Source organism: Lycium barbarum, chromosome 6 (genome assembly GCF_019175385.1).
Source record: "Lycium barbarum isolate Lr01 chromosome 6, ASM1917538v2, whole genome shotgun sequence".
NCBI classification, from domain to species: domain Eukaryota; kingdom Viridiplantae; phylum Streptophyta; class Magnoliopsida; order Solanales; family Solanaceae; genus Lycium; species Lycium barbarum.
In genome coordinates this window covers 125876843-125948287 of record NC_083342.1, presented here as the reverse complement: position 1 = coordinate 125948287, position 71445 = coordinate 125876843, and the positions used below count along the sequence as shown (strand labels likewise).

General features: G+C 35.5%; 6 protein-coding genes across 16 annotated transcripts in view; 1 reads left to right on the top strand and 5 right to left on the bottom strand.

Annotated features, from left to right (window-relative positions):
- The window catches only part of LOC132598683 (serine hydroxymethyltransferase 7-like), a 6058-nt gene extending 1833 nt beyond the window's left edge, over positions 1–4225 (bottom strand). The window contains exons 1-2 of the mRNA XM_060311698.1: positions 2839–4225; positions 1331–1736 (exon numbers count right to left, since the gene is read on the bottom strand). Coding sequence (XP_060167681.1) covers positions 1331–1736; positions 2839–3897 — 1465 coding nt within the window. The 5' untranslated portion in view covers positions 3898–4225. The remainder of the gene's footprint in view (positions 1–1330; positions 1737–2838) is intronic.
- Positions 4226–25485: 21260 nt separating this feature from the next.
- Positions 25486–33039, top strand: LOC132598682 (uncharacterized). The gene is made up of 11 exons (XM_060311697.1): positions 25486–25943; positions 27204–27328; positions 28244–28688; positions 28794–28909; positions 29023–29806; positions 29975–30424; positions 30541–30729; positions 30831–31052; positions 31597–31915; positions 32048–32237; positions 32387–33039. Exons 1-11 carry the CDS (start codon positions 25743–25745, stop codon positions 32868–32870), a joined length of 3525 nt encoding a protein of 1174 aa, XP_060167680.1. The 5' UTR covers positions 25486–25742; the 3' UTR covers positions 32871–33039.
- Positions 33040–34253: 1214 nt separating this feature from the next.
- Positions 34254–35036, bottom strand: LOC132644593 (NAC transcription factor 29-like). Its single transcript, XM_060361193.1, has one exon. It carries the CDS (start codon positions 35034–35036, stop codon positions 34254–34256), a length of 783 nt encoding a protein of 260 aa, XP_060217176.1.
- A 3807-nt stretch (positions 35037–38843) lies between these two features.
- LOC132598681 (uncharacterized) lies at positions 38844–42632 on the bottom strand. 5 transcript variants are annotated; one of them, XM_060311692.1, is made up of 6 exons: positions 42075–42631; positions 40692–40888; positions 40078–40176; positions 39754–39805; positions 39607–39625; positions 38844–39392 (listed from the first exon to the last, which is right to left on the bottom strand). In XM_060311692.1, exons 1-6 carry the CDS (start codon positions 42475–42477, stop codon positions 39374–39376), a joined length of 789 nt encoding a protein of 262 aa, XP_060167675.1. In that variant the 5' UTR covers positions 42478–42631; the 3' UTR covers positions 38844–39373. The 5 variants fall into 5 exon arrangements, with proteins under 5 accessions (XP_060167675.1, XP_060167679.1, XP_060167674.1 ...); XM_060311695.1 differs by having other exon boundaries at positions 39180–39392; positions 39754–39819; positions 42075–42632; XM_060311691.1 differs by lacking the exon at positions 39607–39625 and having other exon boundaries at positions 38918–39392; positions 42075–42627.
- A 1166-nt stretch (positions 42633–43798) lies between these two features.
- Positions 43799–48311, bottom strand: LOC132598679 (uncharacterized). Of its 3 annotated transcripts, none has more exons than XM_060311689.1 (5): positions 47944–48309; positions 46708–46904; positions 45272–45382; positions 44701–44752; positions 43799–44377 (listed from the first exon to the last, which is right to left on the bottom strand). In XM_060311689.1, the coding sequence occupies exons 1-5, from the start codon at positions 48068–48070 to the stop codon at positions 44238–44240; spliced, it is 627 nt and encodes a 208-aa protein (XP_060167672.1). In that variant the 5' UTR covers positions 48071–48309; the 3' UTR covers positions 43799–44237. The 3 variants fall into 3 exon arrangements, 2 of the variants coding, with proteins under 2 accessions (XP_060167672.1, XP_060167673.1); XR_009566632.1 differs by having other exon boundaries at positions 44281–44377; positions 44701–45044; positions 45157–45382; positions 47944–48311; XM_060311690.1 differs by having other exon boundaries at positions 44292–44377; positions 45157–45382; positions 47944–48311.
- A 4446-nt stretch (positions 48312–52757) lies between these two features.
- Positions 52758–67476, bottom strand: LOC132598678 (ATP-dependent DNA helicase Q-like 4A). 5 transcript variants are annotated; one of them, XM_060311685.1, is made up of 26 exons: positions 67268–67476; positions 66538–66598; positions 66250–66423; positions 65694–65742; positions 64989–65414; positions 64406–64576; positions 64186–64316; positions 63666–64041; positions 63454–63585; positions 61806–61892; positions 61591–61718; positions 59412–59532; positions 59177–59328; positions 58954–59089; positions 58176–58299; positions 58034–58104; positions 57851–57919; positions 57600–57728; positions 57362–57520; positions 57167–57247; positions 56916–57077; positions 55950–56005; positions 54527–54659; positions 54329–54423; positions 53510–53587; positions 52758–53433 (listed from the first exon to the last, which is right to left on the bottom strand). In XM_060311685.1, the coding sequence occupies exons 2-26, from the start codon at positions 66540–66542 to the stop codon at positions 53109–53111; spliced, it is 3570 nt and encodes a 1189-aa protein (XP_060167668.1). In that variant the 5' UTR covers positions 66543–66598; positions 67268–67476; the 3' UTR covers positions 52758–53108. The 5 variants fall into 5 exon arrangements, with proteins under 5 accessions (XP_060167668.1, XP_060167669.1, XP_060167670.1 ...); XM_060311686.1 differs by lacking the exon at positions 66538–66598; XM_060311687.1 differs by lacking the exon at positions 66538–66598 and having other exon boundaries at positions 67201–67269.
- Between the last annotated feature and the right edge of the window lie 3969 nt (positions 67477–71445).

Here is a 71445-nt window from a genome sequence, read left to right as displayed (position 1 = left end):
AGGAGTTAACTGTCCTCGAATACCCATATCGCAGGCCATTGAACAATAGTAAATGCTCTTTATAATTATAAAATGGTATTACCTCTACCAGTCAAACACATGCTAAAGCTACTAATTTTATGCTTCTTTCATACACTGATCTGCGGCTATGCTAGGACTTAAACTTTCTGGAAACCCCACCTCACATGCCATTGTCAAAAGTATATTTGCTAAAATTACAAATATTTTTTTGATACAGCTTTTTGCCCATCTGTAACCTTGCATCTTCTTGATGCTTTACTAATGAAATTTTATTACTTACCAAAAAAAAAAAAATTGATATTCCTACTATTAAGTTACTTTTTGTAAATTGATCTCCATGCTCCTTATCATGTTCACTGCAACCAACTTTACTCTCAAATTTCAAGTATGTGTATGTTCAGTTCAAAACGCCAGCCAAGATAAAGTTCTAGTAAAGAATGCACAAAAACAAATCTGGAGGAATGCACAAAAACAAATCGGGTGCCTCTCACGTGATCTCCATTTTTTCAACAAACCACCACTCCGACAGTTCTTTTAGTAATCAAGTTAACCTAAACAGCACATTCAATTGAGCGAGATGGAATCAATATATGACAAGCAGTCGAGATAACTCAGGAATCACAATAAGACTTGGGCGATTTAGTGCCTCTCGACAATCTTCCAATAGCAGCAAAGCATATCACACTTCTAAAGAAATCTAAAGACCAAACCTAATGAGATAAACTGCCAAAGTTGGACAAATGTTGATCAAGAGATCATAGAAAATACTAATTATATCGAAGAAGAAATGTACAATTCAATTCAATCAATTCAGTAGCAAAACTGATAGAGAGGCCTAAACGATGTCAGAGGAACAGACAGCAAAATGATGAGAATAAAACATGAACGAAGAAGACAATGCAGTTCATTTACCTTACTAGCATGAAAAGAAGAAGAGATGCATAATACCCCAGTGCCAATGACCAAAATTGTGAAATGCCTTACAAGGACTAGACTGGTTATTTATTTTTCTTCTCAGCAGTATCTTAGTCCGCTGTAGTGGAACGGTTACAAAGCAAGCATATAGCTGACCTAACTATTTGAGGCTTGAGGCTTAGTTGATTGAGAATATCCTACTCCATTCCTCCTTACTATTCCAATTCATCAAGATTCAACAACAAATATCCAAATAGATGGGAAGAAAGGAAAATAGTGGTATAAGCCACAAGAAATAAGCAGATTTCATCAATAAATTTCAACAGACAGATAACATAAATAATGAACAAAATAAAACACTGGCAAGAGGTATTACAGAAAAAGATATAGCAACCTGTTAAACCAAGACTTCTCAGATCCCACAATATCATGTGACTGTCAGTCCCTCCAGTAACCAGTCTGCAGTTTCTTCTCAATAAAGCAGCTGCCAGCGCCTGAGCGTTTCTCTTAACTTGTTGCATATAAGCCTTGTATTCAGGAGTTGCCACTTGCTTCAATGCTATAGCGAGGGCAGCAATATGATTGTTGTGTGGCCCTCCTTGCAGTGCAGGAAAAACAGCAAAGTTTATCTTCTCCTCGAAATCATACTTATCACTACCATCACCTTGATTCAAGAGCAGGCCTCTCTTTCTTGGCTTTGCGCCTTTCCTATAAAAGATAATTCCTCCCCTAGGACCTCGAAGACTTTTGTGAGTGGTTGAGGTAACTATATCACAATAATCAAAGGGACTCGCACATTCCTGCAGCAAAAAACCATGCGACGGATTAGCAAGATCGCTGATTACAAATACAATCAAAGGACAAACTACAAATCAACTCTGACAGGATTAGAGAGGAAATAATTCGTACAAGAAGTTAATTTTGGGCAGAAATTGCAGGCAGATTCATATTAAGGCATGTGCTGACACCAAAACATATACTCATGAGGCAAGGTTGACTAGGGATGACATATCTAACATGTTACCGCAGTACTCCACTTAGAGGCTTAGACATCCTATTATTCCATTTAAAAACTATACCGAAGTGTAAACCTTTTAATCAAATATAATATTCTTAATCAAAAAAATTCTAACAAAACGAACTTAGGACCAAACTCGAATGATAATCATTTAACCATTTTACACCAACCCCGTCAGATAAGTGGTAACAAATTTGAAGATGAACGGCCATAACAAGTAAAGATAATTATAGCTCAGTTGTTTCAATTTGTGACACAACACACATACCCCAAAGCGCAGACTCGCACACGCAAGCCGACAGCCCCATACACACACACACACAAAAAAAAAAAAAAAAAAAAAAAAAAAAGCAACCATGAAGTCAATTGCATATAGTAGCGTACTGAAATCACAAAGCAAGGGATTATCATAACTCATAAGAGCTCAAAATCGAGGAGCAAATTATTGATTTGCAGTCACATCGTCTACTAATACATACAGCAAATAACAAAAATGACACTATAACTATAACAAGCAACCAAGAACTAATCGTGAATAAAGGAAGGCGAGATTTCTCAATCAGATAACTTCCACATTACGCAAGTGATGCCCAACAAAGGTACCATAATGGCAATTTGCTTCAGTAAGCTGGCTATTTGTTTCTTTGAAGAAGTATATTTGGCCTAATCAAATTAAAATAGTTAGAAACCAAAGGCTTCTATACATGGAGAGGAACTGGACTGAAGCACCCGTTATTGGGTTGTGATCCTTCTTGCTTTCAAACAAAATATCAGCACTGAGCATTAAAGTCGTTAAGAAGAAAATTAAACTGATGAATGAACGAGCATAGGATCTTGGCATGTGAGCATTAATAAAAATAATCAGAGAGCCTAAAAAAGATCACCTTTGCAGCAATGAGACCGCTAATTTGTGCCATATCACACAACAAAACTGCACCACATTTGTCCGCAATCTGTCTGAACTTTGCGTAATCCCATTCCCGGGGATACGAACTCCCCCCACATATAAGTATCTTGGGACGGAAATCAAGAGCCCTCTCCTCAAGCTTATCAAAATCTACATATCCAGTTTGGGGGTCAACCTTATATGACAGAGACTCAAAGAAAATTGAAGCCCCTGAAACTTTCCTTCCATTAGGAAGGTAATACCCATGACTTGTGTTTCCACCGGATGGCGTATCCAATCCCATTATCCTATCACCAGGCAGTAACAAACCAGTATAAACTGCAAAATTCGCTGAAGTACACGAATATGGTTGCACATTCACACCCCAATTCTCCGGTTCAAGTCCAAACGCAATTAATGCACGCTTACAACATAATGTCTCGATCTCATCTATAAACTGATTTCCACCATAATACCTCGCACCCGGTGCTCCTTCAGAGTACTTGTTCGTTAAATGGCTCCCTAATGCCTCCATCACAGCCTTACATACAAAATTCTCCGAAGCAATCAATTCAATCCCTTTATACTGCCTTTTCTTCTCCTTCTCCATTATCTCAAATAAATCCGGGTCAGCCACCTGCAAACCCTGATTACCCCAAGCCCGAACCGCATTCCTTCGCGTTTCTAACGAATTATTCTCATTGGAACAACTCGTGGTGACCCTAAAACTCTTCGAAGTACAAGAAGACGAACTCATCCCATCAGTATTATTATCTCTCTTCCTCTTTATACACATTGAATGCCCTAGAATTCGAAACTCTTCAACATCCCTCTCTTCATCAACACTCTCTCCACCATTCTTCTCGTTTTCGGTTTGTTTATCCATTAATTGAAGTGGAATTGGGGTAACCAGATGCGATTGTTCCTTAACCCTAGAATCGATCTGAAAGGAAATAGAATCATCAGCGATATGAGACCGATTTGCGGTTACCGGCGGCGACGCATGAGTTATAAACCCTAACGACAGATTACTCGACTGCGATTGACTCAAATCCATCGTACTTGTAACAAACGATCGAAATTTACCACAATTCACAAAATAAATAACGAAAAAATAAACCCTGACCGTCGGAAAGTAGGAGATATTAAGAACAGGAACAACAGTAGCAGTTGGAGTAGCAGTGCATCGTCAAAGGAAATTATTCAAGTTCTTACAGATTTTTTGTTCTTCTTTGTGAATGATATGATATGTAGAGAAGCGCGTGGGTTTTGTTAATGAATGAAGACGGGCAAGATTCGAGGGGATGTATCTGGACAATTTTGCTCCTTTGATTCCGGTGACGGGCCTGTTACTTTAACCAAACCCTTCACACCTTGTGGTTTTGATTTGAGTTTCAACTTAGTCCTGATGGGTAGGAATTAATATATAATATAAAGTAAGGCATAGACAATTGGCACACCTCTTTTAACATTTATCTTTTTTCTTTTTTAAAAAAAAAAAAAAAATTATTTTCTCTCATTTATGTGCTATGTTAAAAAAGCTCAAAAATTACTCTTTTAACTCTCTTAGTTATATTAAACATGCAATATTAAAAGCTCATCTCTGTACCTCTCTTAATTATGGTGAAAAACTTAAAAGTCCCTAACCAACTAGAAAGGCATTGTGCAATAGCGGCATTGAATTCTGTTGCCCACGTTGTAAATGGAAATGAATAATTTTCTTTGTGGTTTCCCCCAAAAAGCTTGTAAAGATTCAAATTTACAAAGTTGATTTTTTCCCCTGAAAATTTAAAGAGTTGAACTTTTGAAAATTTGATCTCCACGATCCATCATTCCCATACAGATTAATACTTAACTGCCCTTAACTCACCCATAAATGGGGTACTTTAAAATTTCAGTTTTTTTTTAACCTTTTGGTCACCTATAATTATTACCTACTTTCAAGACCTCCATTATCAATTATCAATATAATTACGTACTTATGGCAAATATATATAGACCTAATTTCTCTTCAAATTTTTTCTCATCCACCATGTGATAAGTAACATATTAATCCTACTTCCCGATCAACCGTGTTTGTCATTCTTCTGATGCAAGGTGATTAGTTTATTTGAATTCTTTGTTTATCTGTTCATTTGAATTCTTGAAATATTTATATAATATTATATGGTTACTTTTGCTAAATGTTTGTGTTTTTTTGCAAATTAAAAATAGGTGACCAATGAGGTTATATATGGATGTAATTTTACTCTATTTTATTTAGTAAGTTGTTGATATATTATTTTGGGATTAATAGGATTTTCTATTTATGTTACTTTATTCTTCTTCCAATTTTGATCTCTCACATGTATGAACTTTCATGAATCGAAAGCAGTTTTTTCTAGGTCCTACCGTCCTAGAGTTTTTTTTGGTGTCATATGTTTTCTATTTCTTTTTTAAATGATTTATCTTCTTTCTTATTCCTCTATCCTGTATTTCTATAGATAGTATAACCATGTTTTTGTTGCTTAGTCGATACCTGCTAAGGTTTGAAAATATATCAACAATTATAAGTGAAGATATTATTTTAGAATAAGTTTAACCAAGTAATTTTACATATTTCCGATAAAAATGAATTAGTAAATGATAAATTTTTCAATTGTCCAAAGAAGGATTGTCAATGTAATAAAGCTTGAAAATTCAGGTTAGATTTTATGAATTTTCAATATAGCTTCAATAATTTTTAGACCGGAAAAATAGTAGCCTTAGAATGAAGTGACCACTATAAAAAATGTAATGTTCGAGTGAGAGAGAAGAAAAGGTAGATATTCTTTTTTAGAATGAATGAACAAGGAAGCAAGAAAAGAAGAAGAAGAGAAAAACGGAAAACATTAAAGAAAAAGTTAACCAAAGAGATTTCATTTGTGTGTTTTACCCCTTTCATTATTATTTATGTAGTAGATGTTGTTGTTGATGTTTTTTCTAAGAATTTTGAAGGAAAAAAAAAATGAAGCACTAAAATGTAGCTCTTGAAAGGTAGAGAAGAAGAATTAAATAGATACTAATATATAAAATAAACAAAGAAAACTTATGTGTAAATTGTATAGATTATTATTTAAAATTTAGCATTTGTGGATAATTAAAAATCCGTAATTGATAAAAAATCAAACAAAAAGAAAAATAAACGACAATAATAAAATAGCTTAGACTGAAAATCTAATTTATTTGAGTTTGAAGACTAAAGAAGAGTTAAATATTTTTAATATTCCGGCATTAAAAAATTATTTCAAAAATTGAATAAGATTTTTATGGTCGCGCGAAGCGCGAACCAATTCACTAGTTGTCTATCAATCTTGGATTATCGACAACAGGTGTGTCGTCAGTAGAACTGGTACGGTTGGGCCTTATTTTAGATTTTATATGGGCTGAACTGTGAGCTTCAGAAAGCATTTTTTTTGTGCGGAATTTCCTTCAAAGGCACCGGTCTTTAATTTTTATCCCTCAAATTTGAAATCTTTAATTTTTGGCCTTCGTCTAAAATTCATAAGCTCTGAGTTCGAACCCCCGCTCAGCCAAATATTAAAAAAAAAAATCATAAGGCAGAAGTTTGTAGCAAAGTTAGGCCTATTCGGGCAAAAGTTAAGCCTTAAGGCAGAAATTTATAAAATTCTAACTAAATAATAAAAAATAAAAAAAATGCTTGAAGGCAAACCTCTAGGTAGAGTATGAAACTCTGCAAGGTAGAGTTTTGCATGCCTTGCGAATCCGAACTCTATCTTGCCATTTTTTAAAAAAAAATTACTGAGCGGAGGTTCGAACCGAAACCAAAAGATTTTTAGTGAAGCACAAAAATTAAGACCACCAATTGGAGGGACAAAAATTAAAGACCAGTGCCGTTGAAGGACCGTCGTGCAAATGACCCCTTAGAAAGTGAGAGTTTTGGGCTGTGGCAGTTATTTAACAAGTCCAAAATATTACTAGTACCAATTGAATTTCAGCCCAAATTAGTTTGCAGTCTATCCGTATAGGGGTAATGGGTGGTCCATCTGACCAATGTGTCGAAGTGAATCAATATGCATTTTGCTTTTGAACTTTTCGTTTTGTCAGAGCGGTGGTTATACCAACATTGTTGTATGGGATAGGGTGTTGGACAATTAAGAATGCTCATGTTTAGAAGATGAAGGTAGTGGAAAAGAGGATGCTCAGATGGATGTGTCGGCGGCATACCCAGAAGGATATGATTAGGAACGAAGTTATACGGGGAAAGATGTGAATAACAAAAGATAAGGGAAGCGAGACTAAGATGAACTAGGTACAATTTAATTAAGGATAATTTAGTGAAAACAACTCTTACAATTTCTAGAGGTGAATGAATTTCTTTAAGCGTATATCTAAGCTAAAAGCATCATATAATATAGATCGGAGGGAGTATCATTGTTGTGATTTATTGCCAATCAGACAAGAAGCATGATTTTAATATGTTTTCCATCGTTGAGGGGAACTTTGTTGACTTTTGTGACTTGTGTGTAAAACGCTTGGATTCTTGATTAGCGTCTTGTGAGGTTAGCTTATGATGAGCGCCTCTGCTTCTAATACAAAAATTAAAAGTTTCGAATCACAGTAGTGTAATTAAAGAGAAATCATTGTTCATTTCTTAGAGGTGAAAAAGAAAGAAAACTTCTTTCCTTGGTTTCTTTTATCAAGCATTTTAAGCTCGCCTGCAAGTTGCTTTAAGTAATGGAGATATTATCAAGCCACATAATATTAGATACATTTGATCTAAACTTAAAAGCTCGTAATAGGTTGAACACGTGGAGCTAAGTTGAGCTTGGGTAGTTTTCAATTCCCGTGGACACCAAATGACAAATATATATATATATATATATATATATATATATATATATATGCGCGCGCGCCGATGAAAGATTAAAAAAAAAAAACTTTAATTTGTGCCGATGTCACGATTCTTAGAGAGAATCTATCTATATATAATAGGAGAGGCAAAGCGATGTGAGGATGCCAAGTGTAATCACCTTAGGATGCCAAATGTAAAAACTATTTAAAATATCTATCTATAATTATTATTATTTTTAAATGTCGGTTTAGGAAAGTAGGAAAAGATTTCTACCCTCTTTGTGAGGAATTTAAGGCTTGAATTAAGGGATTATAGGTGACATAATAATTAGGACAAAAAATTTACATGAAGGTTTAAAACTTAATAATAATTTTTTTATTCCAGAATGTATCAAAGATATCTCCACGGTAATCTAATGTGCAATTTGATTTGAAAATTCAATACTTTCATTGTATGAGTAAAATTTAAGTATTTTTTTAAAACAAAATTGATATACTCCATTAATTATTAAAATGTTTAGAATTAGTGTTAATTTTTGAATTCTCAACAAATTAATTAAAGAGGTAAATAGTATTTACAATTTCAGTATATTTTCAAAATTTTAAACGTAAATAAAAAATTTATTTTTTGAATTGAGAGTGGTTAACTAATTTTAAAATATAAATATCTAAAATTTAAATTTAATAGTTACAGTTTTGGAGATGGTTACGACTTCTCCCACTTTATCGTGATAGTAGGAGTTTTCAAAGTTTTAGTGTTTAGAAAAATTTATTTCTTCGTTACTCTTACAGAGCAAGAAGAAGTCGAAATAAAGAAATAAAAAAACAGCATTTGGATGCCCGTTTGAACTCTTTGGGGAGTTGGTAAGTAAATAATGTTTACATCACAAAAATGGTGCCCTGCTCTCTGCCATTTTTTCTTAACCATAAATCATGTGGAGGAATTTGTGTGTGCTTAAGGTTAGACTATGGGCTTTCTAGGGGACATGTGTGTCCCAGTTTCAATTGCAATTCATTGAAAAACTATAACTTATAAATTTATAATGCTGCTCCTGTGGTACTTCTGATCTCCTAAAAAACTTGGTGTCTTCAGAAATATTGTTTCTTTGCGTCAGGTAACAAAGTAGGGAGATAGACAAAAGATTTATGCGATGTTGTGATAATTTATACCAGCTTGAATTAATTTAGTTAGATAAATTTTTAATTTTGCTAAAGAGGTGAGTTCTCCGATAAGAAGCAGAGAGGGTGATTATCTACTAATGATTCAAGTCATGCACGTTTTCTGCCAGTTTAAAGTCTCCTTTGTACAGTGTAGACAATGACAAATAAATTCATTGAAGCGGAGTTATGAGTATATAAAAAGATGAATTTATGGTGATATTTCCTTTTGGTACGGTAGACAGTTCTCTTTATATTCAAATTTTTTGTTTTATGAATATTAAAAATTATTATAATTTTTGAATCGTGTTATTTTAGGAATTATGAAGGAGAAGGTTTCGTGAAGGGAAGAGAGACAATATAAAGGTATATTTTTAACGATTTGTTGTATCGTATTATCTATTTTCATCTCAAAATTGGTTGATCGTGTTAATAATTACTTGATTTTATTTTGTGTATGATATTTTTAATTCTGTGTGCTTTATAGATGAGAGAAGAGAAGTCAGAAAAAAAAACTATACATAAGATGAGTGGCATTTGAGAATATCATGTTCGCAGTATTAAGAATTTTATAAAATATAATGTGAAGATTTATACTTTAAATTAGTTTAGAAATAAAATAATTTGCAGTTAAAAATAACTAAAGAGTTTATATATAAATTTTAAAAATAAACTATGAATATATGTTAAGAGTTAAGGAATTTATATTTATGCATATTGTGGGATAAGGAGAACAGTGGACACCGATATTACATCAAGTGTAAGCTAATGAAAAAGTCACATTACAATGTAAATATGTAATAATACTAAAGAGTTGCTAATGTAAAAAACCAAAATAAGGAACAAAAAAGATGTTTTTAAAAAAAAAAAAAAACAGTGTAAAAATAGAAGGATAAGACTTATTTGAATTTAAACTAAGAAAGTAAAACGTCATATTATGGATAAGTCCTATTGGACCTTAAAGTGAACTAACTATTAGTGCCTCCGTCCCAATTTATATGACACTTTTCGGATTTCGGAATTCAAAATAGTTTTTCGTTGACCATAAATTTTTTCATATGTATTATAAATATTTTGAATTTTCAATGATTGTGACTTATAATACTTTTTTATGTACTTTTCAAATATATAAATTGGCTAAAAAAATAATTTAACCTTTGTCCGACGACACGGTCAAAATTAACAAGGTTGACTCTGAAAATTCAAATTGTGCCACATAAATTGAGACAGAGAGAGCATAATGTTAAACCTATATATATATTGAATTAGTCGGGGAGGAACTCCATTGTAGCGGATTATGAGATTGATGCGAGGGCTATATCACTTAGCCTTAAATGGCGTATAGATTATGAATATAAGAAAGTGTGTGTTGAATTTGATTCGATATGTTAAAACAAAAAAGTAAGAACATGTGGCTTCTGAAAATCCTATATCAAACAAATATGGGATCTTATATGTGAATTCTTCTTAATTTAGTGAAGCTTTAGTATTACCGCCGCATGTTAGAGCTACAGGATAACCACGAATAAGGACTCCCGACTGTTAGACTTAAAGCAAAAAACGAATGTTACTTTAAATATGGCTAAATTTTTGTATATTGGACATAAGTCAGTACCTTTTTTTTTTTCTTTTTTTTTTTTGTGAAAGATGCACTATAGAAGATACTCCTGTAAAGGATCATTTGGTATGTTAATTTTTAGGTAAACTTAATGAATAACAATAAAGATTAATTGATCGAACGTCAGTTATATAACTTAGTTAACTAAAGAATAATAATTAGTTGAGTTTCTGCTTTCCTTTTTATAGTAAAGGGTAGAATCTTGTTATGGTTGCAAAGAACTATATAACATGCATGCAAATTTTTAAAACCTCTCTTCTTATATTGAACTTATTACTCTATGTTTTTGAAATGGTGATATGCGGACGCACTTGCGTATACTAAACCTAATTAACTCATTAAGGGGAAGAAGGGAAGAGAACAAAAAGTTCTCATTCAGAGGAAAAAATGTGCATTCTCATGCATAATCAACCGGCACAATAACCATATAATGTCGAAACATGAAGAAGAAACTATCATGCGTATTGTGAGCTATTACACAGAAGAGGGGTTTACCGTGTGCGCACCCGAAGGGTAGCGGCTGCGGGTTCTTTTGTCATAAAAAAAATATATATATCATGCGTAATTTTTGTTAATAGCTTTGTGAAATCGAATCTTTATTATACCTTTTTTATGAATTTAGGAATACTAATTTGAATCCACAATTAGAGAGTTTATAGATAAGTCCTTTGTACATGAGTTTTACCATAAAGGATTGAAAATAGAGGCATATTTCAACAATAGATATCACTTGCCGCTTTCCAAGCCATTCTTCGAGGTGAGTGAAGTTAACATTACTTTGCCAACATCAACCTTTGATTATAATATTATTACTATATCTAACAGCAACTATGATAATAATTCTTTGAAGCACAGTCGTTTAGTTAGTCTTTAATTTTATAAACTTTTTGATTTTGAGTGTATTGCGCAAAGAAAGCAAAATGACATTACATTTTTTTTTCTAAAAATAGTTAAACTAATGTGCTAAAAAAACAAATAAGATAATAATTTATATGATTAATTTTTTTTAACATTGGCCGAGCATCGCGCGGGTTCTAATACTAGTTTAATATTAAAAGAGCAAGCCATGAGTTATTTCAAATATTTGTCATATGAATTAGGAAAAACAATGCTATCCAATTTGGGACTAATCGGAAACCAACACATTTCAATTGTTCAATCTGACAAATCAAGGACTTCCCTTAGCGTTTTACTTGCACAAGTGCAAAAAGGCATAAGAACCAACAACAACATACTCAGTTGAATTGCACAGTGTAAAGTCTGGAGAAGATTAAGTGTACGCAAATCTTATTCCCACCTTGAAAGGTAGAGAGGCTGTTTTCGAAATACCCTCGTCTCAAAATAAAACAAAAGAAAAATAGTTACACCTTCGACAAGCTATGAAGTTGATGGCACACCGCACCACATTGGCCTCCAAATTCCAATTGGTTGTCGGTGATTTATTTCTAAAAACGTACAAGTTAGAAAAGCTAGACTCTCTAGGTATCCTAGGTGTTGGTGATCATAAATAAAGTTTGTTCCAATTGAATGCTTCATTTGATTTATTTCTCTTAAGTTTCATAGTATTTCCTTTAATTTATAGTTTGTGAGTTCGAATTTTTCTATCTATATTCTACATATATTTACCCCCGGAAAGAACAACATGTGCATGTAAATATATTACTTCTACGTTAATCCGCCTCAATGTTACTCCTTCCGTCCAAATTTATGTGACATTTTTCGCTTTTCGGATATCAATTTAACTGATCTTTAAAGCTACTTAAATTAAATTAACTTCATATTTATAATTAAGATTTAAATATTTAAAAACGATATAAAAAGGTACTACAATTAAGTTACAAATTTTTTGATGTCAATACAATGAAAAAATACATTTAAAAATATTAGTCAATAGTTTGAATCTTGAAAAGAAAAATGCCACATGAATTAGAACATAGGGAGCATGTGATGTGGATTTAAGTTAAGTACTCCTAACTACTTTAAAGTTTTTTTTATATACTATCGTTGGATTTTTTTTTTTTACCCGTCATAACAGTTTGTTACCACGCTTACTAGATTAATAATTATTCTTATCAAACAATTTACATATAATTACTTAAAAAATGACATGATAGTGTAAAAGAATTACTCCATATAGGTTCGTAGAACTCAAACTCCATATATTATTATCGAAAGTCATATAATTAGTTCCCGGTTTACAAGATTAACTTATCCATTTCTCTACTTCAATTGGCAGTAAACTTATTTCGGTTTTGTTTTGACAATTGTGGCTTGAACCGACAACTTCAGTAGGTTGCCTCAACTTAATTTACTCAAAAACATGTCTGATTAACTTCTCATATGTGAAAATTGACTTTGTACACATGAGATGAGAGCCCATCGCTTTAATTTCGCCTAAACTTTGGTAATAAAATCATTAGCCATTGACAGTGACACATGCATATGCGCATTAGGCATTACCACACTGTACACCAATCTTACTATACATAGTTCTTGTCAATACGTGAAAAAATAAAATTACCTAAATTGAATATATTAGTTTCTTACCTAAACTATTGTTTTTGTTTGACGAGTTGTAACAATTATACCATTAATTGATGATTACTTGATGATAAAGTGTAATTGGTTGCTTGATTATTAATCAAAAAAATGTTATCTAATTTCATAAAACTTAAATAATAAATGAAGTTTTTTTTTTTTAGAATGAGATTGTGGATAAGTAACAAAACAGAAATGTTACATTTGCGTATATTGTATGGTGGATAGTATTTAACACGCAAAGATGGCCATGTACACAATAGAAAGCGAGCTAAGATACCGACATTTATGTGGGCCCAGATTAGATGTAGTCCCCACTAATAAAGGTCCCTATTTTCCTTAGGCCACCGTTAGCTTTTTCAACAATTTGCTTTAGTGGCCCACCAATTGACAATTGACAGTTGACAATAACAATAGTGCTCTTTATATGGTTGAAATTCCTCTTTAAGTCGTTTTGGGACACGTAGTCAAAGCAGCCTAGCTCTCCGTGGCACTAAGTTAATCAATGTGTTTCTCTGTGATGCGCATCACGGTGGTTAAGGTGAGCCGTCGTAAGAGAAATCGACAGCTGACGTAAAGCCTATTTGGAAGTTATAGTCCTAACTCTCGACTTTTGAATTATTTTTGTTATTTAGCTTAAAAATAAGTGCTTCACTAAGGTGTTCAAACTATGAAGGAGAAAATTCGCCAAAAAGCCAAAGGGAAATTCAACATTTACTATTGGAACATTGGGACGTTAACGGAAAAGTCCATAGAGCTAGTTAAGATCCTTAAGAGGAGGAAGATTAATATAGCTTGTGTCCAAGAGACCAATGGGTAGGACCTAAAGCTAAGGAGGTAGGCCGGTATAAGCTTTGGTTCTCTCGTAGATCGAAGTATAGGAATGGGGTAGGCATTTTAGTAGATAGTGATTTAAGGGATCAGGTGGTGGAGGTTAGGAGAGTCAACGATAGGATGATGTCGATTAAGGTGATCGTTGAAGGGACCACTTTGAACATTATTAGTGCTTATGCGCCGCAAGCGGGCTTACGCGAGGAGGAGAAGAGGCGCTTTTGGGAGGATTTGGACGAGTTAGTGGGAGGCATACCGCCTACTGAGAAACTTTTCGTGGGAGGGGATTTCAATGGGCACATCGGGTCTATTTCGGGAGGTTATGATGATGTGCATGGAGGCTTTGGCTTCGGGGACAGAAATGGAGGAGGAGTTTCACTTTTGGATTTCGCAAGAGCTTTTGGGTTGGTGATAGCCAATTCGAGTTTTCCAAAGAAGGAAAAGCACTTGGTAACCTTCCGTAGTTCGGCGGCTAAGACCCAGATAGATTTTTTACTTTTTAGGAAGGATGATAAAGGTTTGTGCAAAGACTGTAAGGTCATTCCGAGGGACAACCTTACAACCCGACATAAGCTCTTGGTGATGGATTTAGGGATCAAGATGACGAGGAAGAAGAGGGTCGGGGATGATCGACCTAGGATCAGATGGGGGAGTTTGACCACGGCTAGTGCCCTGGAGATGGAAGAGAAATTGAAGGATATGGGGGCCTGGGATAGTAGTGGGGATGCGACCAGTATGTGGGATAGGACGGCTAGTTGTATTAGGGTTGTAGCAAGGGAAGTGTTGGGAGTCTCGACAGGTAGTCGTGGTCGGCATCGAGGGGACTGGTGGTGGAATGGAGAAGTGCAAGGGAAGGTGGAAGCAAAGAAGATGGCGTATGCGAAGCTGATAGAAAGCAAGGATGAGGTGGAGACGTGGACGAATAGGGAACTTTATAAGATAGCGAGGAAGGAGGCGAAGTCGGCGGTTTCGACGGCAAAAACGACAGCTTTTGAACGCCTCTATGCTGAACTAGAAGAGAAAGGTGGGGATAGGAAATTGTTCAGGCTAGCCAGGGTGCGGGAGAGAAGGGCGCGCGATGTGGATCAAGTGAAGTGCATTAAAGATGAGCATGGAAAAGTATTGGTAGAGGAGACTCTCATTAAACAGAGATGGCAGTCATATTTTCACAAACTCTTGAATGAAGAAGGGAAGAGAGACATCGTGTTGGGAGATTTGGAGCATACAGGGAGGCGTCACGATTTTGGGTATTGCAGGAGTATTAAGGTCGAGGAGGTTAAGGGTGCTGTCCGTAGGATGCACAGGGGAAGAGCGACCGGACCTGACGAGATCTCTGGGGAATTTTGGAAGAGCGCGAGCTCGGCAGGTTTGGAGTGGCTGACTAGGTTGTTTAATGTCATCTTTAAGACGGCAACGATGCCCGAAGAATGGAGGTCGAGCGTAATGATCCCTCTATACAAAAACAAGGGAGATATCCAGAGTTGCGAAAACTATAGGGGTATCAAGTGTCACGACCCAACCCCGTAGGCCGTGACTAGTGCCCGATCTGGGCACCCAAACCCATCTATCAAATGCATTCAAATATATAGCAGAAGCCGTCAAGGCTATATTCCAAATTTAGATAATTTCTAGAAAATTTTCGGCAGAGTTTCCTTTGTTTTACAGACTATCCAAAATAGCCTTGTACACAGCAAACACCAACAAAGGCCACACAGGGCTAACAAAGCAACGTATAAACATATGCGGACCGGCCGCCTCGGCGTATGGGATCGCCCAAACAACATATACACATTACCATACAGAAAGACCATAACCCACAGACATGTCCACAGACCTCTAAACTGACCGACAGAACCATATGACGGGACAGGGCCCCGCCGTACCCAAATAGTCAGATATACAGAAATATATACATGACAAAAGATATATATACCAAAAGTGGACTCCGAATCAAAGGGAGTACTCCGAAATAGCAGAAGTGGAGCCTATAGTGGTGGATCACCGGCGTCTGTACCTGCGGGCATGAAACGCAGCCCCCGAAGAAAGGGGGTCAGTACGAAAGATGTAATGAGTATGTAAAGCATGAAGTACAGAAATATAGGCCAAAACTGAAAGCGAACAGGATACAAAAGAGAGAAATGCCGAACAGTATATCAAAATGTGTATCAAAATCATATATACATAATGCAAACGAAATCATGCAAAGCTCAGGAACGTGGTCACCACTCCGACGCTGGTGCCACACACAGCATAACACCAGAAGGTTCAAATCTCCGTACATCCCCGAGCACACACATATCAGCATATCATATCACCGGCCATATCACAACATAACACCAAACGGAACCCGGCCCTATGGCGAGGTCTCGGGAACCGTAACACAGCATACAGCCGAATTTATCATAATGCGCACGAATCATAACCGGCCCGGGAACCGGTGAACGAATCCTAATAAGGGCACGAGCGGAGTCGTGAGCAAACAATGCAATTTGTATATCAAAATAGCTTTTCAAAACTTAATTACTTCATAAGTCAATTCATTAATTAAAGTAGTCGAATAATTAATTAGTACGGAAGTTCATTTCACAGAAGTGTTCTCAAAGTGGTACGTGTGGCTCAAAGTATAGCTTAGTATATTATAGTAATCAAAACATCCTTTCATAGAAGACAATTTCATAATCGAAGACCCCTTATCGAAATTGTTCCAAAGGGAGAGCCTAATAGGACAAATAAGGCATCTCGAGGTTAGCGGGCCCACCTCGGGTCAAGTCGAGGTGGCGAACATGAATTACGGACATTTGGGGTCTATGGGATCATACATAAAGGTTTCGAAGTGATCCGACGACGTTTGCATAAGTTTCAGACATTTGGTTCCTTTCTAGCCAAAATAAGGTCTTTAAGCTTCAATTCAATTGAATGAATAGTAGACATTTTATAATTCGGATTTCGAGGAGCAGGATTGCTCCCGGGGTTCCGATATCAACCTAGCATACCTAAGACATGCCAAAAGAAGGAGTGGGTAGCCTTACATACCTTATATACGACTTACGCTCGCCCAAAACTTAAGTCCCGTTTCGCTCAGAATCTGCAAATGGTCAAAGTTACCAATTAGAGATTTCAAGGCTTAAGAATTCACTTAACTTCATTTTTGTATACCGAAATTTGGGCAGCATTTCCCCTATATATATATAACACCCCCGAGACTTAGCTCGGCTCAATATACATCAACACAACAGCCCACAATATCACAAACATCATAAGTCATAACAAAATCACTCTAACATTAATATTCTTCCTTTCTATATATATCGACAACTTTCATTCAAATTTCACAATACCAAACTAACGTCCACATTATTGTATTCATTTACTCATTCAAGGTTATTCAAACACATCCCCAATAACATTCCGAGCAATATACACAAGTTCGAATGATTCGTCACTTTCCATATTCCATCCGAAACGTCAACAACTACGAAGAACATACTAACTCGCATTGTTCCATTCCAAATTCATTAACAACAACCATAATCCACATTTAAAGTCTTACTTTCACAATTATATAAGAATATACAAAAATCGTATAAATTCCCATAAAAACCCGCAACCATTTTCAATGCCAATTCAACTCGTTAGACATTCATTTACGTCATAAATGTCACAACGACACAACTAACAAACTAAACAAAATCAAATTTACCTCCCCTTCATCACACTATAGCTCACGGCCAAACACACCCTTCACACTCACACACGCCATGCACAAACACACCACACTCCCATAATCTTCATGCAATATCAATCACTATAACATATAAACCCATTTCATAACATAAAAACATAGATTTCTCACCTTTTTCTTGAAATTCCGATTTGCCGCAAACGTCGCTCTTTCGCCAAACTAATTGTATCACGTCGGAGAGCGTCTTGCACTTGCTACAACTACAAGAAAAACAAGATTTTTGGATTGAAAACCAAGCTAGGAAAATTATTTGTTGTTGGGAAAAAGGGGTTCGGCCGAAGGGGGTTTTTGCTCCCAAGGTGTGTTTGATTTTTGTTTCTTGAAAATTCTATGTATACAATGATATTTATCTTGATCAATGGTCACATGTAATGCACACGACCATTTAAAATGGGGCTTGGGCCAAGGCCTATGGCTGGCCACCCCTCCATTTGGGCTTCAAATTTTGTTCCAAATTTTTCTTGGCCCAATTCGTTAAAATCTCATTTTGTAATTCCCGAAACTAATTTCCGAAATTCCAATTTTTGCCCTTGGACCTCCTCCACATTTCCACACCAATATTTTCATAAACAACATAGACATTTTAACTAAAATCAATTATTTTCTTATAACATGCAAGTCTTAATTATTTTCACGATTTCCGATTATGCGAAAACACGGGATATAACATCAAGCTACTAAGCCATACTATGAAAGTGTGGGAAAGAGTGGTGGAGATGAGGGTGAGGAGAGGAGTGTCTATTTCAGAGAACCAGTTCGGATTTATGCCGGGACGCTCAACTACAGAAGCCATTCATCTTGTGAGGAGACTGGTGGAGCAGTATAGGGAGAGGAAGAGGGACTTGCATATGGTATTCATCGACCTAGAAAAGGCTTACGATAAAGTTCCAAGAGAAATCCTATGGAGATGTTTGGAGGCTAAAGGTGTACCTGTAGCATACATTAGGGTGATCAAGGACATGTATGAGGAAGCCAAAACTAGAGTAAGGACTGTAGGAGGGGACTCAGAGCACTTTCCAGTTGTGATGGGGTTGCATCAAGGATCAACTCTTAGTCCGTTTTTATTCGCTTTGGTGATGGATAGATTGACGCGACAAATTCAAGGTGAGGTGCCATGATGTATGCTTTTCGCGGACGACATAGTCCTGATCGATGAGACTCGTAGCGGAGTTAACGCTAAGCTGGAGGATTAGAGACATACCTTGGAGTCTAAAGGATTTAAGCTGAGTAGGACCAAGACTGAGTACTTAGAGTGTAAGTTCAGTGAGACACCTCAGGAGGTTGGCGTGGAAGTTAGGCTTGGTGCTCAGGCCATCCAAAAGAAAAGTAGTTTCAAGTACCTTGGGTCTATCATGCAAGGCAGCGGGGAGATTGACGATGATGTCACACATCGTATTGGGGTAGGGTGGATGAAATGGAGGCTAGCTTACAGAGTGCTATGTGACAAGAAGGTGCCACCACAACTTAAGGGCAAGTTCTACAGAGTGGTGGTTAGACCGGCTATGTTGTATGGGGCGGAGTGTTGGCCAGTTAAGATCTCTCACGTCCAAAAGATGAAAGTTGCCGAGATGAGAATGTTGAGATGGATGTGTGGGCACACTAGGAGCGATAGGATTAGAAATAAGGCTATTCGGGATAAGGTGGGAGTGGCCTCGGTGGAAGACAAGATGTGGAAAATGCGACTGAGATGGTTTGGGCATGTGAAGAGGAGAGACATAGATGCCCCAGTGCGGAGGTGTGAGAGGTTAGCCATGGATGGTTTCAGAAGAGGTAGGGGTAGGCCAAAGAAATATTGGGGAGAGGTGATTAGACAGGACATGACGCAGTTACAGCTTACCGAGGATATGACCTTAGATAGGAGGGTGTGGAGGACCCACATTAGGGTAGAAGGCTAGTAGATAAGTCTCGTTATCTTTCCTTATTAGTAGGCGCATTAGCGCATTATAATTTCTCGTGTTATGATTTATGTTATTATTTGCTACTTTCTGTACTTTGATTACTCTATTTTATCTGTGCCGCTTTCGTTATTTGCATTTCCATATCGCTTTGAATTCCCTGATTATCCTGTTTTACTGTTAAGCTTGCATTATTTCATTGCAATATCGTTTTGAATCTTTTAACCTTATCTGACTCCCTTTTTATGCTTCTATTGAGCCTAGAGTCTCTCGGAAACAGTCATCCTACCTTGGTAGGAGTAAGGTCTGCGTACATTCTACCCTCCCCAGACCCCAAGATATGGGATTTCACTGGGTTGTTGTTGTTGTTGTACTATGTAACATAAAAAATAATTTTAACAATATATAGATAGTGTAATTTTATGCTGAAGGGGTATATCCGAACCCTCTTAGCCCTACCTAGCTCCGCCCCCGTACAAAATGCTTAGGTGCCGTTTAGACATGATTTGAAACCATAAGATGAATCTATGATTTGAAATCACCTGTGGACATGCAATTTGAATTTCTTAAGTTGTACTTTTTTTTTATAAACATAAAAACCCCACAAGTTGTGAAAACTATCAAAAAATTCTCAATTATTATACAATCTTACCGATGAGCAAGTCATAGTTTATAACAAAATTAATACGCTACTAGAAGGCCTTCTAAAAAAGAATACAACATCAATTGATCAAACTTTAGTTTAATAAAAAAGAAAATCTAACATGAATAGTAATGTAACTATGACTTGGTAGAAGTTAGAACATAAATAAAGGTTGGTAGAAGCTAATGAGGTTGATAAATGGTTGGTGGGAGTAATTGTTAAAAATACTACCATCTTATAATTTTTTTTTACAAAATATAAACTTATGGATCAAGGTTTACCTTTAAAATTTTTGAAACCATAGTTTGAAATCCCAAATCATGTCTTTTTGAATGATTTGGAATTTTATTTCATGACATAAAACCATGAAATGAAATCGCATGTCTAAACATTAATTTTATCTCATAACATAAAACCATGATTTGAAATCGCCTGTCCAAACAACTACTTAAAAACGTCTAATATAAAATCAATCCGAACAAGTTGGTAGTAGTTAGGGAAAGCAAGTCTAGCAAGTTTATATACTCGCGAGAGTGGGGATGATAGCTTATGTGCGTGGATGACGTCGGATTTCCGTTAGTCCTTTAGAAGAGAGTTTCGTTTCCCGTTACGGCGAAGCGTCACGTCTCTCAAGTTGCTTCACAGAGGCGTAGAGTAATTCTAAAAACAAGGGTGGATGAATTTACAGTTATGTCCTCACCATGGTATATTAGTAGTAGCGGTAGTACTTCATAATTTTTTAAAATTTGTTCGGATATCCTTTTTGGGTAAGTGAAACTATTTGTAACACAACAAACACTGTTTTATACCAAGAAAAGCTCCAACAGGAGATAACCATAAATTAGTCCGCGCTCAAAACTTTTACTATACCTTAGTAAGTCGTAACTTAGAGCGTGTTTGGATGGACTTATGCCTATAAGCTGCAAACAGCTTATAAGTTAAAAAAAAATAAGTTGGGGTAGTTTAATTTTTTTTTTTTGGCTTATAAGCTGTTTTAGATAAACTAAGTCAAATGGGCCCAATTATTTTTTTGAGCTTATTTTAAGCACAAAATGACTTTAAGCTGGCTAGTCAAACACTTAAAAAAATTGAAAACAGCTTATAAGCCAATCCAAACGGGCTCTTAACGATTAAATTTTTACTTTAGTAGAAAGTCATTCACGCAGACTGGTTTTGAATTATTTTATTTATTTATTGAACTATGGCTATATATTATTGATAAAAAAAATCAAATTCATTTTTAATATAAATATAGAGTTTGAACTAAAGTTATTGAGTTCTACCAATTCACAGCTAAAGAACTAGCTTCACCCACACACTTACATACCGCTGAGTTAAATGATATATAGTTATATTAACACAAAAAAATTAAATTATGTGTCAATATATAACATATTTATCCAGAATTACTAGTAATCGTAACAACCCAATTGCAAGAGCTCATGAAATCTACCAGCCGAGCTATATCTCCCTAATCAAATGGATCATGAAAACAATTTGATGCGAGTGAATAAGCTATTAAAAATTTGTTCATACGTAAATTATAATAAGGAATAATTATTTGTCATAACTACCTCTAAGAGGTAATTATTGATAATGACTATCTTTTAATTTATTTATATTTAATAACTATCGTAATTTTCTAATTTACCTATCACAGTTATACCAAATACATTAAGTTTTATGGCTTATTTCTCCCTCGCCTCTCTCTCCTTTCCCTCTCTCCAGTGCGGGACTCCGGCCAGATCTGCCTCCGCCTCTTCCTCCTCCACGACGACACCACTAGATCGGCGCCAACTGTCTTCATCCTGAATCACCGTCGATTGTTAAAGAATGGATAAGTGAAGGGGAATTACAGAGAGATGAAGAAGAAGCTAATGTCGCCATTTTTCTTGCAGAAGAGATAATTATGGATTACAGTTTAGTTTACTAAGGCATTGTCGTTTGTGATTTGTGTGAGACTGTTGTTGTGTATATTTTCATGGTGGAACATGGCTATAGGCCGTGAACAAGAGATAAAGGTTCACTAAAAAAAAATCATTTTTCCTGAAAACGAAAAAAAGATGTACTCCCTCCGTCCCAACTTCTTGTTATTTGGATTTCGAGAGTTAATCAAATACACCTGCTCGTCACCGAAAAAAAGTAGCAAATACACCCGCTCGTCATTCTTGTTCTTGTATCTCAAATTTGAGTATATTTAAGTGTACTTCATGGCTTCTTCTCTTTCTTGTATCTCAAATTTGAGTGTATTTGAAATTTTGCATCTGAAATTTTGTTGAAATACAGTCAAATATAATCGTTGACTGATTGTATTCTGGGGGGCAAGCTAGATGTCTTTGACTGTATGTGTTGGTTGAATGATCTATGCACATATGTTTGCATACAATCTTTTAAGTAAATACAGTGTATTTGAGTTTTGCATCTGAAATTTTGTTGAAATACTTACAAATACAGTTGTTGGCTGATTGTATTTTTGGGCGCAAACTAGATGTATTTGATTGTATGTGTTGTTTGAATGATTTATATATATACAATTTTTCGAGCAAATACTGTGTATTTGAAATTTTGCATCTGAAAATTTATTGAAATACGTTTAAATACAGTCGAATATATTCAGCTACACCCAAAACAAAATGATACATCAATATATAAACACACTAAAATACATAGCCCCGTCGTGTATTTATATGCACTAATGTTTTGAATAAACATGTATTCAGAAAAATTAAGGTTGCATGTATCCAAATACATGTGACATCAGATAGGGTTGCATGTATCCAAATACACGTGACATCAGATAAGGTTGGATACAACTGAACAGTGTATTCAAATACATTGAAATACAACAAATGCAGCGAAAATGCCTAAATGTAGCTATGAATTGTAAATAGCAAAAAAGGTAGGTACGATCATTAAAAGGTAGTTATTTATGTAAGTTGTCCAAAGAATTGGCATGAGCTTTTTCTTGATGAAATACATTTTTTTCGCGAATTGCCCCTCATTTGGGGTGGTCTTTAAGTTTTGCCCCTTGCCTAGTATTTCGAGGTTTGTGGGTTCGAATCCCAGCTCAGTAAAAAAAAAAAAAATCGCAAAGCAAATGTTTGGATTTGCGAATCCAAATTCTATCTTGCAAATTTTTATTTTTGTTTTTGACTGAGCAGGGTTCAAACCCAAAATCAAGAAATTTTAGCGAAAGTTAAAAGTTAAAGACCACCAATTTGAGGGACGAAAATTAAAGACCACCCCAGCGAAGGGCAATCCTGCAAATTGCCTGATCAAATAAAGGCTCCACATATTATTCCAATAATAAAAGTTGAATCCATAGATATTTTAGGAAACTTGCATTATATCACTTAGGGGTCGTTCAGTGCATGGTATAGGCTGGGATATCCCAGCACTAATTTTTTGTACTGTGTTTGGTAGGAGGTATGTATAAATTTATTTCAAGATAAATTTATACCTCCTACCAAACACGGTACAAAATGAAGCCTTATCCTAAGGGTGGGATATCTCACCTTATCCTACTTATCCTGAGATTATTTTATCTCATCTCTCATATGGGATAAAATAATCTCATGAAATAGAATAAATTAGTCTAAAAATTATAATTCGGGGATAATTTTAACTACGTACCAAACACCACTTAGAGTACAAAAATAATCCACATTTTCACAATAGCTAGCCTCTCACATGTAATCATTGACTTTGTAAGATGTTGAGGCTTCGAGTATGATTACCATAAAAAAGAAAGAGAAAAACAAAAATTGGAAGGAAAAAGTAAAGGGGAAAACTCATCACATGGGCCAAATTCATCTCGAACAAGAAAATACTAGAACAAGCAATAGATAGAGTATTTAAAGAAAAGGACGTTTTACCAAATCAAACTCCAAAATACCACATGTGTCCAAGTAATCCGTAGACTTATGTATATATCTCACAATTGTGGCCTAATTCTTTCGTTTGAACAAATGTATGCATTTATCATGAGGCAAATTAATAAGTTATTTGTTGCTATATTTCTTTCATGCTTTTTATTTGAGAGTAACTGAATATACTCCATTTGACCATTTTTTCCGTTTGAATTTGGTTCTACTTTTTGAACAGCTTATAGAGCTAAATTCAATATTTTGATAAAGAACATGAAAATATTAGTATAAGGTTTATCAAATTACCAAAAGTACATTAAATTTTCAGTGAAAAATGTTATGTTGGACCTTAATCCTTTTCAATTTACTTATCTACTAATCTAGTTATTTCAAAATACGTATAAAATAATATTTTTCAATAAAAACATCTAAAAATTTCTTATTTTCTTATATACGAAACAGGAAATCGTGCAAATAGATTCTCTATCTCCATTTATGATTGGTCATAGTATTCTAAAAATAAAAAGAAAGCTTCATATAAGGCAAGTATATAAAAGATACCATTACTATGTCGTTTACTTTAAGAAAAATTAATGTAAATGAGAATTTCGCAGAGTCTTTCATCTTAATCTCCCATAAATAAAATACTACTAACATTTATATCAGGTAGGTATCCATCCAATAAGTCGTCAACAATAATAAAATCAAACTATCTAAACAGATTCGAAATATATAAAGACGTTCATATTCTATCAAAACCAATTAAAATATGACAGGATCGGTGAATCTGTATTTAGTACTAATCCTATTCAAAATAGTTGTCTACTTAGCATTTTACACATTTTAAAAAAAATATTAACTCCTAAAAAAATAGCTTGACTAAACTATCCTTAATTAAATATTACCTAACTAATACAGTCTTGATTACATAAAAATTCACTTATCTAAATAGGAGTAAATTTGAAAGATTTTTTTATTTTTTTATTATATAAGTAAAAACTTATTTTCAACCAAATAAAAAGGTTAAGCAGATACATGGTATAAGCTGGGATGTCCCAGCACTAATTTTGTATCATATTTGGTAGAAGGTATCATGGGATGAGATAAATTTATACCTTCTATCAAACAAAATATAAAATGAAGCACAATCTTAAAGATGAGATATCCCACATTATCCCACTAATTTTAAAATTATTTTATTTATCTCTCAAATGAGATAAATTAGTCTCGAAATTATGATCCCGAGATAATTTAGTTTGGGTATCAAACAACATGAAGGGAGTATGTAGTAGAAACATAAGGTCCGAAAAAGGACGAGCAAGGGTTAAAACTGTAAAAGAGCAACAAAGAAAACTAAAGTGGGAGTACCGTTGAGAGACAAAATAATGACGTGGCAGTCTTTCTGGATAAGAAACCCAATAATATTCCAACACGCCTTTCCGTCATTTTGCACGCACCTGTACATTTGACACACAAAAGCAATTCCATTCTCATAATCTAATCTAATTTTTTATAAATAATAAGAAAAAAGAAAAAGCAAGCCCCAAAAAGCTCCCAAAATATACATTTACAAAACAAATAAAAAAGCTCTCTCTCTCTTCACAAATCATCGCGACTTTTCTCGAAATTCAAATTTTCAATTTGGTTTAAATATTCCTGGATTATCCAATTTAAAGCGTTGTAATAATCCATTAGATCAAAATCTAAAGTTGTAAGAAGTGATTTGATCGGTTTGTTATTTGAGTATTTTTCTTTTTAGAAGTTGTTTGGTTGTAGATATGGAAGTGGAGTCGCCGGAAAGAGGGAAAATAGGTGGAATAGCGATGGAAATTCCGGCGAGTGATGACGGAGCAACAACGTTGTCGCCGCCCAGGGTTCCACCTAGGATTCTTCAAAAGCTGTCGGAACCTAAAACAACATCTCCTTCTACTGTTGAAGAAATTGAGGCTAAGCTACGTGGCGCTGATCTTCGTCGACAGGTCTTAATTCTTTTCTGATAAGCTCTAGACAATCAATAATCAAAACTTTCTTTTTTTAGGATTTTCTTCTTCAAAGAGTCTACTTAACTGTTACTCCCTCTTCTGTGCAATCTAATACAGTTCCTATTTTGATAGTCAAACTTTTTTATTTTGACATAAATGTTGGGATAGAGGGAGTAATTTTTTTTCTTCGTTGTGAGTATGCCGTTTTTGGTAATATTAGTGAAGTGCATGATTAAGTTTCAGATATGAGTTTTGTTTTTTAGTCCTGGTTTTTGATTAAGTAGATATTTTCTTTTCTAAATAAATAAAAAAAAATTATGTTGGGAAAAGCTTTGCCTCTCTTGTAATTTTGTCTTGTTTTTTTGGTTGTTTGTTGTGTTAGGTAGAGGTGTGCGATTCATTCCTTAATGTTACAGTTCTTTGTTAGGTCATGAGGAAAAAGGCCATTTTCTTGGTTTTTGTTCATCCCTTCTTTTAAAAAATATACTCAATCAAGCAATTAACCAAAGACTCTTTCAGTTTGAACTTGTCGTTTTTGGTAATACTAGTGAAGTGCATGATTAACTTTGAATATCAGTTTTGTTCAAAGTTCTGGTTTTGTTAAGTACATATACTTTGTTGTTTCCTAAATAAAAATATTTTGAATTTAGTGAAAAGCTTTGCCTTTGTTGTAATTTTATCTGGTTCGTACGGTTGTTTGTTGTGTTAGGTAGAGGTGTGTGATGTTTTCCTTTTATGTTACAGTTCTTTGTTAGGTCATGAGGAAAAAGGCCATTTTCTTGGTTTTTGTTCAATCCTATTTTTAAATATATTCCATCAAGAAATCAACTAAAGGCTATGTTTTTTTCTTAAAATCAACTAAAGACTAAACCCTGAATTTGTTGTGATAAAAAAGTTATGTTCCGATATTTTTATTAGAAGTACAATATTGATCATAGTTCCACTGTTACCTTGATATTTTATTATACGTATTTTTGTACTTTTTTGTTATATAATCTGTTCCCTATTTTATCTTTTCATTTTTTGGGGTATGATATTTTAACAGCTTTTTTTAGTTAAAACAGATGCTAATTCCTGGTTAATTTTTTTTATTTGTTATGATCCTAGAAGGTTTTTCATTAGCAGGAAGCATAAAGATGAATAAGTTACATAATGATTTTCTGTCATGCTATTTTGTTTTATATATATATATATATATATATATTCTTTTTTGGGGGATAATCCTTCCATTAAAACTTGCAATTTGGTATCAAGCAGAAATTCCATGAGTATCTGTCGAGCAAAGCCAGACCGAAGCCCAGAAGCCCCTCACAGTCTCCAACTCACGGAGAAGATCTTGGACAGCGTCTCGAGGCTAAACTTCAGGCTGCCGAGGAGAAAAGGCAACTACTTTTTTTTTTATGTAGTTTTGTACCTGAATCTAAACTTTTCATAATGTTTGTTCTGAGTAACTTTCTGCTGCATTTTAAAAAAAATACACCTTGTTACAGAGTGGATCATTTGACAGAGCTCAGGGGCTTTCATTGAAAAGTATAATATAATTTGCCATGTGATTCATCATGATTATGCAGACCATTCTAAATCATTACATTTGCTGGTCTTTTAACTTGCTCTATAGGCCTTTTTCAGTTCGTCATTATAGCAATTTGTGGGGCTCTGACATGTAACCGAATTATGTTCTCTTTTCTTGACAGTCGTTCAAACTATCATTATGTCGGACTTCCTTTTTATTGCTAACTGTATTTCATTCATGATCTCTCCTTTCAAACGGGGTTAGGAATTTTTTGTTAAATCACCGTGGATGTTCACTACTTGAGCTTTTTCTTTTCTGTTGATCATTGAAGAATGTCTGCTTGAGCTTGTTTATATCTCCATATGTACTAATAGATTCTTCTTCTTTTAAAGCAAACTATTTGAGTTAAAGGATCTTGTTTCTGGATTCAAATACTTGTACCAGTGCATTTAACCAATACGGTCTAAATTGAAGATTCTTTCAAAGGGAAACACATCCCATACTCAAGTACACTTGCCTAAAGAAAAGCAAAAGCAGGGGCAAAGATTACTTTGATTTGATGTATGCGCATAATCTCTATTGTTTGCCGGATTAATATAACTAGTAGAGTTAAAGAACTGATTGACCTCGTGTAACTGTATGATTGTGCATGCCATGCTGCTAAATGTTAATCTTTCACAATATAATGAGTAGGACTCTTTTCTGTTCATGTTTAGTAGGTTATTCTGTGTGGTTGTGCAGTCCATTCCATTAATTTCGCGTTCTAAGCTCTCTTTATTCGCAGGATGAGCATTCTAGCGAAGGCTAAGTTGCGTCTGACAAAATTAGATGAGTTGAGGCAGGCAGCTAAAACTGAAGCAGAAATGCGCTTCAAACAGGAACGAGCTGAACTGGGTACAAAGGTGGAGTTGCGTGTTCAGCAGGCTGAGGTAAATAGAATGCTTCTCCTAAAAGCTAAACGTCAAAGGAGGGCCACACTGAGGGAGAGGACATCTCAATCATTATTACGTCGAATGGCTCGTGAGAGCAAGTATAAAGAGCGGGTGCGGGCTGCAATTTGTCAAAAGCGTGCGGCTGCTGAGAAGAAGAGGATGGGATTGCTGGAAGCTGAAAAGAGGAGGGCATGTGCTAGAGTCATGCAAGCGCGGAGTGTTGCGAAGTCCGTTTCTCACCAGGAAGAGGTCAAAAGAAGGGAAATGAAAAATAAAATAGAAGACAAGCTACAAAGGGTAAGAACATATGCACTTGATTCAAGTTAAGTAAATTTTAATATTTATGTCCACTCTATAATGTGTGACACTAGTTCTATCATTTTGGAACTTGACAATGAACAGGCAAAGAGACAGAGAGAAGAATACTTGATGCAGAGAGGAAAATCACATAATCCTTTTTGTGACAGTTATGATAAGATACATGACCAGGCTGACCTGCTTTCAAAGAAATTAGCAAGGTAAAGGAAGTAGCAAAACCTCTTTCGTTAGACAAATTTTCCTAGGTGCATCAAATTACTGACAGTAAATAAGATGTACGGAGGTGGTGACATCTTGTAAGTATTTTTTACAGGTGTTGGAAGCAGTTCCTTACACGTGAAAAGACTACCTTCCATCTTGCAAAAGCTTATACTATGCTGGGAATTAATGAGAATACAGTTAAGGTAATGCCATTTGAGCAGCTAGCACTGAAGATTGAATCGCTTAATACACTACAGAGAGTGAAAGGTTTGCTCGATCGGCTTGAGCTTCGCTTCAAATTGTCGCGTGAGGTTGACAATGCCACAAGTACCTTTGGTTGGGGTGACATTGATCATCTTCTCAAGCGAGTAGCTTCACCCAAAAAAAAGGCTACACCAAGGAGATCTCTCCGCAGTGGTGGTGCAAAAAAAACAGTATCCAACTCACCAGCAGCCAAACCTCCAGTTAAGCTGTCGAGGTATCCAGTTCGAATCGTGCTGTGTGCATATATGATTCTAGGTCACCCTGATGCAGTGTTCAGTGGTAAAGGGGAGCGTGAGATTTCCCTGGCCAAATCTGCTGAAAATTTTGTCAGAGAGTTCGAGCTGCTGCTTAGGATAATTTTGAATGGCTCCATCCAGACTTCCAATGGGGATTCTGATTGTGGATTGGCAAGGCACAGGACCTTCAAGTCGCAACTGACAGAGTTTGATTCAGCATGGTGCTCTTACTTGAATTGCTTTGTGGTGTGGAAGGTTAAAGATGCCCAGTCTTTAGAGGAGGATTTGGTTAGAGCTGCTTGCCAGCTTGAACTCTCTATGATTAAAAAATGCCGAATGACTCCTGAAGGAGATATTGGTGCTCTTACTCATGATCTGAAGGCTATCCAGAAACAGGTTTTTTACCCCTAGATTTTCTTTTTCCTTAGTAACATTAAGAGTTGTTATTCCTTCAATATCTTTAGATTCTTTATATTAGCTTCTTGGTTCAGAGAACGTTGCTACTGTCAAGAAGATTCATTCTTATCGAGCTTAGTTTTTGACTCTGTCATTCCTGTCATGTAGGTGACAGAAGATCAGAGACTTCTCAGAGAAAAGGTGCTCAATATTAGTGGAGATGCTGGTATTGAACGGATGGACAATGCAATTTCTGACACACGAAGCAAATTTTTCGAAGCTAAAGAAAATGGGAGTCCTGTGGGCTCTCCAATTTTGCATTCAGTATCTCCAAGCCCAACTGCTCTTGCAAGTGCCTCTTCTTCTCTTGGGGATTCTAAAGGAGAGAATTTGCTTGAGGTGAGTGATCAGAAGCCAAACCGTGTGGTGCGCTCCTTATTTAGGGATGAACTAAGTCCAAAGGTCGGTTCTTCTGCCAATAGCAGCATGCAGTCATCCCGTATCGGTGAGGGATTGGAAATGGAGAATGAATTAATTGTGAACGAGTCTATTCATGGTCAGCGTCTTGAATTTGCTGAGTCTACAAAAGTTGCTGATGAAGTCAATAATAGTATTAAGGTAAGTGCAATCTTACATCTTGATTTACTAAACCAAAGCACAGTTGGTAGGCGCTTGAAAACTGAAAGGGAGAGTAGAAATTTTAATTGATCGTTCTGCTCTGATGACTTTTATAGGACAAAGTCAGAGAAACAATGGAGAAGGCTTTCTGGGATAGTGTTATGGAATCCTTGAAAGAGGATGAACCTAGATACAACCGAGTTGTTGATCTAATGAGAGAAGCCAGAGATGAACTTTGTAGCTTGGCTCCTCAGAGCTGGAGACAAGAGATTAATGAAGCTATAGATATTGACATTCTCTCTCAGGTACCTACCTGATCATTAATTCTCATATGCCTGATTCCTTTAACCTTATGGTATGAGCAAGCTTCTTTATCCATCGAATAATTCGCGTCTTCCTTCTTTAGTTGTTGATCTCAGGCAAACTTGACATGGATTATCTCCAAAAGATCATGGATTTCACACTGGTCACTTTGCAGAAACTCTCCTCTCCAGCTAAGGAGGATGAGCTAAAAGCAAATAGTCAAAAGCTGTTTAGAGAACTAGCTGATATATGTCGGGATGGGTCTGGAAATTCATTTATCCTGGCACTAGTCAGGGGTTTGCGTTTTGTACTGGAAAAGATACAGGTAAAAATCTTTCTGAACATCTTTCATTCTTTCAGCTAACTGACTTTGTGGATGGTTCTGCAAGATGAGTATGTCTATTGTTTCAAAGTAGGAGACTTTACTTCCAACTTTATGGTAATAAAATAAACATATACTGAACTTCTTATTTTCTTGATCTCTCTCCCTTCTCCCGTTCTCTTTCTATGCTGTGGAATCGGGGGCGCATAAATCATCTGTAAGATGATAAAAGTGGCATTTTGTGATAGTCTAGATAGGGACCACATTCCAAAACACTGTCTAGGTTGCGGGTATGTTAATACAGGGGGTACGCTGTCACGGTGTCTGGTGTTTGAGTTCATCTTGGAAGTTTCTATGGGCACATCTCTTACGAATGATTCTCCTGACATAATTGCTGTACCGCTTTGCTTAACAGACAAGTCTTTAGACAGAGATTTTCCATCAGCAATGTCTTTGAGGACGATTGTTCTTCTTCTTTCCAATTCTGCTGTCTCTGTATTTTTCTGAACCCAGTATGTGGTGTGACATTCCTTTTTTTTTCGTGCAGCTGCTGAAACAAGAAATAAGCAAGGCAAGGATTAGAATGTTGGAACCGATTCTCAAAGGACCTGCAGCTTTTGATTATTTGAGCAAAGCTTTCACCAAGCGTTACGGTCTTCCTTCTGTGGCTATGACCGCCTTACCCTTAACATCGCAGTGGCTTTTATCTGTCAGAGATTCTATGGACCAGGAATGGAATGAACACCAGGAGGCTCTATCAGGCCTGACAAGTGAACAGGATCGTTTCCTTCCTTCTGCCACCCTTAGAACTGGAGGAAGCTTTTCAGTTAAATTGACTAATAATCATGCACCTTCGACCTCTACAGGTTGGTTACCTCAGAGTCGGCCCCTTGCTTACCCCTTTAAATTCCAAATGGCATCAGATTAATGTAAGAGCATTCAACTGCCTAAACTGCCTGTATCTATTACCTCACTAGCGACTGTCTCTTGTTTTTCAGAAGCTGTAGATGAATGCCAAGAATGCACGGGGGATAAGGTTGATTTATTGGTGAGGCTGGGCTTGTTAAAGTTGGTAAATGCAGTATCTGGTCTGACGCAAGAAGAGTTGCCTGAAACTATGCAGCTGAACTTCTTTAGACTAAGGGTTGTTCAGGCAAAAGTCCAAAAAATCATTGTAATAGCTACCAGGTAACTTTTACTCCATCTCATTCCCCTCCCCGTCCCCCTCCCGCTGCAAAATGAAAAGAAAGAGGCTGTGAGATGAGAAATGCTCTTACTTTGATATCTGTTACTCTCCGTTTGATGATTTACTTACTGTCTTGATTATGATTCTGCAGCATTCTAGTCCAAAGACAGGTTCTTCAGAGTATGCAAATGGTAACAAGTGCAGCAGATATGGATAAAATTGTTCAGGGAAGTGCCAAAGCGCTTTCTGAGCTCCTCGACTCCAACAATGATGCTGGTATTCAAGAGATCATAGAGACACTTGGCAAACCTTTAGAGCATGGCAACAATGGTACTGATGTGATGAAGCTTCAGCAGATCAAGGAGATCATGACTAGGATGTTGTCCAAGAGCCTGCAAGCTGGGGATGCTATTTTTGTACATGTAGCCCGGGCAATATATTTGGCTGGAAAAGGAGTTGTACTTGGGGGAAACGGAAGACATGGAAGAGAATTGGCTGAAATGGCTCTGCGGCAGGTGGGAGCAACTGCTCTAATCAACGAGATTGTGGAAGCTGCCTCTGTATTGGTTATGGCAGCACGCGTGAGTGTGAATGTTCATGGTCCTTGGTATGCACAGTTAGTACATAATATGTGAAGGTCATTCTTTTGTATATATCAGGGCATGTAGTTATTATTCTGTGTATCATTTAGCTGTGAATCTCATAGTCTCCCTAGATTGAAGGTTATTGTTATTAATGTGACTGGAAACCTAGAGAATGTAGGGGTATTTGCTGAAATAAGGCACTAAAACGCTTGCTTGTATATATATTTAAGTTTGAGAAATAATGAATGCACATGGGATGTAAAAAACCTGCACTGTGTTGGGCTACGAAGACAGGAGCCTAAAACAGAGCTCCCAAGCCTAAAAGGAAAGTGCAAGTAGAGTTTTTAATCGCTGTCATCTATTTTCCATTACTTTGGTTAGTCCCGTACGGTTGTGTTCTCTTCACTCCAAGAAGATAGCATTTGGAATGATCCATTTCACCCTGCTTCTCATGTGGCGCCTACTCCTCAACTACACAAAAGATTAAATGCTCATTGAATATTGGAGGTGCGTGCGAGTTGACTCGCATAACATTAATCTACATAATCGTAGAATCATGGCTGTATAAAAACATTTTCATCACAGATCAGGACATGTTTAAACTTCCATCCATACCACATCTATTCTCAAGTCAGCCAGGGGCTACCAGTCTATAGGTGAGCTTTAAATCTAGTTGCATGATCTTCCTTCTCAAGTCAGCCTGGGGCTACCAGTCTGTAGGTGAGCTTTAAATAAATCTAAATAGCTGGTAAAGTTTCACTTGAAACTAATTAATAACATCCCACTTTTAAAGACATAGTAACTAGTCCTGGGTTGTAAGAAAATTGAACTCTATACTTAATTATTATACAAAAGTTTTAATTAGTATACCTTATCTTGGCATACGGAGCCACATTATTTGATCAACGTAAATAATGCAAGTGTAAAGTAAACCACACCCTGCAGAATATTGAAATTAACTTTCAACTAGGTACTTCACACTTCGCATCTAGAGGTTACTTGTTTATATATAGTTACCAAATTTAGAAGTAACTATAGTAATAACTGGATGACAGTAGCACCAGAAGGTGAATCGATTCGATATATAATAGTGTGTGTAGCAAAGACAGACTCTTCTTTCCAGGCGGCTACAACTAAATACTCTACTACGTAGCTAGCTGAAATGGCCGCCTCCACTGCAGGACCCAAATAAACAAGTATATTTCAGAGAGAAATACAGGAATAACGAAAAAATCTAACAAACTAATTAGCAATGGTCATCTTTACGTCGACTTGTATATAACCAGTTACAGATTTAATTTCAGAAACGTGAGAATTTAAAGTTCAGAATACATTGATAGTCGTAAATTGAGAAACAGTTTACAAGCTTGTGACTTTGTCAAATTAATAGCTAGGGAATAAACCTATAATAAAACTATCTAGAAAAGCATAGATCTACGGTACAAAGTCTAAACCCCACAGATCAATATCATCTAAAATAGCAAGTATATGGTCTTCAACTTGGTCTCCCTTTAGGTATTCGATATTGTTCTCCTGATAATCATCTTCCGCGACGAGTCGTATATCATCACTGGATATTCTTCCATTAATGCCTTCTTCAACTACTTCTTCTTGCATAACAGAATCAATGAATTCTTCAGCGTCTTTCATATCCTCATCTTTAACTACCTTACTATTGTTTCCTTTTTTCTTATCACCGGGTTTTTCCTTCTTCTTGATCTTACAAATTACGTAACCCTTGTTCTTCCTTTCCTTAGCATCCAAATATCCACCATACAGAGAGTACTCAGTCATCAACCACTCGCCATTAGCATTGTTCGACGATTTTTTAGCTGGGATGTACTTCAAACTTTTGACGTACCCCATCAATCTCCCTTTATCGTCAAATACCTCTTTCCCTTTGCTTTGTGTCTTCCATGTTCCGTTCCCCACTCTTCGCGCAAATCTTTTCCACTCAGGCTTCTCTTTCTTCTGCGGCGTAATGAAGTAACGAGTGTTGTTGGTGCCCTCAGAAGCTTCGAAAATCTGCCATGGCTCCTTGTCCGCGTAAAGATCAACCTGCTGCATGAACTGATACTGCTCTGGAAGTGGCTTGTTTCGTACAAACCCTAATAGATACTTCATCAGTTCCTTGTTCGTAGGGTGAAATCGATATCCCAACGGACGACGAGAAGATGAAGGTCCCTTAGCTTGATGATCGCATGAGTATACTGCCATTATTTTAGTGATGCTAGCTAATTTATCGTGTTAATGGATAGGTGGTCAAGAATGTACTCCCTAAAACCCTATAGCTAGACGTTGTAACTCTCTTGATGGTGAAGAACGTAAGTTAGGTTTAAATGCTACAATAGTTCTTAGAGCAACTATTTATAGTTTTTTTCTGTTTTCCTAAATTACTTCGCAAAGGTTTCCAGCCTCTAGGTTTTGTGAATGAACCAATGCGTACGTAAGCTGCTTTGCTTTGTTTCCTTTTTATTATAATTTTTATAAATGAATCGATTTGAATTTTGCATTTTTCTACGTAAGGAGAATTTGATTTGTTTGCTAATTTCCTTTATATGGTTTAATTAGGCGGAAGCTGCTGATTGGATGTGATAGCATATGTGGAGGAGGATCACGATCCATTTGCATGCATGAGTATATACTTTCCATTTCTTATTTTCGTTTGTCCATTAATTCTTTTTCCTTTTCTTTTTTTCTCTTCTCACTAGGATCGGTAGTATTTTCTGGAATGTTTACTAGGGTTTCTTTTTGACCCAATTAGATGGACGCAGGAGGGAATATTTCCTATTTACAATTTGTTTTTCTAACAAGCGGCTAGCCTGTGAAGATTATACTCTCCATATTATAATCATTAATAGCCTCTGTGGAGGACAAGATGCGGGAAGCGAGCTGAGATGGTTTGGGCATGCGATGCGGAGAGATGCAAATGCCCCAGTGCGGAGGTGCGAGAGGCTGGCTAGCGACAGTTTCAGAAAAGGTAGAGGTAGGCCGAAGAAGTGTTGGACAGAGGTGATTAGACAGGACATGACGCATTTCCTGCTTACCGAGGACATGACCTTAGATAGGAGGGTATGAAGGACTCATATTAGGGTAGAAGGCTAGTAGGTAGTCGCGTTTATCCTTTCTTACGAGTAGTTGTATTGCTCTATAGTTTCTTGTCACTTGATTTCTGCGAGTATCTGTTTTCACATAATGGTTTATCATGGCTTATTTACTTTCGTTGTTTTCATTTTCATAATTGCTTTGAATTGTTTGTCTGTATCTGACATTTTCTATGCTTTTTCTTGAGCCGAGGGTCTTCCGGAAACAGCCTCCTTACCTAAGGTAGGGGTAAGGTCTGCGTACGCTCTACCCTCCCCAGACCACACGTTGTGGGATTCACTAGGTATGTTGTTGTTGTTGTTGTTGATGATGATGATGTAATTAATGAGTAATGAGGATCTGTAATTCAAAAAATAAAAATTGTAAAGAGCTAGCGCTTTCAATAATTTCGGAGATATATTGGTTTATTTGTAACTTATATATTTTATATAGTAGGACTTAATTATAAACTTATCCTAGACAGGAAGGTTTAGAGCTTCTTTTCCCCCCTAATATATACTCCCTCCATCCTTTTTTAGTTGTCTTGTATTGACTTAATACACCGGTTAAGGAGCCATAAATAGAATGACAATTTTACTATATCACTCCTAATTATTACTAAGTAATCTAATGGTTGAAATCAATAAAAAAATACTTTAAAAGTTGTGCAACCATTAAAAATTTCTCCAACCCAATAATTAATAATAAGAGTAAAATAGGTATGAAATGATAAAAATCTCTTGATTTTCGAAACTGCACAAGTAAAAATGGACGCGGAGTACTTCCCACATTCTACCTATAAATAATTGTTTGCGTACTTTTATTTATAACATCTAAATGAGATCTAAACATCAAATGACAGTATACATATATACATAACAACACTTCACTATAGCTGCTTTTGTCCTAAAATTTTATGGCTGCTATAGTGAAGTGCTGTTATGTATGTTTACTAACATTTGATATTTAGATCTCATTTAGCTGTTATAAACAAAAGTACGCAAACAATTATTTTTCGATATTTTTTATGTAACATATAAACGAAATCATATATTTGTTAACTTAAAAATCTCAATTGATTTTCACATCTCATTAATTAGAAATTGAAAAAGACTAATAAGTTACTAATAAACCCATACTAGTTGTACCATACCAATAAAGAATTAAAATCTAAGGAACAAATGCATTTAAAATTAATTGAGAATTACAATATTTCAAGTTTGACGTAAGAATTTTACAATTGTACATTGTCGTAAATTCTAGCCTCTAATTAGCGATAATATAGCGCTTGAATTGACAAAAAAATTTGTCCAAACTTTCAGCAAAAGGGAATTCAATGGCGTTCCCTTGGAGCCTATCTGAAAGCTTAGCAATTGACTCTTCTATCTCACCCCAAGTAACAATGACTCTTAACAATAGCTTTTTATTTTTATACATAATATATTTTTTTACAAAATATTATTACACAATATTTGAGTATGGTTGTTATAGAGATGTAATTTTACAAAGATTGTACTGCTACAATGAATGCCGCTGATGTTATAGATAGAATGTTGTTATAGGAAAGTAAAATAAAACATGAAAAATCGATTGCGAAGAAAATCATACCGTTATAGTGAAATGTTGTTATAACGAATAACAATTATAAAGAGATTTGATTGTACACCGTTATTCAGAAATATACTATATACACCATTATTCAGAAATAACCGTTTGCACCACCAGGTCATCTACAACTAATAGTGTGAATTTGAAAATCTTAAAATAAGATATAGTCCGCAACAACATATAAAGATGATCGGATAGTATAATGTACTAAACTCTTGTGAAAATGATTTTTAGGAGTATATATATGTACGTATCTTATTATTTGTAATTTTGTCGGGTACAATTTCAAATTTGACTTGAAGAGCTGTTTGGACATGATTTGAAATCGTAATATGAAATCTGAATTGAAGTTGAAGTTTTGTTTAGACATGTAATTTGAATTTTTTAAATTGTATATTTTCTCATAGACATAAAAACCACACAAATTGTGAAAAGCATCTCATACAATCTTACCAAAATGAACAAATCATATTTCATAAAAAAAAAAAATGGATACGCTACTAGCGCCTTTCTAAAAAATACAACATCAAGTGATCAAAAATTAGTTCAATAAAAAGAAAAATTGAACATGTGTTGTATAAGTAAATGTAGTAGGTAAATGGTTGGTAAGAGTAAATTTGTTATAAATATACTAACAATATGCAGATCTTTTAATATTTGATATAAAGGATTGGTAAATATATCTACCAACTTATGAATATTTTTACAAAATAAAAACTTATAAGTCAAGTTTTACATTTAAAATAATTTGAAATCCCGAATCATACCTTTTTGGAGAATTTGAATTTGAAATCATGATGTGAAGTTGAAGTTGAAATTTCGTGCAAAATGCAGAAACAACAGCAGATTTGAAATCATGAGTTCATATCGCATGACCAAACACCTACTAAAAATATGAATTTGGAAGGGAGAACTGAGGACATAGAAATCAAATTAAGATGTGCCATGAGCTGAATTTGAACTCATCCGTGGAAAATAATAAAAGTTTACTTAAATGGTCACTAAACGCTCTCTGTATTAGTACAATGATAATCTGTCTCTCTATAGACACATTCGGTCCTCATATCCCCAGACCCCAAGAGTAGTAACAGTGCTTCCTCAACTGAGAAGTTTCCCCCTCTTCAAAGAAATCCATGCAAATCGACACTACCACCAATCAAACTCGAAAAGATTCTTATGCAGGTGCACTGGGTTACAAAATAGGAAACAGAGCAAAATTAAAGGTGAGGGCTGTAACGTATCATTACAAGCTGTGGAGCACCCAAGGAAGTAAATAAACACTAATGATACTGGGGTATTCCGCATAGCTACAACCCAAAGAAATAACAGGAGTAATATAAAGAAAAAGGGAGCCAGTACAAACTCCTCAGAACTCAAGAATACATTGGTAGGAGCCTATAGGACAGGTTCAAGTAAGGTTGAACCCATTATTAGTACAACATTCCGGTGGTTCTCAGACAAAGTATATTCATTACACGCTTTCAGGCAATATTCAAGAATATGTGACAAATAGAAAAGAGATCAACTAAATGAGTATACACTATACATATCTATCTGTACAGACTCGCAGGCAAAGGTAAGCGGACGGTGTCGTCGTAGGCAAGACCATCTCAAACTTGCCAAATCCCACTATGAAAGACCTTGAAAACCCATAAAAGCAGAGCAAAATCATTGGCAATCCAAAATCTTCAAGCTCCACAATGAGTTGATTACAAGTATCTGCTTCATCAACTGGCAGCTGTCAGTGAGCAGCAAAATCTGCCGCAGCCATTTCCCTAACATGGCGGAAACGTCTTCGTCGAAGATACAGCCCAACTAAATATAACACCGAGGATAGTGCAATGGCAGAGTAATCAAACACATCAATGACATTTTGACGGCCTGCAGTGAGACAGCAATAAACAAAAGCTCAATGGAAAGAGTAAATGCAACCTCAGTTCTTCACCAAATAAAACACCCAATAGCGCCCCAGCATGCAAGCAGGGTGGAGAAAGAAAAGCTCTCAGCCTAGCCGAGCTCTCGCAGCAATTAAATAGAGGAGACAAGTTTAGTAGTAAAGACACCCAAAAAAAGGATATACTCAGCTTCTATTTACCTTTCAGTAGCACTTCTCCCTGTAATGTGACAGAGAGATTCATAGTTTATTTATTTGTACTAAAAGACCAAGATTCCAACAAATTGCTTAAGTCTATTATTCTTCAAAAATCTACATCCATCAAGCTCAACTAATAGATGTGAGTACCTATTCTGAGAAAATCAAAGGGGCTGAGTGTGTAAAGGAGTCCCAGGAACATCTGCAAGAAATTATCTGCTTCAGCGGATAAGTTCAAGAAATGAGATTACCACAAAATAGTAAAAAATAAAATGGCAAAGTAGATAGAGATAGCAGATCAGAAAAGAAACTTGGAACAGCCATTTAAAGCCAGAAAATTAATAAATTATGAGGATTTGATGTTCACTTTTGAAATAATGAGGAAAAGAATTGAGACTGTAGAACTATAAAATCAAATACCACAAATAGCTTATTAAAGTAGCAGCATAGCATGTAGCTGTCAGATGAACTTACAGCAAAAATTCGCAATTTGTTCAAATGAGCACCAGGCCTGTCAGGATTCATCATTTCATTAAACACTCTCTTCATGTAAAAGGGCAGTCCGAGCACCTTCTGCAGAAAGAAGAAAGAAGGATTAAAAATAAAAGAATATGTGGCGCTCTGCTATTACTCAATGGTAAACCAGTAATTATGTAAGCAAAAAGTGCAGGATTAGAAACCACTTGAAAATGAGGCTCTCCGCTATCATTTAAGGATTACCAGTAAGAAGTCAGCACAAATCAGATCAATTCAATTGATACAACAAAACATTATCTGATTCCTAATTTGCATAATCTTTTGCTGGATTCGCGGAAATCACATATTAATGACTTTTTTCTATAAGGATATTAATGACCTTTTCTTTCCAAGCACATGGTCTTGATCTTGAAATTAATGGATTGAACAAGAAGATATTCTGCTTTGAGCTTATAAGAACCAAAGGACCATGGATAAATAGATCCCAATCTAAATTTGTAACAGACAGGGACAATGTCCAAAAAGATAGTCCAATCATGCTTTAAAATATAAGGATAACCCCATCTATGAAAATCCAACATATGATAGAATAGCATACGAGTACAACGCACCAGCATGAGGCCATAACTGCCACCCACAAAAAGGCGATTATACTTTCGAACTTTTTTCAAGACCTCAATTACTTCAGCATCCTGCTGACTATACAATGATGACTCAGGTGTCAAATCAGTAAGCTTCCTCGAACACATGGGACAGTTACAAGGCTGAAGTGCGGCACCATAATTCCAGTACTGCAAAATGCAACCTCCTACACATGGAGAAACCAAATTGTAAAGCTTATGTCGACAAAAAGAAGTATGGGGAAAAGCTTGATCGAAATAACTGCAGGGCAAGCAACTGTGATGACAGACTGGCGAAGATGTGGTTTTTCATATTATCAACAACTACGCAGTTAAGAATGCAATTATTTTTTTCTCTACCAACATCGAAACAATTAATGAAAACATATCAGAGTACAAGAGAGACTTGACACCTCACTCTTATGAGATAAGAGATCTCGACAATGCCCAAGAAGATTCAAATATTGTCCTTATCAATAAGATGCCATAGGAAGGATAATTTCCTACTACACTTGCATCAAATTATCATTATCTTCTCATCAGTCCTATATAAACCTCGGCATCGACAGAAGAAGGGATTCCCAAATAAAATACAATACTTGAATTCTCGACATAGATGCTACATAGTTGGTTCTTATCTTTAGAGACTACGGGTGTAATAAGAGCATACGTCGACAAAATTCAACCAAAAGAGGTAGAGTGATTGAGTAGAATGATTTGACATTAGCTGCACATCGTTAAAGCCTCCTATACCTAAATAATTATGTGATTAAGCTGGCTTTCCAACTATATCTAAAAAATTGGTAATATAAGGTAATCCAACTATATATATTTCATGTGGTGCTTTCACATTCTCCACCGTCAATCTCCAAGGTGAGTTGCTAAATCTAAATGTAGTGTGAAAAGAACACTATTCACTAGCAACAGCTAGTAGTTAAGGAAATTTCAGAAAAGAGCAAAAAACACCCATCTGCTCCCCCATATCCCCATCCAAAATAACTGCACATGATCAATCGGCTTAATACCTAGAGAACCCCTTAAACTTGCCGATAAATTTCATTTAGACACTCGAACTATGACTCGTTCAGTATTCTTTTTTATTTTTCAGAAAGGTAACGTCACATTATAAAAGTATTCTCATTAGACACTTTTGGTTCAAATTTTGGAAAAACTGTCCTAAAGCGTCTATTAGGAACAAACTGTAGTTTTCGGTGTCTAAATGAAATTTGCTGACAAATTTAAGGGGTTGTCTATGTATTAAGTGTAACCAATTTATGGATAAGAAATCATATCCTTGAGCTATTACAATAAAAACAATCACAAGAAAGCTGAAAATAAACCAGTAAGTTTTAAGACTAGTTAAATTTGTTTTACCGCAGTACCAGTGGCCACAGGGACCTCGGCAAGGAACAACAAAATTGGCAAAGCAGATAGGACAACAATCATCAGTTGGAGGTTTTTCCGCCCTCAAAAACGCATTATTATTATTATTATCTGTCTCAACAGCCACAAGGCTCTTCGAAGTTGCCTCATCCTCCTCCTCCTCCTCAACTATCGGCTCACCATTACCGTCCTGCTCATCCTCGATTTCCGTGCCCGAAAACGACGCCGTAGCATCCACGTCATCCTCCATTTCTTCCTCATCGGAATTTATCACCGCGGAGGAGGAGGAGGCAGTTCCGTCACGGGAATCGGAAGCTAATTCGGGAAGCATAGCTGTGTGATTAGGGTTAGGGTTTTGATTGTGGTGACCTCGACGATTGAGGAACAACTTCATGTTAGCATAATAGCAGAAATGATGGAATGAATTTTGAAGGGTTTGTTTTTATATGGGGAAAATGTAGATGACGTGCCGGAAAAAAGTTTCATCCTAAGTCGTACACTTTCCAGAAATGACCTCTCTGCCTCGTCAGCTTTCTGGTCTCTTCCTTTTCTTGGTTTTTTCTCTTTCATTCCCAGGAGATTAATATGCATGTGTGGGATTCTACAATCAATAAAATATACTCCCTCCGTCCCAATTTGTCTCAATTAATGTTATATAGTTTGATTAGATATGAAATTTAAAAATAAAAGAAAGATTTAAATTTGTGGTCTAAAATATTTGTGTGGCTGTAAATCATTTTATTAAGAATAAAAGGAAAAGTTTAAATTAAATTATTTTTAAATATAAAAATATATCTCTTTTTACAGATTAAAAAGAAAAGTAGACTAAAAAAAAATACATCACATAAATTGAAACGGAGAAAGTAACCGAAGAAATCAAAAATAAATAAATTTTCAAAAATAGAACACGTTGTTCTTTTAGAACTTTTTTCTTAATTCAAATTATGATAGATCACAGAAGATCATATCGCCTCCACCTAGTTAAAATTTAAAGATATGGATATGATCACTCAGCTAATATCTCCATTTTTAATTGTCCATGTTTCAATTGACACTCTGGATCATTAATAAAATGATAAATTTACTATATCGTTCTTTAAATATAATAAATTCAATATTTTAAGAAATGTATTTAATAACAAGGATAAATTCTTTTTCAATAAAATAACAAAGATAAATTAGGGATTACGTGATAAGTTATGTTTCGATTTTTCAAAATGAACAAGTAAGAGTATACAGAAGGAATATAATTTAAAATACTTATAGTTCAAAGTTTGTTATAATTTAAAATATTTATCGTTCAAAGTTTGTTATATACGTCTTAACAAAGATGTTTATCAACTTCAACTGTAGAATTGCAAAAGAATATTTACATATCTCCACTTTACGTAAGAAATCACCCATCCGAGTAGATATTCCCCACCTCATATTACGATTATTTTTTAAAAATGCTTGCCTTTCCCTAGTTAATGACCTTGAATTCCTCAATTTTAGCATTATTGTGCTAAAATATTTTCAAAAATATGAGCTTGTCTAGGAACAAATTATCCTCGATTACTTAATATTTCAAATGATGAAAGAAAAGTATTGAAGTTAAACACGGGGTAGATGGTTAAAGAATCTCTCTCTATCATATCCGAAAATTGAACAAATTTTTGGATCTATTAACATCCTCGCCGTTAGTGGGACAAGCATAACAGGCAATTGGAGAGAACTAACAAGCAAACTTCTCGAGCTATTTTTACCAATTAGAAAACGAGTATAAATGCAAAGAAACATTTGAGTAGTTCAAACTAGTGTCTTAACAATGAAAAATGCCTATGCCAATAAGCAGGAAACTAATTATCGTGCTGTAAATTTCTTCTGGAATTTTTATGTGAGATACCACTAGACTACAGGCCTTGGTAATCTTGGATTACTAATTGGTGGAATACCAGACCATCTACGAAGTTTTAGTGTGAACCAAAAGCATACTAAATACTTTGTTGATTAAAGCTATGACTACTGTGACCTATAATATTAGTGGGAGCTGCCTTTAAAATAACCTCCCATACAATCAAATTTTCTACAAGGGAATCTTTTTCTTTAAAGCCAACAAAAGTCAAAGATATATTTCACAGCATGGACTCTCCATTATTAGGCTGGCATGGAATTTCAATCAGGCTGTGCTGGTAGAGCAGCCAACTGTCTCACACGACGACGGAGAACCCATCTACGGCATAGGCCAGCCAAAGAGAAAATGGCCACCGTGGCAATAGCACAGATGTCAAGCAGTCTCCAGATTCCTAGTCCTCCTACAAACAAGTATTTTATCAGCTTATGTTCAAAATGCAGCAACAACCTATCAATGGACCTTGAAAAAATAGAACAGTTTCTCTATAGACACCTGAAACAAATAATGCATTTTACAAAGATATTCTTTCTTCAGTATAGTTTACTCTCAATTAAGTTGCATTCTGAAGATTAGCATCATATATTAATGGTATAAATGACTTCAAATCACCCGGCATCAATATCTCATGGCTGCAAATAACCGTAACCCTAACATGCATGCCTTCCACATAATAGAGCTGCAATACAAATCTTATTTTCTAATTGAGTATGACGAGTAGAATACCAGTAGGAATGAACTTGAATCCGCAGCTACAGTAGATCCAGCTCAGAAACAACTGCAGTGAACACAAGGAAATTACCTCAGTGCCAATAATTGCAAAGAAAGAAGCTAAAGCATTAGCAAATACATCAAAATAGACGAGAAAGACGAGTCATAGCATAACTACTTTATAAAACCCATGTCCCAATGAGATAAGTGATCTTTGGGTTTTGCTTAGTACAGTACTTAGATTTCAAATATATGCAATGGTCCGGGGATTCTCCATGTCTAGATTCGAAAGACCTACAACTTCGCAGAGGAATTCTACCAAAATGTCCTAGGGTACTTCCAGAAATCTGTGCTTCACCCTGAACAGAGCAGGTCCAAACAATATAGATTATTTTCTCTTATAATGCAAGGTATTGAGTAAATATAATCATGAAAAAGAGCAACAGAGTGCATGGCAATTCAAATCTCTACCAATTTTTGAACCTCCAGCACTTGCATGAATACGCAAAGAGCTTTCCCATGTAGCATTGAAACAAGAATCCAGAAGTTGTTGCAACATTCCACTTGAACTGTTTAGAAAACTTACTGCAAGAAGGCGCATCAAGTAATAGTTTAACCGAACTTGATCAGGATCCATCAGTGCGTCCATCAGCGCTCGGAGAACTCTCCTCGTTAAAAGTGGAAGTGCTAGTACCTTCTGCAGGAAAGAGAAAGATGATAGATAAAGTCAGACCTATGGGAAACATATTATTCTGAAGTTTTACAATGAATCACTTAGATAATCAGTTCATAGGGATGGACAAGGAAAGGTGCAATTTTAACGTTTTACCGATGCGAGGTAAAATCAATTTGCTTCACTTCATCAATAAGTTCTTTCTGGAAAGAAGTTAAAACTTCCCTAATTCCATTAGGGTATATAGGCACAGTTGTGGCAATCAAGGACACAAAAAAACCATAGAAGGTGTAAGCTTATCCCCACTGATGACGTGTTCTTCTAATTATACTTTCATAAGAACTAGGTTTCTTACATACATCATACATTCGATGTTCTATTTTTCTTTTCTTTTTTTGATGAAGTAATGTGTTTCATAGATAGGCATCAAGAAGATGCAAAGTTACATGAGGCTAATTACAAAAGAACAAAAGTGTAGGAGAACTTTATTCTATGTTCTTCTTATGAACTGATGATGAGAAGAAATAAAAATACCACAGATAGACTTTCCAACAGGAGAATCCTCCAAATGAGCTATGTTGCTCGGACTCTCCAAAAATGTAGCCGCACCTGTGTCGGATCCTTCAAAAATGCACTACTTTTGGAGGATCCGACACGCACCCGTGTCCATTTTTGAAGAGTCCGAGTAACATAGCAAATGAGTCCTTCCATTTAGAGAACTTTACCTATCAGGGATTCAGGGCTAGCTCCTCCAAGACCTCAAATCATTACTCGGGTAGTTTTATCTTCTCATTTCACTCAAAAACTAAATTAAATAGTGTTTTACTATTATTTAATTATCTGGAAAATCATATAGCAGCTATGGCTATGAAAAAAGATCAGTAACAATCTTTCACAAGGAACAAAATGCCAGGGTGCAGAGCTCACATATCCTATAACTTGTTGTCAAAGCTTGTATTATCACCAATACCAATAAACAACTTGCATTGGAAGTAAGATATACTTGTGATATGCTTCCCTTATACTCAAAAATCCTTGTAATGTACTAGTAACCAAGAGTACTAGAACAACCATGCAATTAGAGTAGCTTTTTTGGAGTTGGAACCAGAAAGGGTTAGGAGTTTAAACCAGACATCGTCATGTAATCTGCTCCACACATTAGACCTTCACAAAGCAATAAATCTCTAGCTGGAGCCTGGAAATGCTAAATAGAGTTTTATGAGAACCAAAAAGGAAAAAGACTCCACCACCACCCACCACCCTAGAAAACGTAGTAAGAAGCATACATTAGAAATGCACAAGTGAGAATTGCAAATTGCAGAAATGGAGCTCTAAGATAGAAGCCTTACCAGAAAAATCCCATAAGCACCACTAATGTGGAGGTGATTGTACCGCCGAATCCTCCTAAGTAGTTCGACAACATCCTCTTCCTGTTGAACAAGTAATGATGCCTCCGGTACCAACTTACTAATGAGGCAACAACATATTGGGCACTTACATTGCCGTAGTGCTGATCTGTAGTGCCAGAGCTGCAATATGCAACTTGCTGTGGAGCAATATAAAAGCAGAGTCAGAGTGAGGCCAAATTTTCCTTGACTAATCATTTCCAATTGAAAATATTTTCTCCAACAAGAATATTTTTCACCGAAATGTAAAATAATATTACTGGCTTGTCCAAATTTCTCAACTCTTAGGGTGTGCTTGGTATGAAGGTTTTCCAATTTTACCATGTTTGGAACCGGTCAAATATATGGAAAACATTTCTCTAGGAAAGTAAGTTAGGAAAATGACTTCTCTAGTGAAAGTAGGGTAAACAAGCTTCATAAATGGCATTTCATCTCCTCCCCACTTCCAACGCTCCCAACCCCCACCCTTTGACCAGTGGCGGATGTAGCATGATAGGTGGGCGTTCAATTGAACGCCTAACTTTCAACACGGGGCATAAATTTATGTAAATTTTTTAAAAAAAATTGCAAGAAATAGCAGACATGAACTCGTAACTTCTAAAATTCAATGGGTTCAAACTAAGAATCTTAAAAGGTTGAACTCATAGTGCCTTTGACCATACCACCCCCGCTACCCCCAAATCTCCTTTTTCTAGATTACTATAAATGCTCTTGTAATAATATTTTTTTACTTACTTACCAAACACTAGAAAATAAGTAACAAACTCACTTACTTTCCAAGAAAACATTTTCCTTCATACCAAACACACCCTTAAACTCATTTTCTTTTACAGATATGACTCTTAAGTAATACTCTACATCACTTGTCTTAATTTTCAACCCCTAACACACTAAAATATTAGGAAAACAAATATCATCATTCGTCATACTCTACCCATTTTACCCACTACACTAGTATGCTGTTGTTGTCATACCCCACCCATTTTATACCCCACCCTGCGCATCTTTGAGTTTTACTATATTATTTCACCTTACTCAACTAAACACGGAAAAATCCATAAAATGATTTTCTAAAGCAAAAATTTCCCAACTACAACATTTACTTGGCTATTTTTCCTAACAAAACCAAAAGCACCCAAGATTCTTAAAAAGTAAAGTAAAATATGGAAAGAAACATACCACAAAACCAGTGACCACAGTTGGTTTTACAAGGAATGGTAAAATTTCCAAAGCAAATGGAACAAACGTCATCATCTGGTGCCTTTTCACTTTCAATCCTTCTCTTTACACCTTCTTCCTCCTCCATCTTCTCTCTTTTTCAGCTAGAAATGCTAGGGTTTTTCATAATCTTACAGACAAGTACAAAAATATATCACAGTCAACTGATCTCATACCCCCATCAACTATATATACAAGTCGAGATAATAGGCATTAGCTCGTTAGGTTTTTGCTATTTCTTCAAAGAAAAAAAAAATACAAAGAGAGCTTTTGTTTATTGTTTCTCAGTTGAGGTGCGGGATGATATGAGCTGAGTAATGATGACCAAAAAATGAAGCGCCTACTAACCGTCAAATTACATACATGGCACGTATTTAAGTTGACACGTTACTCATTCATTTCAATTCTTTAACAAGGTGGGACCCATCCTTTCGTACCTTTTGTCCTATTCTCGTTTTTTGGTTTCTACTTGCAACTGAAATCGCGTTTTTGTCCCTATTTGTATACACGAATATCAAACTTAGTAACATAAAAGGTTATGATCTATCCGGTTCATGTTTTTGTATTTTATAACAATAAGATCAATCAAAAGTCACTTAATAAATATTTGATTAATAAAATATGACATGATATTTAATTTAATCTATATGAATATTTTTTTTTTTTCTTAGTCCACATGACAATAGACCTGACACGACTCGACTCAAATCCAAATTAACTGAATAGCGTTTTAAGGGTTAATTTGTGTTTGGGTCAAGTCGAGTCTTTTGCCACGTGAATTGAGAAAAGAAAAAAAAAAAGTTCACGTGGATTAAATTAAATGTCATATCATATTTTATTGATTAAATATTTGTTAGGTGGCTTTTGATAATATAAAGGAAATTCGAATGACCATATTGTTATAGAATAAAGAAATATATCCTCCGAGAATATCTTCTTCCTCTTTTTCTTAATTTTGTTACCAAACTAACTACAGTACATATTATTTGAACTCACTATATCTGCATAAAAATAAGTAAATTATAGACAGACAAAATATTGCTCAACTCCACGAATATAAAAATGACAAAACTACAAAATCAAGATTATTCATAAAATAAGGTATATAATAAAAGAAAGATTATACCTACTTATCCATTTCATATTTTGATTCCATCATTGTGGGATTTGCAGGTCTCTCTCGTAACTTGGAAACAGAAGAATAGTATTACTTATTCTTGAAATTTAGAACTGATTAATAATTAAGCACGCTAACGCCCTGGTCATTTCAATCGTATATTTTTATCCACTTCTCAATAGACTAGATGGCCTATGCCCGTGCTACGCACGGGCCCAACACTTCGGATTATAGTGTATCTATGTATATGTAATTGTGTTTAAATAATATATATATACTATGTTCAAAATACGATTAATATAACATTGTAGTTTGTGCTCCGTATCTAAAACTTTATTTTATTCGTGTTTGCTACGGAAATTTATTAATACTTTTTAAAAGAGAAGACTTGTTTAAAAGAAAATTATTTTCCTCTCTTTGAGATAAAATAATAGCAATATTTAAGCATCAGTTGATATTTTCAATTTTAATTCGATTAATTTAAAAGTGTAAAATACTTATTATTTTTTATCAAATTTTGATTTGGATAATTCTAATTCACATTATTAAATTAATTTTACATGTTTGAAACGAAACAAAGTAGAAATCAATTTTCTATTTAAACGAAGAAATGTTATTTTTAAATTTTTAGTAAATATTTTCAGTTTAACTCATTTTACTTGTCATGTTGTCTTTTGCATGGTTTTTTAAGGAAACGTGAATTAAAATTATAATTTGACTAATTTATCTTATTCATTATTTGATCTTCATTTGATATTAATCTCTTTTCACATTTATTAGAGTAAGAATAAAAATAAAAAAGTAATTAAATTGTATCTTATTTTTTAAATATATATATTTTAAGTATATTTATTTTAGTAAACATAATAAATAAATGACATGGCGGAATAGCAAATACAACAATTAAATATTTTGAAGAAAAGTAATAATATGAGGTCCATGTTTTTTGCTGTGCAATAATTTCATTTGCTCTCACTAATGGTTAATATGCATGTGGCAATGAATCCACTATTATTGACTTGATGGGGATACTTTGGGAATTACATGAATATTGTTTGATTTTTTAGTATATGGGGTGCACAGTTTTTTTTTTTTTTTTTGACGTTGCCTTTTTTTTTTTTTTTTTTTAATATGGGTCCATTTTTTTTTCATGAGTATTTTAAGTATGTTGCTGTACAATAATTTCATTTGCTCCCACTAATGGGTTGATACGCATGTGGCAATGAGTCCATCATTATTGATTTAATTGTTTGATTTTCTAAGCATTTGTTTTTTAACATTGTTTGTTTTATTAATATGGGATTCATTTTTTTTTTAATATTGTTTGATTTTGTTAATATGGGGTCCACTTTTTTTTTCCCGTGAGTTTGGATGTGGTGAGTTCCACTTTTTTTTCTTCCTTTTTTTTTATTGCTCGGTATTATTTAGTATGGGGCCCACTCTTTTTTTTAAGGGACAACGGACGATAAAGCATGGGTCACCCATGTTTTATATAGTTTCTTCTTTTTTTTATTTTTATTTTTTATATTGCTTGGTGTTGTTTAGTATGGGGCCCACCATTTTGGACATTATTAGTTTGCACTATTTTTATGCATATAATATATATATATTCAAAACACGATTGATATAACATTGTAATTTGTGCTCCGTATCTAAAACTTTATTATATTAGTGTTTGCTAAAAATACAAAGTCTGTACTTTTTTTTTTGACATTGTCTATTTTTTTAATCTAGGATTCACTTTTTTTTATATATATATATATATATATTGCTTGATTTTGTCAATATGGGATACTATGTTCAAAACACGATTAATATAACAATGTAGTTTGTGCTCCGTATTTAAAACTTTATTATATTAGTGTTTGCTACGAATACGCATGGTGTTTAATATGGGGCCCACAATTTTTTTCACATTTATTAGAGTAAGGAAAAAATGAAAAAGTAATTAAATTCTATCTTATTTTAATATATGAGTATTTTAAGTATGTTGTTGTACAATAATTTCATTTGCTCCCAATAATGGGTTGATACGCATGTGGCAATGAGTCCATCATTATTGATTTAATTGTTTGATTTTCTAAGCATTTGTTTATTAACATTGTTTGTTTTATTAATATGGGATTCACTTTTTTTTTTTTTTTAATATTGTTTGATTCTGTTAATATAGGGTCCACTTTTTTGTTCCCGTGAGTTTGGATGTGGTGAGTTCCACTTTTTTTTCTTCCTTTTTTTTTATTGCTCGGTGTTATTTAGTATGGGGCCCACTCTTTTTTTTTAAGGGACAACGGACGATGAAGCATGGGTCTAAACCCATGCTTTATATAGTTTTTTTTTTATTTTTATTTTTTATATTGCCCGGTGTTGTTTAGTATGGGGCCCGCCCTTTTGGCCATTATTAGTTTGCACTATTTTTATGCATATAATATATATATATATATATACATACATACTATGTTCAAAACACGATTGATATAACATTGTAATTTGTGCTCCGTATCTAAAACTTTATTATATTAGTGTTTGCTAAGAATACAAAGTCTGCACTTTTTTTTTTTGGACACTGTTTATTTTTTTAATATGAGATTCACTTTTTTTATATATATATTGCTTGATTTTGTCAATATGGGAAACTATGTTCAAAACACGATTAATATAACATTGCAGTTTGTGCTCCGTATTTAAAACTTTATTATATTAGTGTTTGCTACGAATACGCATGGTGTTTAATATGGGGCCCACATTTTTTTTTAACATTGTTTGTTTTTTAATATGTGATTCACTTTTTTTTTAATATTGCTTAATTTTGTTAATATGGGGTTCACTTTTTTTTTCCCGTGAGTTTGGATGTGATGGGTTCCAGTTTTTTTTTTTTTTAATATTGGTTGATGTTTAATATGGGACCCACAATTTGTTTTAGTATTAGTGTTGTTTAATATATATGGGGCCCACAATTTTTTTTTTACAATTTTTATTTTTTATTTTTTATTATGAGCTGTTTAATATGGGGCCCAAATTTTTTTTTTTTTCATGGGGGTCCCACAACGGACGACGAAAAAGGAGCCCCACCCATGCTTCTTAATAGTAGTAAAGTAATGTAGTATGACTTCGTAGGTGATCCTAAAGCTGATTTACGGTCCCGCAATTTCTTGCCTCTTACAATTTAAATAAAAAAAAGAAGATTTTTTCAATTTCTTGTGATTTTTTTTCTAGATCTCTTATGTGTAAAAAATAAAAATCTCTTATAAAATGATCATAAAACCATAAAAGGTTTGTAAATGACCAAAAAACAATTTCTCCTTCTTGTTTTACAACATAGTTATTTAACTTTTATTAATTTTAATAAGTGCCAATTTCATTCTAAAACGGAGTCGAATATGGCAGGAATATACTTTGAATTTGCATGATATCTTCAAACAACTGCTCGCGAGCTATTCGCCCATGCGAAAGACTCAACAAGCTAATTTTAATTAAAAGGTATGGCGATGTTTGTTCACACTGAATTAACAAACCAACATTACAAAGATTGTGATTTCAAATCTCAAAATATTTAACAAAATAAGATTCACCTTGTATACAAGCCAACTGCCCAACAAAAACATTAATGCGCTTTAATAAAGATGAAATTATTAAGTTCAAAGCCATTTAAAACTGAAACTATAAAGCAGGAATCAGAATGTCTTCTATTAAGCAAAATCGTCCGCAATGAATCCAATAGAAAAGTTAGCAATCAACTAACATAGAGAAAAGAGAATTATTATATACACTCCGAAGACAACATCACTTCACAGCAGGATTAATTTAGCATCTTATAGTAGCTGGAACTTCAGTTTTGTTCCAGCAGCTTTGTTAATAGATAAACATGTCACCAGAATTAATGGATAACAGTGTAGTGATGATAAACTTTTCACCCCTGTAAACTATGGTGCTAACTCCGAACCATACTACCTGGAGTTGATCATAAAAGTGTTCTTCCATTCTGATCAACTTTTGAAATAGGAAGCAGTCACTAAGGCATCATAGTCTCATCGAAATCAATGTCACTGTCCAAACATTCATCAAAATACCCAAGGTCCCTGAGGTCCCTGTAGGCAACATCCTCAGCATGTTTGTCTTGCTTCTTCAACACCCTTTTCTTAGTACGTCCAGTGCTTTCAGTGAAGTACTCTTCATCTTTGGAGTTCCCGTTTTGTACATTGATGGAGTTTCTTCTCTTTTTACCTGAATCAGTACTGTCATTGCCGCTGCCACTCGTCTTAGCTGACTTCATGTGATCCCTGACGGTAGCCTCAATGGTTTCCAGTATCCTATCCCCATACTTGGTGATTTTTACCCTAAATTGCACCATCAGGCTCATTAAACATTGAGGAACTGAGTGAAAACATTGTCTAACTTATTCTCTTAACTTACTTGCCAATGCCATTGATGTCGAGTAACTCATTTGTAGTTCTAGGCACTTTCTGGCAAATCTGCTGCAGGGTAATATCTCTAGAAAATTAACAAAAAGGAGAATCATTTTATCAGCTCCTGACAATAGGAAAGAAGAAAAGTACAAACTGGAAAGTAACTTCAGTCGATGATAAAGCATACATTTCTAAGCTATACAAAGTGTCAAATTTGATTCCCTTTGCGTCCTTCAGACAGGAGAATATTTAAGTGAAGTATCATATAGATGAGAATGGCAAAGAAAAAGCTAAATTACTGAAAGCCCTCACAAAACCCAACCTGAATCCAAAAGTCTTAAGAATTTATATCACACTAGAATGTTTAAGGAGAAAAAATGTCCAGCATATCCTGTAAATAATTCATATTTTTCGTTTGGTTACTCCTCTTTTAATAAGTTGTACAAATAGGTAACCTAGGCCACTTGAATGCAAAGGCCTCAATACACATCAACTTTAAGAATACAGAACATCTCTAGCAGATCTTATTCCATGGCACGATATGCCAATTAAAAGCAATCCTTTTGAACAGGTTCTGAATTTCCCGTGCTTCTTTGGTCCACTTTTTATGTACTCCTATAGTTTAAGAGAACAAAATCTGAAGGCAGCAAAACAACAGGTCTAAATTGTATATCACATTTTCTAAAAGCCGGGAAATATTTAAAAGTGCAACTTAAATTCAATGTTATTGCCCAAGTGACATACTAGCAACAAGAAGATGCTTAATGACCTATGAGAGAAAAAGGAGAAGAGAGGAAAATAAAAAGAGATCCAAGAAGGCACTTACCCAAATATATGGTAAGCCATGACACCGTCTCCAGCTTCCTTAACAATATTAATACGAAGTTTCCGTAGAGCTGTATATAGTTTCGCTGAAAGTTTCTAACATAAACAAAACGAATAAGGTGTGTGGCACAGAACTTATTGATAAGAAAAGCACACCTACAACAAGGTGCTTGGATAGTCATACGTAATCTGAACATACTGAATCAAATGGAGATTGAGGTACAGCAGAAGGGTCTCTCCTTGGAGGACTCTGCTTTCCTGATGTTAGTGAACCTTTTGCTGGAGTGGCTTCAGATTTACCCAGCTTAGATGCCTTCACAGATGAAGGGAACCTGTAATAACATCAAATAGTTCATACTCCTGTGTGTTGCATGTGAAAATTTGATCAGGAACAGATGAAGATTTGGATTAGTTGCTTAGTATACAAGTAGTCATAGAAAGCACCCTTTAGAGACTGATTGAATGGATTATTTGATGAGTATAAAGTCAGTTATCTAATGATTTCTCTTTCAAACTTAGAAACCTTACACAAAAATATGATTATAAGTAAAAGTTTGCCAAACTTTAGCAACTTCCGAAAACAAAAATCAGACACAGGACTACACGTGGCAGAAGATAGAAAAAGACAATTTTCGCATCATCTAGCTAACATACATGCATTAACTGGACTCGTGATAGTCAATCACCAAAAACTAAATTATATTACAGACTGGGCAGGGAAAAAAAAAAGATGGACATGCGTAAGTTTTTCTTGATTATAATAAATTATGATAAACCGGAATGGTTTCAATAACCAGAAGCCATCTTTATTTTGGCAATACATAGATATATTGTTTCCACTAAATCAAGAGAATTCCAATGAATGGGATGGGCATTGATATGTAAAAGACCCACTGATTGGTCTTATTCTACACTTCAGGAAACTGATGGTGAGGGTACCAACACACGAAGTGGGACATGCTACATTTTAAGCCCTTAAAATTGTGTTGGGATGTACTACATTTTAAGCCCTTGAAATATATACCCTTCCCCTCTCATTGAATATGAGACCATCTACACAACAAGGAGTTTAAGATATTAACATGTGGTTGAAAATTTACTTCACAGGAAACATCATATCCAAGTTTAAAAGTCGAATTGTTAAATGAATTAGAATGTTCAATGTTGTGGAAATCTGACATCCCAAGTTGAATCATATGTATTAGGGCGGAGCAACTACATGGAAAAAGAAGATTCCTATAGTAAGTCATGCATGAACCACATCCCTAATTGGAGTTATCAGAAAACACAACATAAAGATTGAAATACAGTGAAGATGTTATTGTTCCTGGCCACAGTTTAACCAAATTTGGAAATCTGGGAGAAAGCCAAAAAAAAAAAAAAAAATCAAGCTCCAAACACATCTTTAATCATTCTGATAAGCCATGTTTCTGATTACTCAATTACTAGATGCAAAAATCAACTTATTTCAGAATGACAGACCATGCTAGTATCTTCAGATCCAACTTCAAAATAGTATTAACTTTATCATAATAGTAAGAAATGTGAAAAGAATTTGGTCACATCCAGTAACAATGAAACAGATCACAAGCTAAATGGAAGCAACGAGAACGGAAGTGAACCTTAATCTCATAGCCTGACCACCAGCAAATAGATTGTTGACCTTTGATTCATTCACCTGGAAAAAAAAAAAATAATAACATTTTCAGTTTCTTAGGAACCCTCAAATGGTTGAGATTTAAAAGATGTATATCTGAGATAAAGAGTGTTGGCCAGTCAAGAACTCTCACGTTCAGAAGATGAAAGTTGCGGAAATGAGGATGTTGTGATGGATGTGGGCATACTAGGAGAGATAGGATTAGAAATGAAGATATCCAGGACAACGTGGAAGTGGCCTCGGTGGAGGACAAGATACAGGAAGTGAGGCTGAGATGATTTGGGCCTGTGAAGAGATGCACGGATGCACCAGTGCGGAAGTGTGAGAGGTTGGCTATGGACGGTTTCAGGAGAGGTAGAGGTAGACCGACGAAGTATTGGGTAGAGGTGATTAAACAAGACATGGCCCAGTTTCAACTTACCGAGGATATGATCTTAGGTAGGAGGTTATGGAGGACACGGATTAGGGTAGAGGGTTAGTAGGTAGTTGAGCGGTGTCTCACTTATCCTTTCCCACTAGTAGTCGTAGTATTACCCTTATAGTTTCTTGTCCTTCGATTTCTGTTACTATATGTTGTTTCTTGTACTTTGATTATCGTATTAGTTTGTGGTAGTTATTGCTCCTTTTTTTTTTCAGACTACTCTATCATGCTTTTTTTTTTTTTTAGTATTTTGCCATCGCTTATTCGCTTCTATTATTTCTTTGTGTCGTACTGCTTTGAACTGCTTGTCCTGTGCCAAGGTCTACCGGAAAAAAATCCTCTCTACCTCCCAAGTTAGGGGTAAGGTCTGCGTACACTCTACCCTCCGCAGACCCCACTTGTGGGATTTCACTGAGTATGTTGTTTATATCCGAGATAAAGAAAGACAATTTTTTTCATATATGATATCTGAGAGGCTATTTTGTTTCTATTCTATCTTCAGTAAATTACCTTTAGAACTGATGAAACGGATCCATAAATGTCACTCTTTTTAACATCCTCCACAAGAATATCTTCAGTAACAAGATGACGTAGCACGCGGGATGCTTCACCCTTGGCTAGATGCTTTCCAGCTCCATGTAGACGCAAGGACTCATGTCTTTGTTTCTTCACCTATATTTTACATAATAGTAAAGGAGATCATATTAGCCAATGAGAAAAAAAAAAAGATAAGAAACGAGAAGTCAACAACTAAGACATACATATTGACTCAAGGAGCCCCTGTAGACTTCCAAAACATGGGCTGACGAGAACTTTTGACCTGTCATCTTCACCAATTCAACCTGACATGGCAAGCAAGTTATCAATGTTTACTAAAACCAGCAACAATCTAGTGTTTCGAGGAAGTGACTGTCTTCTGTCAAATACAGAATTGAACAAACTAATTTTTCCCTTACTAATTGCTTTGCAACTTCAGTGACATCTTTCTCTATACAGTTCTGAGTCTTGCAGCAATTATCACATGTTTTTCTGCAGTTGGTAGATTCAAATTTCTCTCCAAAGTGAATAAGCTGAAGGAGACGACGACAATCAACATCATTCTCACAGTAACTGACCTGAAAAAAGTGTTGAAAGACTTAAGCAAACTAACATTACAACAGTGAAGATCTCAGTGACTTAAGAAGAATCACATGCCATTCTTAGAAGATTTTCCACGTTTGTCTCAAGGATCCTCCCTGAAGCTGCCACATTTGAACGACCATATCCAGATCCAAAGGGACTCTGCTCTACGGTGCCTTGACTGATCATATGCTTGACTCGTATCTATTGAAATTCAAAAAAGAAAAAAAATATATGTTTAATAAGAAATAAAGAAATAGAGGAGATCAATACTCATATAATACTTTGCCAACAGAAACAAGAAACATAATGGGACAGAGGCTCACATAATCACTATAACTGTAGTACAAAACACAAGAGGAAGGTAGACCATCTCTACCAGCACGACCGCACTCCTATTGCACAAAATAACAGCAGAGTCAATTTTATACTCCATTGAACTGAATTTAACACACTAGTTGTTCGGAAAAGCAAAAGAAAGAACTAAAAATTAAAGTTTCAGCAACCACCTGATGGTACCCTTCAATAGATTTTGGCAAAGAATGATGAATGACAAAACGAACATCTGGCTTGTTGATACCTGAAGTCATCATGTTAATGCTGATTAGTTAATAGCAGATCAGCTTGAAAAGGCCACTTACTCAATCATACCCATTCCAAACGCAATAGTTGCACATATAATATTGATCTCATCTTTGCTCCACTGCTTCTGGACGTTAGCTCGCTGAGCACCATCCATGCTGCCATGATAAAATGCTGCTTTATGTCCATATTCCTGCAAATTGAATATTTCCATTAGACAATAATAAACTCCAAAGAAGAATTATTTGGACTGGACAAGAAAAGAAAAAGTGAAAAGGATCTTTATCGGTCTCATCTATTTAGCTAATAGACAAAAACAGTGGTGAATTTTATACGTAATTCAATCAAACAGCCACAAGCTCCTTGAACATACTGTTCCATAAGGAATAAAGGTTGCTGACTAAGTATTTGACACAGCACTTTCTGTTTATATAGAGATGAAATCCATACTTAAGAAGATAAATTACTTCAGAGAGCCCTAGCTTATTGCTAGAAGTTTAAAGTACCTGAATATTAGAGCCACAGTGACAGATTTCTAATTTATGATCATCTTTTATAAAACCAATGCAAGAAAACACAAAAACCCTTCAATTGTAGACGCAAATCAAAGATTTACCATTACTAAAGAAGAAGCTTAAAGGAAGAAGAGATTTCATAAGGTGATATCTAAATACAAACAAGCAACCACTCAAACTAGTTCAAAATTATACCCACATCACAAGAGAAATGAATACAAACACCATCTTGTTTACATCATGCATTATATTATGTTTTAAGAAAGTTTTCGCTAGGAAACCAGTAATAAGCAAGCAAGAAAGAAATAGACTGCTTAGTAAAGGTGATAAACCTGCAGCTTTTCTGCTACTCTCTCACAATCCATTCTAGAAAGACAGTAAACTATCCCGCATTGATCAAAATGATTTGTCCGTATGAAGTTGTCAATGTCTTCCAAACACTTCTTTGTCTTTGGGATAACGGTATATCTGCAACATTGACAAATTTTCACGATCATGTATTTTTAAGGCCAGGAGTGGTAGAGTACCACTATATTTTCAGAATTATTTTTTCACCTTAAATTTGGACGATTAAAGCTCTGTCGGAAAATAATGCAGTTGGCAAGACCAAGAGCCTGAACAACATCTTCCTTCACACTTAATGTAGCAGTCGCCGTCAAGGCTAGAACAGGCACGGTTGGGAACTTTTGCTTCAGGATACCTAGACCCTGGATGACAACTGAAAAGTTTAGCATCCATCAAAAGTGCCCCAACAAATATGATGGCACGAAAATGTTTGCAAAGACATTACCTGATAATCAGGCCTGAAATCATGTCCCCATTGGCTTACGCAATGTGCTTCATCAATAACAATTCTAGCAAGTGATTCACGAGTATGTAGACTTTCTAAGTGTCTCAAAAGAACATCACTTCTGCACTACCATACCAGTAATCTTAGTATTACAAAATATAATTTGGTTTTAAGGATAATTTTTGATGTAGTAAGGAATGCCCTTTATGTTCCTTAGGACCATGCATAATAATTACTAGAAACAATATAAATTTTGTTATCATGACTCTAGAAGTTTGACCTTTTGTATAGTCAAGGCAAACTTAAAGCTCTATTCATTTTTACACCAAACAACTTATTCAGCTAGGTATTAAATTATGTCATTGTCAAAAGCCAAAATCCTAATAATTCCACTGCTGAGGCCCTACCAAATACAGGAAGAATGAATCAAGGGACTAACAGATCGACTTTGAGGAAGTCGCTGCTCTGCACATTGTTGCATTTAGTCTAGCATGAATATAATTCCCTTCATCCGGTCCCTCATCTAAAGTGCCAGAAAAATTCTAACTCTTGTGGGTAGTGCAACTAAATTTCTGAAGTACAACCTTCCTTGTTCAAAGCAACAAGGCCAAGTTTCAAGAAGTAGCACTATCCAAGTCATAAATTTTTATTTTTTTTTAATTGATAAGGTATCCAAGTCATAGTAATTACATAATTGAGCAATCACAAAACATTCATAGTAGCGTATCCATCATACCTTCAGAAAGGTTTCAAGGCAAATGTCACATGATGTGTCTCCGCTCTCCAATAAGGAACTAACTTTTTCTACTAGCACCTCACTACTTTCATATTCTCACCAGAATAACAGATCAGTAAAGCTAATGCAGCCTGCTATACGATCCAGAATCAATATTCTAATGGAAATCGGATATTGTTTATAATTGCTAAGGAAGCTAGACCTTTTACTAACGGATTTCTTGAAGCACATTTAAATGATATTAGAAAAGTATAAGCCAGAGGACTTTGGTACTTGAGAGAAGAATAGAAGTAGGCTTCTGAAAACCCTAAGGATATCAGTTCAACATCCAGCCTGGATCACCAAAAGTGGGGAAAGGTTAAGATAATTCTTATCCAGCCTGGATCACCAAATAGATTGATTCAAGTATCTATTGTATTTGTACACATTATTAGTTTTGAATTTATATACACATATAACCATTTTTGTGGAAAAGAACAGAGGACATGAATGATCTTCGTTACACTGCAAATTGGGAAATGTTTCTGAACCTGTTCTGGACAAAAACATATGATGTTGTCAAGAGCTTCTTGGTGTTGGGCAGGCAGAAAGGTAGATAAAGAAATCAGGAAGCTGTCTATCACTATTCCTACCTACATTTTTTGGGGTAACATGGCTGGAGAAGATCAGAGATACTTTGAGGGAAAGGAAGAACCTGCAAATAAGCTTAACTATAGATGCTTGTATCTTTCTTTTTTCTGATAAAATGCTTGTATCTTATCTTTTCCGCATAGTTTGTTGAATGTACGTGACATGAATAGCTTGTTAGAATTCCTCAACACCCTACATTTATAATGAAACTTATTTTGCACTCATACATATTTTGCACCTACTTGGTGCTGATTTAATTCAATGAAATTCCTTGTCTATTTTTTTCAGAAAAAAAGTTGCATATTTTTGTCTTCATTTCGTATTAGCAGGATTATGGCAAGTTTATTAAAAGATCTACTGAGGTCATAAAGTGGAACGAAGATGGATAAGGAAAATAACAGTTTAAGGTTTTGTAGGTGCTTTGGCTGGAAAAGAACCAAAGGCGTTTGAGGGCATAAGACAGTTGGTTCATAGACTGAAGAATAAAAGTTCATACTTGGACTTTTTGGTGTGATATGCCACATATGTATGATGTAGAAACACCGAGATTTTCTTAGCACCATGCATTTATATGATATGCCAAATGTGTACAAGCTTTGACCTTTTGCTTGTAATATTCTACACCATCTTGGTGTTCTTCAATGAAAAATACTTTTATCCATTAAATAGAAAAACGGTACAATAGTTAGCAGATACAAGGTACACCTTTAGCAAAGAATTTCAAGATATGTCTCAAGTCCTAAATATCAGACTCTTCACTCAGAGAAGTTAACATAAGTTTCAAAGTTACGAAATGAAATTACGAGCACGCACTTGGCAACTTTCTCTGGTGTAACATATAAAAATTTGTATTTGCAACCATCTGAATTGAGCTCCCTGAATATCTCCTGTTGCTCAGTCCACTCCATATTGGAACTAAGATAAGCAGCAGGTATGTTAACCTGTAATGTAAACATACCATGAAATCACAGCATTAAGGTAGATATCTTAGAAGCAGATGAAGTTATTACGGTCTCAACCATCAGTACCTGCAGCAAATGCATTATCTGATCTTGGATGAGCGAAACAAGAGGTGAAATAACCAAAGTAATCCCAGGACAGATGAGAGCAGGAAGCTGCAGGAAGTCGGTCATGAATGTGAGAGTCCCACCACCAAAAGTTCAAGTATCAAGCCCAGTATACAATAAGTGGAATTTCCAGATGACGAAACAAATTATATGTCTATGGCATAGGTAGTATAATAAAAAATGTACAACAGTAAACTGGAGCTCACAAAAATATGTTTATCTTGTGAAGTAGTTATATTGGAATAGCAGCAATAACGAAGTCCACATTTTCGGTACAAATTACCACGGCAAGAGAAAGAAGAATGTAGATATCAATAGTGGAGCCACAAGGAAAATAAAAGTCTCTAACACCAGATAGCTCAATTCCATAATGATGGTGCATTTTTTCTATTTGATGCATTTAATAGCCGTAACAGTTGGTGTACAAAGATTGACTCGAACACCTTTTTAGATAAATAAGCCAAGCCCAAGTATACCCAAGCCGAGCTTGGCAAGAATAATTTTCACAAACATTTCTTTATTTCTTTGCATATAAGCCTTTCAACATATACAGGGGCGTATCTCCGTGACAAAGGGAATTTCCCCTACTTTAACTCCCAGCAGCATGACTCCTGTCACCCTTCTTTATCTCCTGATGGGCAAGGACCCACCTACCCCTGTTGTAGATGGCTTCCACTAGATATTCTCTAGCCTCATCATGGTTGTCTACTTCTCCCTAGCAGTCACCAGAGTTTCAGGCAAACCACCACAGATGGAAACATCTTGCATCTCTCATCATCGTCAGGCTTCAATAATTCTCCTAGCCCTCCCTCTTTCTTTTCGTAGGGCTAAATCCATTAAAGAAACTGATTGAATACTTTTCTCCTTCGTGAATATAGGAGTTCTCTTTAGCTATGAACTACATATGTATGTTTAAGAATCTGTAAAATATCTGTCGTCAAAAAAAAAAAGAATCTGTAAATTTTCTGATATTTCTTTTCTTGGGAAATAGGTATCGATTTCATTAGGAATGGTTTTACTAAACAGAGGTAGGTCAAAAACTTGGAAGAATCATTGAATCCAATCAGTGGGAAAAAAAAAATCCGGACGATTTTGATCACTGAAATTTAAACAAGTGAGCTCTAGAACAGGCTGAGCGTGAACATTCACAACAGGGGTGACTTGTTAACAGCTCTACAGGCATTCATACCAGCACTCATAGAGCTGGTGGAATTACAATTTATGTAGGAAAAATGAAATGAGCACCTAGTCTGGAAGAAGAATTGCTATTGTCATTTGCCGTTACAATGGAAGAAATTTAACATTTAGTGCAATGACATGTGACAACCTTCATGGCCATTATCAACAACTGATTAAGTGGTAAATTGATCAACAAGGAATTTCGGTACAATCTGATGGCTTCTAAGCAAAATGAACCCAGAAGAGAGCGCAGCTAAGAAGGTTTGATGGTTCTTCTGTTGTTTAATCACCTTCTGTAACAGGTACAACCACGTCACCCTCCAAAACTTAAAATTTTACCAGATAATAGCATCTTAAACAGATTACATTTGCTTCGCATTATAATCACCACTGAGGAAGGCCTCAAAAGCCAGAAAATCAAATGTCTCACCTGATATGTCAGACTCTTGCCTCCTCCTGTTGGCATTAAAACAAATACGTCATGTCCGCTCATTGTTGCATTTATCACCTCTCTTTGATTAGGACGAAAAGAGTGATTTCCGAATACTTTTTTATTATCGACCTGACAATGGAAAACATGTCTAAATTCAACAATTCAACTCCAGAAACATCTCATTCTTGCAGACACGTTTAAAAACACACCTCAAGCTTCTTTGTCCAAGGGAAATCTCGGCTACTCCACTTCTTGTCATTTGAACCATCAATATAGTTAACTTCAAGATACTTTGGGATGTATGGTTCTCTCTCTACTGGGGCTGTCGAAAGTCCATATCCACCAGTCACATCAAATGAAAGTGATGATGAATTCCAGTTGTCAAAGTGACTGGACTCATTATATCCACTAAACTGTGTGTCGAGTCTCACAGGATTAATCCTGGAAGGGAATGCAGAAGGTGTTTCATACTGAAAGGCAGAAGTCAGTGTGGAAGCAGAACACTGTGACATCTTTCTTTCCTCATTGGCTGATACAGTTTGAAGAAATTTTTCAAGGTGTTGAATTTGCAATTTCAGCTGTGACCTGAGAGTATGCAAATGCAACCAGTTATAAGCTTCACTATTGTCTAAAACCTTTGTCAAGGAATAACAAATGTGCAGCACAGACAAGGCAGAGTATGAGAAATATCAATATGGAAATAGAAAAGAATAATATAGGAGAGCATACCGTTCTTGGCGAAGCATTTCAACCTGTTCTGAACTCAGGTCTGAAACATTGTCAAGGAGATCATTTGAAATGTTAATTAGCTTATCCTTCATCTCTTGTAAATGATCCGAGGCTCCAGGACAAAGTCCTAGCTGTATTAATTGCAAAAATCATGCGTCAGAGTTAAGAAAATATCAGTGACTTTGAAACTAATATGATTGAGGCACGAAAACATTATCACCTTCAACCCATGGTTGCAGTTTAAGGACAATTCAGGTGGCAAATTTGTCTCCTCAGGTCCAGCCAAATTTTTAGAATTTGTATCTGGAGTAATTGACGGAAACCTTGAGACAGAAGGCTGCGGTGTGCAGTTGGTCTGATAGTGTTCTACTATTTGGTCGACATCTATATTCTGAAAAAGGAATGTAGCATAATTTCCTAACTGTCTAAAACCTCCCAGATAGAGACAAATTATCAGGGTAAGATAGTCAAAGTGACAAACATAGACAGTTCATTAACAAGTATATTTCATCCTTTACTGCAGAACCCACTAAACAAGAGACAGTACCAATTAGTGCAAAATATGGATTTTTGTCTCCTTTCTTTTTCTTTTTTTCCTATTCTCGTTTCCGGCATTTCGTTAAAAGAAGCAAGGTAAAGATCCCTTGTTTTGGTCTCTTATACTCAAAATATCAGCATATTCATATAGGATCAAGTCTGTGAGTCCTAGTTCCAAGAGTCAACAACCAATAATATGATATGAGATATCCTATGGAAAGTCAGAGGTCTTTTCCGTTATACGCTTAAGCCACGCCAAAAATTACCAGAAGGATGTCATCTTCTTCAACTCCATCAGCACAAAAGCTATACGACTCCCTTGTCTTGCTTACACCAATTGCATGACTGCTGGATATTTCCCCTACGCCTCGAGCATGAGAATTATTAGCCACTGAAGTGTCTACTCCATTCTGCCTGTTCACAACATTACCTGTTTCTGCTACACCACTTGAATGTGATGGAAAACAATTTCCTGCATACGTTGTCGAGTCACTGTTTTCACTATTTTCACCAGCACCTTGATGCACTGGCCTGCACCTTGCAGAAGCACAATTGCCATCAGATACGCGCAGGGCTTGTGTGTGATGAGAGTGTTGTGAAAAAGTATTGACATCTTTGGTTAGTTGTAGAGTTTTCCCTGGTCTTGTGTAACTCTTGGGAGACAACTTAAGGCTTGTTAGAAGCTTCCAAGCCTGCCAAGAATTGGGAATCCAATATGAAAAGTGATGCTTTTAGCTAGCCCAACAAAGATGCAGGACTCAAACACAAATAAATATTTCCTTCAGCATTTTATGCAAGGATCCATTGAAAATGTGCTCGTGAAGCTAGTGCCTACATAAATCAATTCTACAATTTGTAAAACTAATGGAAAGCGGAAATAATAATATGGTCTCAATTAATAATAGATGTATTGAGTGCTATCATGAATGGAACGGTTGGAGGATAGCAATATCTTGCAGACCCAAATGCACCTTTTCAGCTTCCAATTTTGTTACACTTCTGATTTGACAAGCCATTGACCTGTAAAAATGACAATAAGCAATAGAATAAGAATACAAGCATCTTTTAACTGATATAAAAACCGTACAGCACATAGATACAATTAGTTTTCGGATAGTGCCAATTTCTTTATAAGCAATATACCAAGAAATAAAAAGAGAAAATTCCCCAGGTATTTGCTAAGTGATAACCTGATGATGGATCTGAGTAGGTTCAATAGGATGAGTCAATGCTTTACATTTTTGTGTCAGTGACTCCGCGTGATTACTTATCTTGAGATGAAAAAATTTATAGGTGCTAGCATTAAGTACATCCAGCACAGTAGACCTTACTGGTCCTAAATATAGCAATGCTGGAGTATACAACAAAGTTGGAAACACAGAAAGCAATATGACTATAGTTGCATGGTTTAAAGTTCAACCACCCAATGGTTGATGTCTTGTATGCATCAATCATGTACAAAGGTTGTGTTCTTTGAAACGTTTAAGTAGAAAAAATGTGCAATGTAATGAGAAAACAAATACACACCTGGCATTCATTTCTTCTCTAACACAAGGTCTTTGTGTCGGAAGAGAGAAAAGGAAGTTCGAACTCAAGAACTTATCTTGGCATGAAAAATTATCAAGTGCAGTAACATGCTGCGTCAAGTTGCCTTTTGGAAGCTTATCTTTAGACATGGAACCTCCAGTAGAATTGACTGCCCTGCATTGAACATCCAATTTTAAGGCATGAAAAAGACACTCCAGCAAACTTCAAGAAACAAAAAAAACAGGAAAAAACAAACATATTTGCACACATAAAATACAAGAAACTAGCCTCATCTGTTGTGCATTTGGGTATGAATTAACACAAACTACTTCCCTTACAGGCTAGCTCGCTGAAAATCAAAACCATACATAAAAACCTGTAAATGTCACCAAATTGTCCGGAATAGGAGCATGAAGAATTAATCTATAACCAACTGATTAAGCAAAAACAATTAGTATATATACGACGTCCGTCTCAAATTATCTGTCGTGTTTCTCCCTTACAACCCCCTTAAAAAAATATTGATTAGGAGGGGTTTTGACTATTTTACCTTTATTTATCTCTTCATTTTATACATTTACTCTATCTATCATCTACGAGTCATCTCCCCGTAATTAAGGTGTTTGTAGTCTTCAAAAACAATCACAATTAAGGGCAAAATGTGAAAAGAATAATGAATTTTGTCTTGAACCTCTAAAATGACAAGTAATTTGAGACAACTATTGTAAGAAAGCACGACCAATAATTTGGGATAGAGGGAGTAATGTATTCTTTAAAATTTGTCTATATAGCGCAGACAAACACACAAACAAACATATATATAACCAGACGAGATAAGCCTCCCAAAAAAAAAACGAAAGGATAGGAAAATTATGTGCATTGATACTAATACTCCGGTAATCATTAAGAACACTCGTCAGGTGTGAAAGTTAACAGAAATTGAGCAATTACTGAAACGGAGATCTCGAATTGAAGATTTAAATAAATTCACATTGAAAATGTGAAGGATGGAACTGACCATAAATGTGACAAGTCACCGTCGTAGGTAGGCCTGTAATGTAAGTGACGATATGGAGAGAGAATAGAGAGGGGGGTTGAAAGCTTCAAATTTCGAGACGCGGGATTTGGCGGGATATTTTCACAAACGAGTTGGGGCTTGGTTGTATTCAGGTTTGGGACAAACAATACACTTGTATACCACTTTCATACAATTTGGATACACTTTTTTCTTTTTCTTTTGGTATACAATCCGGTCAAAATATATACTAATTTATATACAATCTTTTTTGTTGTATATAATTCTGTCAAAACATACGACCAACATACAACTTGCGTAGAGTTATGTTTTTGTATGTATTTCATATATTGTGTGTATGTCGTTTTATGTCCAGTGATACATTAGACATACAATATACATCCTAGATATAAAATATGTACAACTTATATATTGAGATCTGGCAGAAAAAAATAAACATTGTTCTCTTTCATCTTCGAGTTTTAATATGAAATTCCAGCCAAAAAACCATCTAATCTTTGCCAAATCCCCTCAAAATTGACATATAATTTCAAAGAATATTCTCAATCGTTTGCAAGAAGGGGAACCTTGACATAACTGATAAAGTTTATGCCATGTGATCATGAGATCATGGGTTCGAGTCATGAAAATAGCCTTTTGCAAAAATACTGAATAAGGCTGCGTACAATAGACCCTCATAGTCAGTGGCAGAGCCAGGATTTCCGCCAAGGGGTTCAAAATATAAAAAAGTAAACATACAAAGAAGTCTAAGGAGGTTCAACATCTGCTATATATAAATAAAAAATAATTTAACCTTGTAAAAATAGTATTTTTTTCTGCCGAGGGGGTTCGGATGAACACCCTCGGCATAGTGTGGCGCCGCCACTGCTCATAGTTCGACCAACGCATAGCGAGAGCTTAATGAACTAAGCTGCCCTTTTATTTTCAGTCGTTTGCAACAAGACATAATCCAATAAATAACAATTTTGTCATAACTATTATAAATATCCCAAATTAGTGGATATCCATTAAGTTAGAAATATCCCAAAATATCTCCTTTGTATGTTGCTCCTATAAATAGGATGCACATATGCAATGTTGAAAGAGCAGAAGTAATATAATCTGATATCTCTCTACATATTCTCTCTACATATTTCTTATGTGTATTTACTTTATAGTTTTATTTCATAACACGTTATCATCACGAGACTCTGTCATCTCGAGCAAATACTTTACAAGCCTCGAAGGTATTGATTTCTTTGTTTTCCATTACTAATGGCAAATCTTTCTAGACGTGAATTTGTAGCCTTAGATATATCCGGCAATAGCTATATGTCTTGGATTCTTGATGCCGAGATTCACCTTAATGCGATGGGTCTGGAAGACACCATCAAAGATAAAAATGAGGCATCAAACCAAAACCGTGTTAAGGCAATGATATTCCTCCGCCATCATCTTGATGAGAATTTAACAATGGAATATCTGACGGTTAAGAATCCTCTTACGCTGTGGAATGACCTGAAAGATAGATATGATCACCTGAAGATGGTCATACTTCCACAAGCACGTTTTGATTGGCTCCATTTAAGGTTCCAGGATTTTAAATCTGTTAAGGCATATAATTCTACAATGTTTAAAATTATTTCTCAACTGAAATTATGTGGTGAAAATATTACTGATGATGATATGCTGGAGAAAACATTCTCCACTTTTCCTGCCTCGAGTATGCTCCTGCATCAGCAATACCGAGAGATGAAGTTCAAAAAATATTCTGATCTAATCTCACATCTTCTAGTGGCTGAACAACATAATGAATTACTGATGAAAAATCATGAAAGCCGACCCACTGGTACTGCCCCATTCCCTGAAGTGAATGAGGCAAATTTTCGCCATTCTAGGCGTGGAAGAGGTCGTGGTCATGGTCGTGGTCGAGGAAGGAATTTTAATCATGATTCTCGTTTTGCACCATATAATACCCTTCACCACCAGCAGTGTAAAAGGAAGGATGAAAAGCATGAAGTTGTGCAAAAGAAAAATTCAGAAAATAATTGCTTCTGATGTGGAGGAAAAGGGCACTGGTCACGTACCTGTCGTACGCCAAAGCACCTTGTTGAGCTATATCAAGCCTCCCTCAAAAGGGCAGAAAAGGATGCCGAAGCAAATTTTATTTCTGAATATAATGTTGAGCCCATGCATCTAGATGTGGCAGATTTCTTTGAACTCCCTGAAGGGAAAATAGATCATCTGATCGGTGATGGATCTGTATTAACTTAGATATTTCATACATGTCGTTTGTATTAGCTATTGTGGTTATGTTTCCATATATATGTAATATAGTGTGTGCAATACTTTGTCTAATCAAATATCTACTTCGATGTTTACTTTGCCTATTCTTTCGTTTTGAAGAATATATGGAAAATCCTCAAATATTATTTGGATCAATGACCGTGAAGATATTTGTGTGATTGATAGTGGAACAACGCATGCTATATTCAAATATAAGAAATACTTTTCTCACTTGCGTAGAAAAAGGGGAAATATTAATACAATTTCTGGCAATTCGATATTAATTGAGGGCTCCGGAAGAGCTACTATATTTCTACCTAAGGGGACGAAACTTGTTATAGAAGATGCATTGTTCTCTTCTAGATCCCCAAGAAACTTGTTGAGTTTCAAAGATATCCGTCGTAATGGGTATCACGTTGAGACATTAAATGAAACAAATGATGAATATCTTATCATTACAAAGAATGTCTCCGGCCAAAAATATGTTTTGGAGAAATTACCAACTTTGTCTTCTGGCCTGTACTATGCAGAAATTAGTACAATGGAAGCACACTCAATCGTAAACCAGAAGTTTAACGATTCAGGAACTTTTGTGCTTTGGCATGACCGAATGGGTCATCCTGGATCAATAATGATGAGACGAATTATTGAAAATTCAAAAGGGCATCCACTTAAGAACCTGAAGATTCTTGAAAGTAGTGAATTTTCATGTGTCGCTTGTCATCAGGGCAAATTGATAACCAGGTCATCACCAGTGAAAGTTGACATTGAATCCCCTACTTTTCTAGATCATATACATGGGGATATATGTGGACCTATTCACCCATCTTGTGGGTCATTTAGATATTTTATGGTTCTAATAGATGCGTCTTCGAGATGGTCTCATGTGTGCCTCATATCGTCTCGCAACCTGGCGTTTGCGAAATTATTGGCACAAATAATACGCTTAAGGGCACACTTTCCAGATTATCCTATAAAGGCTATACGTCTTGATAATGCTGGAGAATTTACATCCCAAGCTTTTGATGATTATTGTTTATCAGTTGGGATAAAGGTTGAACATCTTGTAGCACATGTTCATACCCAAAATGGCCTTGCTGAATCATTTATTAAGCGTGTGCAATTGATAGCAAGACCATTACTTATGAAAACACGGTTGCCTACAACCGTCTGGGGTCATGCTATTTTACATGCAGCATCTCTTATTCGTCTTAGACCGACTCATTATAATAAATACTCCCCGTCACAATTAGTATTTGGTCATGAACCAAATATTGCTCATCTCCGAATCTTTGGCTGTGCTGTATATGTGCCTGTAGCACCACCACAGCGCACTAAGATGGGCCCCCAAAGAAGGTTAGGAATATATGTTGGGTTTGAATCACCCTCCATTATTCGCTATCTTGAGCCATTGACGGGAGATTTATTCACTGCCCGATTTGCAGATTGTCGATTTGATGAAACAAATTTTCCACAATTAGGGGGAGAGAAAAAAGAAATCAAAAGAGAAATTGCGTGGAGAGTTCCATCACTATCTTATTTTGATCCACGTACCCCTATATGTGAGAAGGAGATCCAGAAGATCATCCACTTACAGAAAATAACAAATCAAATGCCAGACGGATTTATTGATTTGAAAAGAATAACTAAGTCGCATATCCCTGCAGAGAATGTGCCTATTCGAATTGATGTTCCAAAGGAACAATCTACTAGTGTCATAGCCTCTGAATCTCATCCACGCCTGAAGCGTGGTAGGCCATTGGGCTCCAAGGATAAAAATCCAAGAAAAAGAAATACAAACAATGATCAGAATGACACTATGAAAGGATCTCATGAAGAGATTCAAGATCTGATTAATGTTGATATTCCTGAAGAAATCAGCAAACCCGAGACTT

Coding starts and splice junctions, on each gene's coding strand:
- LOC132598679 (XM_060311689.1), bottom strand. CDS start 48,070: ATGGAGGAGGAAGAAGGTGTAAAGAGAAGGATTGAAAGTGAAAAGGCA. Junction 44,753..45,271: donor ACTTGATGCGCCTTCTTGCA/GTAAGTTTTCTA, acceptor TGTTCACTGCAG/TTGTTTCTGAGCTGGATCTA. Junction 44,378..44,700: donor ATTCAAGTTCATTCCTACTG/GTATTCTACTCG, acceptor ACTTGTTTGTAG/GAGGACTAGGAATCTGGAGA.
- LOC132644593 (XM_060361193.1), bottom strand. CDS start 35,036: ATGGCAGTATACTCATGCGATCATCAAGCTAAGGGACCTTCATCTTCT.
- LOC132598681 (XM_060311691.1), bottom strand. CDS start 42,477: ATGAAGTTGTTCCTCAATCGTCGAGGTCACCACAATCAAAACCCTAAC. Junction 40,177..40,691: donor GCAGTTATGGCCTCATGCTG/GTGCGTTGTACT, acceptor TTCTTTCTGCAG/AAGGTGCTCGGACTGCCCTT. Junction 39,806..40,077: donor ACAAATTGCGAATTTTTGCT/GTAAGTTCATCT, acceptor AATTTCTTGCAG/ATGTTCCTGGGACTCCTTTA.
- LOC132598682 (XM_060311697.1), top strand. CDS start 25,743: ATGGAAGTGGAGTCGCCGGAAAGAGGGAAAATAGGTGGAATAGCGATG. Junction 28,689..28,793: donor TAGAAGACAAGCTACAAAGG/GTAAGAACATAT, acceptor GACAATGAACAG/GCAAAGAGACAGAGAGAAGA. Junction 32,238..32,386: donor ATCATTGTAATAGCTACCAG/GTAACTTTTACT, acceptor ATGATTCTGCAG/CATTCTAGTCCAAAGACAGG.
- LOC132598678 (XM_060311685.1), bottom strand. Junction 58,300..58,953: donor GAGTAGCAGAAAAGCTGCAG/GTTTATCACCTT, acceptor TTCAATTTGCAG/GAATATGGACATAAAGCAGC. Junction 58,105..58,175: donor AACTATTGCGTTTGGAATGG/GTATGATTGAGT, acceptor TGATGACTTCAG/GTATCAACAAGCCAGATGTT.